The sequence below is a fragment of the Phyllobates terribilis genome, unplaced genomic scaffold (assembly GCF_046119375.1).
Source record: "Phyllobates terribilis strain yellow unplaced genomic scaffold, ASM4611937v1 Scaffold_5__5_contigs__length_657084704, whole genome shotgun sequence".
NCBI classification, from domain to species: domain Eukaryota; kingdom Metazoa; phylum Chordata; class Amphibia; order Anura; family Dendrobatidae; genus Phyllobates; species Phyllobates terribilis.
In genome coordinates, this window is record NW_027362765.1 from 515,352,682 (window position 1) to 515,424,770 (window position 72,089).

A 72,089-nucleotide genomic window follows, 5' to 3' on the forward strand; every position below is an offset into this window, starting at 1 on the left:
ATCCTGTCTTAGCCTGTCAGTCATAAATTTAGTGGGCTTGTCCCCAATGTGCGTAATATTTGAATTTAGAGTGGAAGTAATTTTTAGCTGATTGCATATATAGTAAATTGCTCAGTTTTGTTCGGAGCGTGGTTAATTGGGATAAATTATCAGGTTTTAGCAGCCTTTTATGTAATGTTTCCAGTTTACATATTTCGGTGTGTAGGTAAGTAGCCTCTTTATCTCTTTCTTTCCTTTGATCGGCAGAAAGAGCTGTAATCTCACATTGGATATATCATTTTTGTACTTCCCACAGAGTCTGCAGTGAGACTTCATTATTATCTGTCGCGGGTGTGTCGGAGGTGATGAACAGTTGCCCTGCAGTGGTTTGCAGGAGATCTCTACGTTTGTCATTGCAGACAGCTTCTTAGATAAGAGGCTGTCTTTAGGACCGAGCGGCTACCTCCCTCTAGCTTATTAGCTCTTTGGCCTGGGTGTATATATACCTGGTGTGTCTGAGAGGAAGTCGTCGGTTATACTCATTTCTACTTGTGAAGCTTAGCAGGAGCAGTACCTCGTCCTCTCTGGAGCTTGAGGCATTGTGCTTATATGGAGTTCATCTAAAGCTAAGCCATTTTCCCCCCGTTTGTCTACCCTTGTTGTCTATAGAGTTTAGCGGAGGTTGACTAGTGCTCATCTCCTCCCATCCCTAGCCGTAGCCATACGCCAGTGAGAGTAGAGTGAGGCACGTGTGCGATGATTGCTGAAGAGGCAATATAGGGACGGTAGTTGAAACAGGGTGACGCCAGATCAGACTAGGAGGTCTCCACTTCCCCCTTTCCCTAGTGTCTGGGTTCCCTTTCCCTTTTCCCTTTGTGTTGCACTAGTCTTTCCCACACCTGGCGTGACATTATCATTATGAAGAAAGTATTCTTTCAATTTGTGTTTCAACTTCTCCAAATTCTCTGGGGATTTCAGTATCACATCATTGAGTTTCCAATTATATTCTTGTTTAGGGATAGAGGGAATTGTTAAAGAAATTACAATAGGCGAATGGTCCGAGAATATGTGAGATTTTATTTCTGAGCTTGTACAGTATTTTATATATGTTGTCTGGAATAGTAACATAGTAACGTAGCTTGAATAAAGACCTAGGTCCATCAAGTTCAACCTCTCTGCTCCAATTGTACTTCCTACACTAACACTACATTAACTTAGTAACTAACTGGGACTAGGCCTCACAAATGTATTATTACCATTCTTATTATTGCTGCACTATTACAATTACAAATGAACCCGTTAATAATTTTTAAATTAGTTTTATTTTTGTATTACTCTTATGATTCTAATCATTGCATTACTAAAATCCCTATGCCTAAATCTGTTGATCCAGAAGAAGGCAAAAACCCCAGGACACATTCAGCCAATTTGCATCACAGGGAAAAATTCCTTCTTGACCCCGAGAAAAGGCGTTCAGTCCTAGAACCCTGGATCAAACCTAATTATGATCCTAGGTATGTAATTACAATTACTGTACAGTTATATGAAAAAGTTTGGGCACCCCTATTAATCTTAAGCTTAATGTTTTATAAAAATTGGTGTTTTTGCAACAGCTATTTCAGTTTGATATATGTAATAACTGTTGGACACAGTAATGTTTCTGCCTAGAAATGAGGTTTATTGTACTAACAGAAAATGTGCAATCTGCATTCAAACAAAATTTGACAGGTGCATAAGTATGGGCAGCCTTATCATTTTCTTGTTTTAAATACTCCTACCTACTTTTTACTGACTTACTAAAGCACTTTTTTTGGTTTTGTAACCTCATTGAGCTTTGAACTTCATAGCCAGGTGTATGCAATCATGAGAAAAGCTACTTAAAGTGGCCACTTGCAAGTTGTTCTCCTGTTTGAATCTCCTCTGAAGAGTGGCATCATGGGCTCCTCAAAACAACTGTCAAATGATCTGAAAACAAAGATTATTCAACATAGTTGTTCAGGGGAAGGATACAAAAAGCTGTCTCAGAGATTTAACCTGTCAGTTTCCACTGTGAGGAACATAGTAAGGAAATGGAAGAACACAGGGACAGTTCTTGTTAAGGCCAGAAGTGGCAGGCCAAGAAAAACATCAGAAAGGCAGAGAAGAAGAATGGTGAGATCAGTCAAGGACAATCCTCAGACCACCTCCAGAGAGCTGCAGCATCAACTTGCTGCAGATGGTGTCACTGTGCATCGGTCAACTATACAATGCACTTTGCACAAGGAGAAGCTGTATGGGAGAGTGATGCAAAAGAAGCCGTTTCTGCAAGCACGCCACAAACCGAGTCGGCTGAGGTATGCAAAAGCACATTTGGAGAAGCCAATTTCTTTTTGGAAGAAGGTCCTGTGGACTGATGAAACCAAGATTGAGTTGTTTGGTCATACAAAAAGGCGTTATGCATGGCGGCAAAAAAAAAACAGCATTCCAAGAAAAACACTTGCTACCCACAGTAAAATTTGGTGGAGATTCCATCATGCTTTGGGGCTGTGTGGCCAATGCTGGCACCGGGAATCTTGTTAAAGTTGAGGGACGCATGGATTCCACTCAGTATCAGCAGATTCTTGACAATGATGTTCAAGAATCAGTGATAAAGTTGAAGTTACACAGGGGATGGATCTTTCAGCAAGACAATGATCCAAAACACCGCTCCAAATCTACTCAGGCATTCATGCAGAGCAACAATTACAATGTTCTGGAATGGCCATCCCAGTCCCCAGACCTGAATATCATTGAACATCGGTGGGATCATTTGAAGAGGGCTGTCCATGCTCGGCGACCATCAAACTTAACTGAACTGGAATTGTTTTGTAAAGAGGAATGGTCAAAAATACCTTCATCCAGGATCCAGGAACTCATTAAAAGCTACAGGAAGCGACTAGAGGCTGTTATTTTTGCAAAGGGAGGATCTACTAAATATTAATGTCACTTTTCTGGTGAGGTGCCCATACTTATGCACCTGTCAAATTTTGTTTGAATGCAGATTGCACATTTTCTGTTAGTACAATAAACCTCATTTCAAGGCAGAAACATTACTGTGTCCAACAGTTATTACATATATCAAACTGAAATAGCTGTTGCAAAAACACAAATTTTTATAAAACAATAAGCTTAAGATTAGTAGGGGTGCACAAACTTTTTCATATAACTGTATTAAATGTACTACTATAGGTGTAACATGTTGTCTAATTTAACTGTAACCCTCAATGTTATGTGTATCGAGGAAGTCATCCGGCCATTTTTTGAAAGCTGTTATTGTGTCGACCATCACTACCTCTTGGGGTTCCACAGTCTGACTGCTCTGACTGTAAAGAACCCTTTCCTGTTTAGGTGCCGGAATCGCCTTTTTTCCACTCTTAATGAGTGCCCCCTGGTCCTTAGTATGGTCTTTGGAAGGAATAAATCATGTGCTAGTCCCCTGTACTGACAACACATATATTTATAAATGTAAATGAGATCCCCTCTGAGGCGTTGTTTTTCTAAGTTAAACTTTTTCAACCTCTCATCATATGATAGGCATTCCATCCATTGTAATAATCTAGTTGCCCGCCTTTGAATTGACTCTAACTTCTGAATATCCTTTTTAAAATGTGGAACCCAAAACTGGATCCCATATTCCAGATGTGGCCTCACCAGTGATTTATAAAAGGGTAGCAGTACATTAGGATTTGCGGGATTTTATTTCTCTCTTTATACATCCTAAAATCTTGTTTGCTTTTGTGGCTGCTGCCTGACATTGAGTACTGCTGCTCAGCTTACTTGTAACCAGATTACTCAAGTCCTTCTCCTGTTCTGTAGTCCCGAGTATACTCCCATTTAGTGTGTATGCAGCAATAGGATTACTCCGTCCTAGGAGCGTTACTCTACATTTATCTAAGTGTTTGCCCATTCAGTCATCTTATCCAGATCGTTCTGCAATATTGTAATGTGAAGATCAGATTTTAACATCCTACATAGTTTGGTATCTTCAACAAAACCTGACACTTTACTCTCAATCCCATCCCCAAGATCATTAATAAAGAGGTTAAAAAGAATCGGTCCTAGCACAGATCCCTGCGGCACACCACAGCTGACTATGTCCCATTTAGAGAACGTACCATTTATGATCACTCTTTGTTTCCTATCATTTAGCCAATTCCTTACCCATTTACATATAGCTCCCCCAAGTCCTTGCTTCTGTAGCTTCAGTATTAGGCTGCTATGCGATACAGTATCAAGTGCCTTTGGAAAGCCAGATAAATCACATCTGCCGCATTACCAACATCCAGATTTGCAGTTACCTCCTCATAGAACCCCATCATGTTAGTTAGACATGACCTATTTTTCATGAATCCATGCTGATTATCATTTATTATATTCTCTGCGATATAACTCTGCAGGTCATCTCTTATGATGCCCTCAAAAACTTTGCACACTACTGATGTCAGACTTACTGGATGGTAGTTACCTGAATCCAGCTTCTTACATTTCTATAATCTATTCTTTTATATGAGCAGTGGGGGGCGGAAAAATTAGTTTAGTCTTTCACAGTAGAGTTAGACAGTCTCCAAATGTCAAAAAGCTGAGTTTCTTGAAGTTTAGTTTTAAGCTTTGCCAGTGGTTTGTGTGAGATTGTCGATTTACCTGTTGAATTATCTATTTGAGGCTCCATTGATATGTTAAAGTCTCCTCCGATAATCATTATTCCTTCTGCAAATTCATTTATTGTTCCCAACATCTTAATAAGCCATTTTATTTGATTCTTGTTCAGGGCGTAGACATTTTCCATAGTAACTTGTGTATTACCCAAAAGACCCTCAATAAGCATAATTCTACCTTCTCCGTCTTTATATGAATCTTTGAGGGTGTATGTGAGTTAATACCAATGCTAACTCCTCTGGAGTTATCCGATAGAGATAAACTATGGAATCAGGAGGAAAATATTGTTTTGGGTAAGGTGGGGAAGTGCCTTTCTCTAAAGAGGGTTTCTTGAAGAAGACAGATATCGACTTTCTCTTTTTTGAGATATTTAAAATTTTGGCCTCTTTTGACAGGAGAGTTTATCCCTCTCACATTATGTGACATAATTTTAATCTGTGCCATAGTTGGGGGGATATAAGTAAATGTGTTTGTTAATATACGCACTCTCAGGTAATTGGCAATTTCCAGGTTGGTAACCCAAATGGGTAAAGGATGCGGGAAAGGGGTATGAGGGCGCAACTTTAACAAATTTTCTTATCCTTTTAGTTTAGCTCAGGTGTAACCGTACATCTGCTTGTTTGGTGAGGGGGGAACACTGAACTTTCAGGATCCCTAAAAGTAAAACAGTTCAAACATATGAACAGCAAGGGTCTCCATGTAAAGCCAAACATTATTACAAATTATGTCAACAAAGACAAAACAAGTGTCAGATGAATAGAACTCTGCTTCATGCAAAAATTGTGAAGAATATAATCTCGTGTTTGAAAAAGGGGGACCACAGAGATTAGGAAAAATAAGTGTCTACATTTGTAACCAATGCTCCAATAATGTATAGAGCAATGGGAAGAGTAGAGCCAAAGTTTTAGTAAGGATACAGAGTCTCAGGTCTGGTCTGGGATGATCCTTTTTGGAGTCAGCTTGCCAGTTCTTCTCTGTCTTCCTGTCTTCGCTGAAGAGGCTTGCTCCCAGGGAACTGGTGAGGGTACTGGCAATATCATAACTAAGTCCTGGACTATGGACCAGTCTGCGATCTGTAAGTCTGGTAGGTCAAGTAGGGATATGGTCTCCTGAAGATCTTTTTGAGTACAAATCTGTATTCTCCATCCTCCAATGGTGAAAGAGATCCCAAAAGGAAATAGCCAGGAGTAAAAGATCTTCTCTCTAAGGGCATCCGTGAGTGGTTTCATAAGCCTTCTTTTTTGTAATGTATGCGGGGAGATGTCTTAAAAGATATTGATCTTTGAGCTCTCAAAAAGCAACGGTTCATTGTTATATCTGGATTTCTTAAGAATGTCATCTTTTGTTCTTAAATTTAAGAGATGGCATATTATGTCTCTTGGTGGTTCCGTTGGTTTTGTTTTTTTTCTAAGTGCTCTGTGCACTCTTTCAATTGTGACATCTCCTGAGTATTTGTCGCCCAGTATAGAGATAAAAAGATTATTCACTGTTGAGAACAAGGATTCAGTTGTGACCGTTTCTGGAAGGCCTCTTATTCTTAGATTATTTTGGCGACTTCTGTTTTCCTGGTCCTCAAGGGCATCAAAGGCATAATTGAGATGTTGTTGGCATTTCTGGAAGGTGTCTACTGCGGCAGAGGAAAAGTTGCAGAGAGACTCCTGGACTCCTTCCATCGCTTCAACTTTTGCACCGATCTGACTCATATCTATCTCCTTTATAAATGGTTCCAACATTTTGTTGAGTGTTCTTTGAATAAAGGAGCGAGATACTGTTGGTGTGTCAGTAGCTAAGTCTTCTTGGTTGCTGTCATCACCATCTTCTGATAGCATATTGAGACTTCATGTCGGTGCTTTGCCTAGTGTATTTTTATTTAGTGGGGGTTGGTGCGCGTTTTTTTTATGTATTTATCCATTTCACCTCCACTAAGTGATGCCCTAGAGGAGTTAGCGAATTCTCTGACAGGACCCCCTCTATCTTGACCATTTTATTTATAGATTAGTCTCAGTTTCAGCTTTTATAACGCTTATACTTGTCAGAGTTCCTTCATTTGTATAGTCCATCTGTTTTACATAATGTAGGGAGTTAGCAGGAGACCCTGACAATTAGCAGTTTCAGCAAAGACAACAGAGCACTTCTCATGAGCCGGGGTTGCAATGTCTTTAAGGTCCACAAGATGGTGCTCAAGTTTAACAAAACTTTTGGTTTATAAATCCAGTGCCTCTGTTTTTTGAATTGCAATTCCTTATATAACTATAAGATAATGATCAAAGTCATGAAAAAAAAAGATCCTCTATCATCAATGCTGTGGACTTTTAACTCCTCTTTTTTTTATAATTTTTTTATCTGTGTCCACTCCTCAAGTGTGATTTGCACCACATCCGTACTGCATTGGGCCAGGCTATGCAAAATGACATATTGCATCTGGGCTCGTCTCTGCTTCCACAGTCGCTGCAACATGAGCAGAGTAAAATTTCACCATGGCACAACATCGCATATCAACTGGTTAACCGGGAGGCTGAAAGATCTCTATAGTAATGCAAGTCGATTACCCACGGGATGCAAATGGCGGAAGTGAGCACACAGTGACCGTGGTTTCTGCAGCAGCGCATCCAGGCCGGGTTAGTTTTGGAGAAATCGGTGTACCACCAGGTTGAGGATGTGAGCCATGCGAGGCACATGCGTAGAGCTACCACCAGGTTTGCACCGTTATCTCACATGGCTTCCCTGGCTCCAGGTTCACTGGAGACAGCCATTGCTCAAACTTGGCATGGATAGCGGTCCACAACTCTTGATCTGTAGGGCTGCGATCTCCAAGGTATATTAATTTAAACACTGCCTGATTGCGATGAGCCGTGGCTGTGCAGTACAGAGATGGGGGGGAATTTTCTCGTTAAGGCAAAAGTTGAGTGTGCAGGTGGAGGCCCCAGAGGAGGTAGAAGCAGAGGAGGAAGTGTTAGATACAGAGGTTTGTCCCACAAGCCTTGGGGATTCCAAGACTTGGTGTCTAGTGGTTTATTTCTCTGTCCCCTGGTGTGTAGTGGTTTAGTTCTTCAACCTTAGATGTTAAGTAGTTTGGTTCTTCAACCCCTGTTTTCTAGTAGCTATGTTCTCCATGTTCTGGTGAGTATTTGTTTCATTCTCCAACCCCAGGTGTTTAATAGTTTAGTTCTCCAACCCCTGTTGTCTAGTAGTTTAGTTCTTCATCTTCTGGTGGGTAGTGGTTTAGTTCTCCATCCCCAGTCGCGCTGCAAGTCTTGAGGATTCCAAGACTTGTGGAGCAGCCCATTCCCTGCCTGCCCCCACAGCCACCAGAGTCACCTAGTGGCCATTCAGCAAGATATAACGCCCCTGGCCATGCTTACTTGCCTAGGTATCAGTGGTGAAATGCAGCCTGGCAGACATAGATTTTTTCAAGGAACGGGTGGTGTTGTCTGCAACGTGCTGGTGTAGCGCAGGCACATCTTTTTTAGAGAAGTAATGGTGACTGGGCAACTGGTACTGGGGGACTGTGATGGCCATAAGCTTTCGGAAAAAGACTGTATCCACCAGGCGGAAAAGCAGTATTTCAATGGCCAACAGATTGGAGATGGTGAAGTTCAAACTCTTTGCTTTGGCATGTATAGGAGGAAGCAATCTTACGTGACAAGAACTGCGGGACCGAGGGTTTGCTGCTGTGCTGAGAGAGGGTGGAGTAGGGTGAACATGACAACTGCTGGACTGTGAGAGAGGTGCAGGCGGAGATGTTATGGTGGATTGAGAAATATGTGGTGTGCTCTGTGTCTGAGATCAGTAAAAAACTGCAGGCATGTCCACTTGAGTGTAACATCCCTGGCAGCGTGCTGGTATGGCTTACCACCTCCCACCATGCAAGACCGCCATCTTACCTATCAGTCCAGGCTGCACACTTTGCTCCAGTGCCTGCTGTGTGCATGTCTCTTGTCTGATTGCTTAGGGCGGCGGCGCAGTTACTGCCTGATTCTTATAGTTACTGTGTGCGCACTCCTAATGCGTCCCCAGCCTATTGCTGTGAGTCACTGGATACTTAAACCGCCTCCACCCAGTAGGAGGGGCCTGAGCAACACTTTCTTTCAGTGTGTTCTGTGCAACTGAGTTGCCAGTTCCTATCCTGTATCTTGTCTGTTTCCGCCACCCTGGGGGCTGTATACCCAGGCCTGTCACCTGTATCTGTGACTTCTAGTCTGTTCCGCCACCCTGGGGGCTGTATTACCAGGCCCGTTACCTGTATCTGTGACTTCTAGTCTGTTTCCACCACCCTGGGGGCTGAGTTCCCAGGCTCGTTCCTGTATCTTGTTCCTGGTTCAGTTCCTGTCTGAACAGTGTCCTAACCCGTTACTTGTTTGTCTCTATGTCCGTATCTTCCCTTTTCCTGCAGTGTCTGAACCTGCACCTAACTCCAACTCGTTGTCTCTGTACTTCTGTTTATGAGTTTAGTGTCCACTCGCTACTTCATTGTAAATACCTTGTGTGTATTTGCTCTGCTCTGCTTGTCTACCACACCTGCGAGTTTTTCTCTGCTCTGCTTGTCTACCGCACCTGCGGCTCTGTTCCTGTATCCCAGTCTGTACTGGTCCCTATCCTTCCCGCTTTCCTATCTGCCAGTACCCACCTGTCTGCATAGCAACCGTGCCTGCCAGTACCCACCTGTCTGCATACCAGCCGTGCCTGCCAGTACCCACCTGTCAGCATACCAGCCGTGCCTGCCAGTACCCACCTGTCTGTATGCCAGCCTAACCTGCCTGTTCCTGCATTCCCCGGTGTGGGTCAACAGCTGTGACCGGGGTCTGACCTGGAGTAGCACCTGGTCCCTCTGCTCGATTCCTCCCTGGTTCACGGAGTCGACTGAGCCGCCATGCGACCTTGGTTGGACCGAGTTGATACTTAGTCACGCCCCTCCAGGCACTCCTCGGTTCATGGTCCAGAGGGTTCACTAACCACGCTTACGCCAGTCAGGGCATGTGCGTAACATTGTGTAACAGCTGACAGGCTCTCACTCTCTCCGACTGCAGGGGGTAAGCAAATGGAGGTTCTGTGTCGGGAGGCCTGCATGAGAACACTTGCCACAGTGACGGAGGAGGAAGAAGCAGCAGTTGCAGTTGATAGGGTGGCCGGTGGTTGGCGAGGCCCACTAGTCTGCATTTTAGTGCAGTGATATTCCCAGTCTAACGAATGTTGATCGCGTATGTGCCAGTTCATGCATGTAATAGTCAAATTATTGCAATTTTTGCTTCTACTCTGTTTTTTTTAACAAAGTTGACAGATAACGTGAGTTGTGTCATCCTTTTCTGTCTCCAAAAATACACAGGCTAGGCAAACCTTGACACCCCTGTGAACTGCAGACCTGCGACCACTGCTGGCCACAGCCAGAGTTGTGGCTGTGGATGCAGTGCTTGTTATGGTTGCATCATCCAGTGTCTGTGCAGGAAGCCGCAACGTAACCTCCTCGTCTTCCTCCTCCACTGCAGGGAAACTCAGCTTCGTGCCTCTGGGTTCACACCAAGTGACATCTATAACCTCATCGTCATCTTATCTGTTCTCCCACTCCTCGCCCTGAGAGTTACCCTCCTCCTCTTCCTGCCCTGACAGTACAGTACAGTCCGCATGCACATCAGATATCTGAGTCTCAACAGTATCACCTTTATGCTGATGACACACAGATCTACCTCTCTGGACCTGATATTAATTCCTTACTGACCAGAATCCCACAATGTCTGTCAACTATTTCATCTTTCTTCTCTGATAGATTTCTAAAGCTTAATATGGATTAAACTGAATTCATCATCTTTCCACCATCTCATTGAACCCCCCCAACTGACCAATCCATCAAAATCAATGGTTGCCCACTCTCCCCAGTCCCGCAAGCTTGACTCTGATCTCTCCTTCAAACCTGAGATCCAAGCCCTTTCCACTTGCTGCCGACTCCAACTCCAATATAGCTCCCGGATCCGCACTTTCCTCAACCATAAATCTGCAAAAACTCTAGTGCACACACTCATCATCTCCTGCCTCGACTACTGCAATCTCCGGCTCTGTGGCCTCCCCTATAACACTCTTGCACCCCTGCAATCTATCCTAAACTCTGCAGCACGACTAATCCACCTGTCCCCCTTCTATTTCCTGGCCTCTCCTCTCTGTCAATCCCGTCACTGGCTCCCCATTGCCCAGAGACTCCAGTTCAAAACCCTAACCATGGCATACAAAGCCATTCAAAACCGGTCTCATCCATATTTCTGTGACCTAGTCTCCCAGTACTTACCTGCAAGCAACCTCCGATCCTCACAAGATCTCCTTCTCTACTTCCCTCTTATCTCCTTCTCACACAAACAAGATTTGTCCCGTGCATTTCACCTGCACTGGAACTCTCTACAATATCAGACTCTTGCCTACCGTGGAAACTTTCAAAAAGAACCTGAACACCTACCTTTTCCGACAAGCATATAACCTGCAGTAACCCTTGCTCCAACATACCGTTGCACGACCAGCTCTACCCTCACCTACTGTATCCTCACCCATCCCTTGTAAATTGTGAAGCTTCATGAGCAGGGTCCTCTCTCCTCCTGTACCACTCGGTGACTCTTTTTTTGTTTAAAATGATTGTACTCGTTGTTTGCTATGTATACCCCTATTTACATGTAAAACGCCATGGAATAAATGGCGCTATAATAAAAAATAATAATTATGCTAGTTGTACTGTGAGTCAATTGATGCCACTTTTCCTGGTGTCGGCCCCTAAGTTGATCCGTTTTGGCAGCTTTTGGGCCCCTTTAAAGGTGTTGTATATGCGTTTGGTTTTGCCTCCCATTGAATGCAATGGGATTCGGATATGTTCGATGAACTGTTCATAGAACAACGGGAAGTTTGCCGATCTGAAACTAATCGAATCTTTAAAGGTTCGCTCATGTGTACTCATAGGTGTTTGTAGCTAGAGCTCCACAATCCCACCACTCTTCTTTTCATTGGGTTATAGAGACCAGAAAGGATTTCAGAAATATTGACCACTTCCAGTGCATGTGAGGGAGTGGTAGGTCCCAGAATAAAACTTTTTTTCAAGAGTCATATTGCAACTAATTTGCTTTGTACAGGCAGGTCTCCTGGCTATCCCTCAGCTCTCAAAATTGCTGATAGTCATTTTTAGAAAGGATTTCTAAATCTATCCATTATAAAAATTATCATATAATAGTAAAATAAAATGTTTTACAGTTGGTATTAGATTGTTTGTACCTTTTTCTATATTTTCTATACAGTTATGGTGGTGGTTGTGTTTGCAAAAGTGTCAGCCACCAGACATGTTGGTAGTTACCGGTTATTAGACATTGATGTCAAAACTGTCAACCATGACTGTATAAAAGAAAGAATTGAAATATTTATGCAATTAAACTGCTGTTTTCTAATGTTTAATCTGTTAAAAAATGAACATTGCATTTTTTTAATGAAGATCCTCTGTAAATAAATGCAATACTAAATCACAAAACATGTCAAGTGAACATTAGACTTTTCCTTGCCTAATAATATTTTGTTTAAAAATAAACTATGGGAAAAATTACAAGTGGATGAAATGGTTTTCATTGCACATTATACAAGTAAATATGGATAGGGTTATGATGCCCTCATTCTTATGCTGTGTACACACATTTTTAAATATCATGTCAATGCAGAAAAGTACAACACAAGATATCGTTCAAACTGCAAAGTTCAGCCAAATCTGTATCCTGGCCAACTTAACCCTATATTATTCAAGAAATGAAATGCCATGTTTGAATGTGCCTGCCAGCAAATCTTTTACCAGAAGAGATTAAGATGATGACAACACTGACACTAGAATATTATTTCATTAAATATTTGCTCTTTCTATTCATTTACATATTTTCCTGTTCATTGGCAATATTTTCTCTATATATACAAATTTTTAAAACACAAACATACCGTCCTGTGTCTGGAGGGGAGGCATCCAACAATGGTAAGTTAGCTTGTTTTCTAAAATATTGAAATATATTATATAAACACATTATATATATATATATATATATATATATATATATATGTGTGTATATACATAATTGTTGTTTTTCACAATTACTTTGAGGAGCAATGTTAAGCTCTTCTTCCATTTATAAAGGAAACATGACAACTACTTTGGATTCGTTCATAGCTGACCTGAATAAATGTAATTGGGTCCCTCGCTTACTATTATTTTCATGGCAAGAATTATGCTCCTTACTGCACTATTTTGCTTTAAATCATGATGAGTGATTTATCTTATAAGTTATCAGTCTCTGCTGTAGACTGAATAAACTTAACTACAAAATACAGTCTTGGAGTTAAGGGACACCCAAAAGACTGCATAGTTGTAAACTGTTCGTCAGTCCCTGGTACAATGTTTTATGTCTGTAATATCAGAAAGGTAATCAAAATCCCTAACATAGATTCTCAAAGCAAAAATATAGATTCTTATCCTGCAATTGTTTCTGCTATGTTCTGGGCAAGTGGAAAAATTAAATTCGGCAAGTAATCTTTGCCATAATCGTAATGATCTGGCAGACAAAGACTGGACATTTGCAACACAGGATATATTGCAAAAACATGTAAAGCTGTTTAGAAGATGACATCAATAATATTTACTATTTAATGATTTACTACTTTCATTTTTATTTTTATTTCCAAAAGTTATTCTGCGCTGTAGGAAATCAAGAAATATCTCATAATCAATTGTTACAAAATATTCTTATTCTTCTTATTATTTATTATATTTTATGAATATACTGTTATCTGGGATGTACTTCCATGACTAGGTTCACACCAGCATTCGGCGTTTAGAGCAATAGAAAAACGTAAGTCATGCAAGAAATGCCTCCAACTTAAAGAAGTTGTCCACTACTTTTACACTGATGCCCTATCCGTAGGATAGGGCATAAATGTATGATCGGCCGGGGTCCCGCACTATTCAATTGAATAGGAGCAGATGTGCAGTACACCACGGCGGCCACTACTACTTGACGGCGGAGCTCCGCAGGTGAGCACTTCCAGCCGGCCGCCGCCGGCACCGATAACAGCTGATCGGCAGGGGTGCCGCGTGCGGGACCCCGGCTGATCATACATTTATGCCCTATCCTATGGATAGGGCATCAATGTAAAAGTAGTGGACAATCCCTTTAAGATAGGTTTCTGTTTCGTTGTTCATTATTTATCTAACGGTAAATGTTGCCTAAGAAATGTGACACTAGCCTAACATTTATTTATACTTTTATCTAGCTTTCATTAAGAGCTGGGAGTGATAGAATCAAGCGCCGCTCTGTTTTTAAGGTCAAAGTTTTCTGGTTCTCCAGATTGTGTCGGTAGCAGTTTTATTTAAATCTCTTTCTATCTATCTTTATAACTAAATCAATGCATATGTCTGTCAATATCAAAGCGAATCTGTCACCAAATTGCACAATCCAAACTTCATACTGCTGGTGTACTTACTATAAAAATCCACGGCAGAAAGGCTGTATAATCCTTTCTGAAAGTTTACTATTAATGAACATTTTATGTTTTCTAAAATGCATATTTTAATATCTGGCATGAAAACTTTGCAAAAGGATAATACAGCCATTCTGACATGTATTCTTAAAGTATGTACACCAGTCGTGTCAGGTCTAATAGATCTATGTAATAATCAATGCAGTTTGGATTGTAAAATATGGTGATAGATCTCTTTTAAGAAGGATCTTTAACAACATTTTTTATTTTAAACTGTATATTGCACTAAAAGGGGCAGAGAGGCTAATTAAAACGCTTTTCTTCTGCATCAACCAAGGGGGCGTTAACCTAGATTCTTCTCTGGGACGTTTACTTTTCCCCTCTATGACTCTGTCCAATAATAAGAAGGCAGCATCATAGAGTGGAAAAAAGCAAATGCTATGAGAGAATGCCAGAAAAGGCTTTCATTCTTGATCACATTGGGAGCGCCTCACTCCCATTGCTTCCTGTCATTACAGTGCCAGGAGAGCAGGAGATCTGCAGCGTGCAAGCAGTGAATACTAATAGCAGCCTGGAAACAGCTGGACCTACTACAGCTATCAGTTTATACGGTCAATCTTCTTATTCTCCAATACCTATAGTAGGTCCATATTGTTGTATGTGACAAACGTTGCTCCCACAATGACCTTCACTGACAAGGGCATAACGATCGCGGCCCATTTAGGAGGGGCCCGCCTACACCAGTGCTTGTTTCAGCTGTGTGTGCCTGATGACGCACATTCTGCTGAAGTGTATTGCGGCGCAGAGAGCTGCTGGTTCTTTGCATTGCATTACATGCAGTCAGGCAATTAGAGGCCAGCAGCTGATATCAGCGTGCCCATCACAGGCACATGTAAATGACATCTTGCACTGCCTGTGGCGGGCACGCCGAAGTCAGCTGTCGGTCGCTACACTGACTATTTAATTAGATGATGAGCATCGTGGAAGTGGTGGGAAGATAAGAATAATTGCTTATTGTTTTTAATGTGTTGGAAAATAGCAGCAGAACAGAAGACATTATTACTGGAAGGGGCCAGGATGGGGGACATAATACTAGGTAGGGGACCAGGAAGGGGCACTGTCCTATAGCAAGGGGCCTAGGATGGGGCACATTATCAAAGGAAGGGGCCAGGATGGAGGACATTATTACAGGAAGGGGACAGGGATGGGGGATATTATCATAGGATGGGGCCATGATAGGGGATATTATTACTGTAAAAGGCCCAGGATGGGGGACATTATTATAGGATGGGTCCAGAATGGGGGTTATTATTAAAGGAAGGGGCCAGGTAGGGGACAGGTAGGGGAAGGAGCTCAAGATTGGGGACATTATTACAGGATGGGGATCAGGACTGGGGACATTACTATAGGAAGGGGTACATTATTACAGGAAGAGGCCAGGATGGCAAATATTATTACAGGATGGGGACATTATTACACGGGGAGCAAACACCCCTTTATAGGTCTTTAGGATCTAGAACGCTACAGGGGCCCATACATTTGACTAACATGCAAGTGGGGGCCCAGGTCCAAATTTTGCACCAGGGCCAATTGGACTCTTGTTACACCACTGTTCAATGAAGTGTGAGCCTCATAGCCACAGTGGACACTTACACTCAGCCCGGCACGAGTAATACCAGGCTTCATTGTGTGTACAGCAGGCGTACTCTGCCAGGGGTACTGGAGCTCAGTGTGCAGGCTTTAATGCTGGGAAGGCTTAACCAAGTCCAAGGCATCTGATTGCTCCTCTACCCACAGCACCCTGACACAGCTCAGCCTGCCTCTGCAGCCTACATACCCATATTATGACATATAGGGCAACCCTGTGCCTTACAGCTGAACAGGAGACTTTCAACCTGTTAGTATGCAAATGCTCATTAACAGGCACCTGCTCTATCAATGAAAGTCTAGATATATAACTATGGACAGGATAAGGTGCCAATTATACAATGCCTAAAGTGACAGTATACAAGCTGCAAAGCATAGGATGAATACATGTGCAGTCAGTGTGCGACTTTACATGAACCCATTATTGTAAACCACATAATGTAAATGGCAACTGCAGGGAATATCCTAGTGCCAGCGGATCATCATTGAGTCCCCTCTGCCCTCACTGATGGACTATGCAGCCTCTGTTCGCTACATGCCTCACTATACAATCATGCAGCAGATCTCCTCCTCTCTTAGCGTTGTAATGACAGGAGATGAAGACCATGAGGAGTTCTCAGCGTGGCCAAGTGAGTCACATCAAGTTTCGCTAGTTCATGCTCAAATTGCTTATTTTTACATTCTTTGTGGGCTTTTATTTTTTTCCCCAAGTGTATGAAGCTGCCTTCTTATCATTGAAAAAAGCTCTAGACAAGAATACATCAATAGGGGGCCGTAAGTATCTGGTACTAACATGACAAAAATAAACACCTTATAATATGAATTTTATTAGATATGCATTAAAATATCAAAAATTGCACCAAAAAATTGTATCTATATAGACAGAGTCTGGTGTAGCAGAGTCCCAGTGCAGGATACATAGGACTTTGGTTAGGAGAAATAGGTTGAAGAGATGTAACTGAATAGGTGCATGACCCCAATCCCAGAACTTTGCAACACAGGTCAGATGTAGACTGACATACAAGACGGGCACAGCTAGGGAAGACAAAATGAAAACATTGAAGGAATAGGTCTTTACCAGGGCAAGCTTATAGGGACAGTCTACAAATGAGTGCAGATGCCATATTGCATGCCTCTATTAGGGCTCGGCAGGGTTATGTGATAGGGTAGAATATGAAAAGTATTTTTTCATGTTTGTCCTCCCTTATCTATCCAATCAGGGACAACAATAATTTTTATTAGCATTTGTACATTTACTGTCTTTTATGTCATTGTACACTGTGTGCAGAATTATTAGGCAAGTTGTATTTTAGAGGATTATTTTTATTATTGATCAACAACTATGTTCTCAATCAACACAAAAGACTTATAAATATTCAAGCTTAATATTTTTGGAAGTTGGAGTGTTTTTTTTTTTAGATTTGGCTATCTTAGGAGGATATCTGTTTGTGCAGGTAACTATTACTGTGCCGAATTATTAGGCAACTTAATAAAAACCAAATATAATCCCATCTCACTTGTTTATTTTCACCAGGTAAACCAATATCAGTGCACAAAATTTAGAAATAAACATTTCTGACATGCAAAAACAAAAACCAAAAAAATTAGTGAACAATATAGCCACCTTTCTTTATGATGACACTCAACAGCCTTCCATCCATAGATTCTGTCAGTTGCTTGATCTGTTTTCCGTCAACATTGCATACAGCAGCTACCACAGCCTCCCAGACACTGTTCCGAGAGGTGTACTGTTTTCCCTCCCTGTAAATCTCACATTTTATGATGGACCACAGGTTCTCTATGGGGTTCAGATCAGGTGAACAAGGGGGCCATGTCTTTATTTTTTCTTCTTTTAGACCTTTACTGGCCAGCCATGCTGTGGAGTAGTTGGATGCATGTGATGGAGCATTGTCCTGCATGAAAATCATGTTTTTCTTGAACGATACTGACTTCTTCCTGTACCACTGCTTGAAGATGTTGTCTTCCAGAAACTATCAGTAGGTCTGGGAGTTGAGCTTCACTCCATCCTTAACCCGAAAAGGTCCCACAAGTACATCTTTGAAACCAGCCCATACCAGTACCCCACCTCCAGCTTGCTGGCGTCTGAGTCGGAGTGGAGCTCTCTGCCCTTTACTGATCCAGCCTCTGGCCCATCTATCTGGCCCATCAAGAGTCACTCTCATTTCATCAGTCCATAAAACCTTTGAAAAATCAGTCTTAAGATATTTCTTGGCCCATTCTTGACGTTTTATCTTATGTTTCTTGTTCAAAGGTGGTCGTTTTTTAGCCTTCCTTACCTTGGCCATGTCCATGAGTATCGCACACCTTGTGCTTTTTGATACTCCAGTAACGTTGCAGCTCTGAAATATGGCAAAACTGGTGGCGAATGGCATCTTGGCAACTTCACGCTTGATTTTCCTCAATTCATGGGCAGTTATTTTGCGCCTTTTTTGGCCAACACGCTTCCTGCGACCCTGTTGGCTATTTGCCATGAAACGCTTGATTGTTCGGTGATCAAGCTTCAAAAGTTTGGAAATTTCAAGACTTCTGCATCCCTCTGCAAGACATCTCACAATTTTGGATTTTTCAGAGCCCGTCAAATCTCTCTTCTGACCCATTTTGCGAAAGGAAAGGAAGTTGCCTAATAATTAAGCACACCTTATATAGGGTGTTGATGTCATTAGTCAACACCCCTCCTCATTACAGAGATGCACATCACCAGATTTACTTAATTGGTAGTTGGCTCTCAAGCCTATGCAGCTTGGAGTAGGACAACATGTATAAAAAATATCGAAGTGATCAAAATACTCATTTGCCTAATAATTCGGCACACAGTGTATATATGACCTGTGCTGCTAGTTTCTGTGTCCTATACAAAATGCACCTAAAGATATATACACTAGATTCTGCAGGGGTGAACATGTCATCAGTGCAACCTGTGCAGTCGCACTGGGGCCCAAGAGGTAAGGGGGCCCTGTCACGCTGTCTCTGTGTACTGGAGGTAGGGGGCCTAAGCTGACCCTAAGCTGGGGCCCTGACTAATCCCTCTACCTGGAGGTACTGTTAAAGGTACAGAGGTCCAGGCCGCCAGCGTAACCCCTACCTCCTGAGGATCCCTGCACCTAAGTAATCTAGCCCTGAGAAGGACTCCTGATCACAACAAAAGGGGACAGGTAATAATATGCCCACACTCAGTTCATAGACGAACGAGACAGTACAAGGGTAAAACCAAAACCACCTTGCATACAAAAACTACACAACTACAACAGAGGGAACACCAACGGGAAAGGAGATAAATGATAAAGCGAGGAAGGGAAAAAACACTCCAAATACACTTAGCTCTGAAACTCCAAATACCACGATCCGCTCTGTTAGTCTGCATGAAATGCTTTCACCGACACTTCCCCAACAGACCGGCAGGCATTTGAAGGAGTCCCACTACAGCAGCATTGATTGCAGCTGGGAGAGGCTGGACCTCGTCTAGCACAGAGAGAGAGAGAGTTAACTCCCTCACTGCCGAAAAACACAAAGCACCAAAAACTTAGCTGCGAGAAGTCAGGCTGTGTAATCGTGACGATCTTCGTGGCGACACACCCGTGACAGGCCCCTTGTGACCTCCAAAACAGGATGCATTTGTGCATCATGATGAGTTATTGGAATGAAATGGGCCCATATATTGTTCTTGCACAGGGGCCCTCTTCTCTGTGTGTTCACCAGTGAGACTGCATATACAGTTTCAATTCTTTGATGACATTTTTGACATTTTAATGCATATCTAATAAAAATTCATTTATTGGGTGGATTTTTTGTTGTGTCTGTCCCGGCTTCTCAACATTGAGCAGCATAATAGATGGGAAAATGTAAACGTTCCCCAGATTAGAATCTCTGTGAACACCCCCATGGTTGAAGGGAACATTTGCACTTAGGGCACAAGAAACAACAAAAATAATGGCCCTCATTCATCAAACTGTTTTCATGCAAAATTCGGAGTAAAACACTTTGATAAGTCGCAAAATGTTTGTGTATCTTGAGGTTGCACAAACATTTTGTGACTTTTACCTTCTTCACTCCAGTTTTGCACAGCGCCATCAGCTGGGATGGTACGGGGGTGAAAAGAGGGCATGACACCACATCTCATCTAATTCATAGTGAGCTGTGGGGAACTTTAAGCCAGAAATCTTTGTCCAGTCCCTGACTGGAGTAAGATTTGTTTCAAGCGCTTGAACGCACATGCCACTTTTCAGATGTGCCTGACTATGTAGAAACAGGAAGTCTCTTGTCCCTGCATTTATCATTCCCCTCTTCAACCTCTGACTCAGCTACTCCCTCCTCCCTCCTTCAGGGACTTTTGCAGTGACTCATGACTCATGTAGGGAAAATTGACCTCCTGTTTCTAAATAGAGCTAATGGAAAACAGAAGAATTATCTCGGTAGAAAGGTAACATGAGCAATTGTAAGTGCACAGTGCCATATAATATGATAACTGCAATATATTAAGAGGATAAAAACTTTGATGGAAGTGCTTCTTTAAATGAATAATAAAATACTATATCTGAATAATAATACAATAAAACTCAGTTTTCATAGAAATTTAAACAAATTGCATCTTGTTTTACAGGCTTTACTTCTGATCTTTGTGGTAGGACTCGGATTCCTTGTAACATCATGCAGCGCTGGATGTCATTTTGAAAAGAAAAAGATGGGTATAAGAGGAAGAATCGAAAAAGGTCAGAGGTTTTATATGACGTAGGTTACTATCAGAAGGTTGTACTTTTAGGTAGGGTGTCAGAGCGAAACATTTATTGCTAAATTGCATTTGCACACTGGACTGCTGAGCACTGCAACGCTGGCTACTGGTGTGTATGTACAATCTTATGTTATACTTAGGGCTTATTCACACGTCGTGGTAATGTTGCATTTATTGTCATGATCTTTTTAAAAATTTGCTGCAAGAAATGTAACATGATTGCAATGTGAAGGTAAATCCTTACTGGGGTTATTTAGAAGGTTTGGAAGGTGACATATGAGGAAGTGGGACGGCACAGTAAATATCAAACCAGGTTCTCAGTTTTGGTGGCAGCTTTTGTCACCAAAACCCTGGTGTATGCTTCTTCCTCCACCCATTTACCTGACAACTGATCTAATTCCCCATCCCCTTGCTTGCTAAAAATGCAGTTTCTCAAACGAGTTTTACCTAGGTTCATACCAATTATTAGAAATAAAAATGAGACTAATCGGGACTGCGCATTTCTTCCAAATTCCTATAGCAGCCCACAGAATTCAGGAGAGCATGCAAAATGATTAATCCCTTCACCCGAAGCCTGTTTTCACATTCCTTACACAGCCAATTTTTTCAATTCTGACCAATGTCAATTTATAACGTAATAACTCTGGAATGCTTCAATGGACCCTACTGATTCTGAGAATTTTTTTTTCGTGATTTATTGTACTTCACGATAGTGGTAGTAATAGTGTTCAATATAACTTGCGTTTATTTGTGGAAACATCGGAAATTTGGCAAACATTTTGAAAATTTAGCAATTTTAAAACTTTTAATTTTTATGTCCTTAAATCAGAGAAATAAGTCACATAAAATAGTTAATAATAACATTTATCACATGTGTACTTTACATCTGCATCATTTTTTAAACATAATTTATTTTCCATTAGGAAGTTATAAGGGTTAAATGTTGATCAGCAATTTCTCATTTTTCCAACAAAATTTACAAAACCATTTTTTTAGGGATCACATCACATCTGAAGTGACTTTGAGGGGTCTATTTGACAGAAAATACCCAAAAGTGACATCATTCTAAAAACTGCACCCTTCAAAGTGCTCAAAACCACATTCAAGAAGATTTTTAACTCTTCAGGCGCTTCACAGAAATTCAAGCAATTTGGAAGGAAAAAGTGAACATTTAACTTTTTTCATAAACATGTTCATTTATCCCCAAATATTTTATTTTCATAAGGGTAAGAAGAGAGAGAAAGTGGACCCCAGAATTTGTTACTCAATTTCTCCTGAGTACACCGATATGCCATATGTGGGGAAAAATTACTGTTTTGGCTCACAGCAGGGCTCGGAAGGGAAGGAGCGCCGTATAACTTTTTGAATGCAAAATTGGCTGGAATTGAGAGCAGACGCCATGTCGTGTTTGGAGGGACCCTGCTGTGCCTAAACAGTGGAAACCCACCGCAAGTGACTCCATCTTTGGGGCAAACGCTCCCGTCTCACGCTGTGACTCTTGGTTTCACAAGAGGACGCATGCAGCGCGGGAGCAAAGGAACGGTATTTAATTATTTATTTTTAAAAATCATTTCCCATTTTAGTATGGATGTGTATGAGGTGCTAAACTACTATGGATGTTTACGGGGGTACATTATACTACCATGGATGGGGTGCATTATACTACTATGTATGGGGTGCATTATACTACTATGGATGTTTATGGGGGTGCATTATACTACTATGGATTGTTTATTTATTGTCACATCGCTGATCAGAATTGATCGACCAACCACAGTGATCTGGTCACTGCGATGCAGCGTGGTGACCGGAAATAGCGGCACTGTACATGTACAGCAGTTTGCGAGAACCTACTTCCTGCAATTCCATACATGTACAGCGCATTTCGTGAAGGGATTAAGACAGGTGGATAGCTCTATTTCATTGCATCTTGCATGTCATTTGATGACAATCACCAAGAGGTATTAACCTCAGGTCAGGTTTCTGAACCTTCATGACTTCAGTCTACTCATCATTTTACACCAAAACCAAGAGTAGGATTGTGCAACTTTGCAGAATAAAAGAAAATAGCTAATTTTCTAAACATAAATGTGATTTCAATATACTGTATCATTAGGCTGCTGGAAAGAAGTTAATGGTGTCTTTGAGTTGCATCCTGAGGGTTCAACGTGGCAAGAAAAATCGTGTGATATGTGTACTTGCCTATCAACAGGATCGGAATGTTGTTCTGAGTAAGTATCCAAGATTTATGATACATCTTGTTTATGGATATCGGTATTGAAATATACAAATAAAACATTATAACTTTCAGGATTCTAACTGGGGAAAACAAATAAATGTTGTTGACTCTTAATAGGTTTGACCAAAGTTAGAAAATTATGTTTACTCTTTTTTTCCATAAACAATTCCACACTTATATGGCATCAGTATAGTGTTCAGTATAGTAACTAAATAGAAAAGGGTTTTTTGCTGGAATGCCTGCTACAACTATGGATAAGTATGATGCTGTTTCAGGAAAAACAAACAAACTTGTTTTTCAAATAGAAAATTTCTTTAAAAAGTAACTGTGTGTTCAGGTTTCCTTTCTGAATATGGGTTAAAATGTATAAAGAACATGATGAAGAACTCTATTTTTGACTATTATACCATTAGTTTCCAGTTTATATGAACAGTTTTTCCTTCTCTGCACTCCATCTCTAATTGGCAGTCTTTTCTTAACTGGTTCACCCATATATACTTATTGAAAACAGTATTTTACTAGATATCCACTAAAAAGCAATTAAGTTAATGAGGACAATGTATCACAAAACGCACAACATTTAAAAAAAAGAAGGCTCTATCCCTAAGAAATAAGAGATAATGATAAAATAAATTGCCATAGAAATATCCTTGTAGAAAGAGAACAATAGCAGAAAAGTTGGGGTATGATACCAAAAGTTTGTGATGAGGTAGCCCTATCAGACTCTAAAACCACTATTGGACCCTACTTATGACCCGGGGGCCGGAGGTGCGGTTTACTCAGAGCAGTGACTGAACCGACACCACCCCCGCCTCCATGACTGCATCCGAATGCTGGCTGGGAGAATTAAGTTCATTTTCTCCCCACTGCATTTGGCTGCGTACAGGCGCCGGGCAGCATAATAGCGCTGTTAAAGTGCAGATTACCCACATATCTGTAGGTTTATAGTGTTATTTCTGATGACAGGATCCCTTTAATTTTGTAATACAATTACTTGTAGACAGAGGCGTAGCCAGGGTTCAGGGGGGGCGAAACTTCTGAGTGGGCCACTAGCCAGGTAACCCTTATTACATCTATGGTGACGCACCCAGATAGTAGATGTAGGAGAACCTCAGCAGATGACAGCGCTGTTACTGAAAATAATGTCTATACAAAGACCAGCACTGATATTACCGCCATGTGGTGACATATATTGATAGATGCCAGTCCTGCAGAACATATAAGAGATCACAGCACAGTTTTAGATGGTGACTTACAGCTGACGTTCTTTCTGATTAAATTGTTCACTTTTCCTGTTTTTCCATCTGGCCCAGACTGACACGTCAACGTCTCCATCCAGGACACAGAGTCTCAGGACTGCAGAGATCACAACAAAGACACATTTGACTCCTTACATTTCAGGCACCGTCCACATCTATTCCCAACCTGCACAAACCCCTCATGCTGATACCCCAATACTGAGCCTCTGCTGCTGTATGTGTCCCTATTACTGCACCTACTGTGTGCCCTCTAGATGGTAAAACAGACCTCAAGAATATAGTAATGCTGTGTGCAAGTGGCCTAGAAAACATTGCCAACATTTTGCCCCCCTAGAAAGTAATAATGCCCTCTGTGTGCCCATCTGACAGTCATAATAACCTGAGTTCCCCTATAATGATAAGTGCCCACTTAAGATTTAATAATGTCCTGAGTCTCCCCCCATGTACAGCTCCCCTCTACACAGTATGAAGCACTCTTGACGCGCCCCCTGGGCCATATTCTTTAAGGGAATACCCGGAGCCGGATCAGATGGGGGTTGTAGTCTCCGAGTGGCTGTGACCCGGTCCGTGCCCAGGGTGTCAAGCTCAGTGTGTGGCAGTCCTTACTGATGTTACTAAAGTTCTTTATGTCGACTACGCCACCCGTTGAATTGCGGTCACTACGGCCGCCGCTGCAGCAGGGTCCTCTGAGGCTGATGGTGTTTGTGCAGCTTAGGTAGTATCACCCCCAACGGGAGGGGTATAGCCTCAGGGGGTCAGGTGCAGAGGATGGTGGTTGTGGAGGTGCAGGGATGATGGTAATGAGAGTCAGAGTCGGGTTGTGCAGTTCAGGGTTCTTTACTTACTGCAGATGTTCCGGTCACTCCGGCCTTGAGTGACCACCCGAGCCGTGCTGCGTCCACCAGGTCCTGGACTCGGCCAACCCCCAAGTAGTTCTGGAGCGTGGTTCTGAGCTCCCGTTCTGTCCTGTCCTCGTCTCTGGCCTTCCCCACCAGGGATCCACCTATGTCCGGCTCCCTCGGGCCTCTTGTTGGCGAACCCTTTGCCTCTGGGTTCCCTGACCCTATGCGTGGTCTGCCTTCCGGGTGGATATGGTGGGTGGCCGTGGCAGATGCTGCCCACGGCCTCCGGTCTCTGGCTGAGGTATGTTGTAGCCCCCACCAGTTTGGGATCCGGTACCCTGTTGCCAACTCTTCACCCTGTGATTGTATTTGGGGTCTCAGAGTTCCTTCTTTCTCCCCCTCTGGGTCTTTCTTGCTCTCCTCTCTCACTCTTGGGCTGGGGCTGCTCTGCTCTTCTGCTCTCTTCCACTGCTCTGCAAAAGACTGATGTCTCACTGACTTCTCACAGACTGACCCTGATCTTAGATGGTGCCCACCTTATATACTCCCTCTATGTGTGAGCTCAGGTGACCAGCACCCAATGAGCTCCTAACTCTACCCAGGCTGCTCCCCCTATCTGCCCCTACACTACTGGGATGTTCCACCCCCCTCCCACTCCAGCCAGGAACAGACTCTGTCGTACCTGCACATTTCTAAGTGGGAGTACCGTTGGTCTGTTCCTCGGAAATGGGATGTGTGTAGTGCATGCAGCTGACTGAGCTCAGCTCCACACTCCATCCTTACCCGGGAGTGGAATATCACACCTCTGGGTTGAGGTGCAATACCCCTGTAGCAGCCGAATCCTCAGGGTGCTACACTCTTATACACAGTATAATGTTCCCTTACTGTATAGTACCCCACACATAGTATACTGACCCCTTAGTAGCCTCCAAACTGATGGCTCCAACACTGTATGATGGCCCCCACACTATACAAAGACCCCACATTATCTCCCACACTGTATGATGGCTCCCACACTATACAAAGACCCCACATTATCTCCCACACTGTCTGATGGCCCCAACACGGGGCAAAGACCCCACATTATCTCCCACACTGTATGACCCTAACTGTAATCTCCACACTGTATAAATAGCCTATATATAGTATAATGCCCCCCATAGGCAGAATCTGTACTATAATGTTCCCCCCATAGGCAGAATCTGTAGTATAATGTTCTCCCCCCATAGGCAGAGTTTATAGTATAATGTCCCCCCCCCTCATGGGCAGAGTGTGAAGTATAATGCCCCCTCCCCATAGGCAGAGTATGTAGCATAATGTCTCCCCCCCATAGGCAGAGTCTGTAGAATAATGTCCCCCCTCCCCCTCCTCATAGGCAGAGTATGTAGTATAATGTCTTCAGTCGGCCCTTTCTATTGTTAGAGAGCCATCAGCCGGCTATGCTTTGTTGTTCCCATTATTAACGAGTGGGTCTCCTATACTGTTATTGCGTATGCAGTGACTGCAAGGGCTGCCAAAAATTTGGACGCACCCCAATACCCCTTTGAAGAGAAATAGAGGAGGGTCTCAGTAAAAAAAATGTTCCCATTATAAAGGAGTGAGTCTCCTATAGTGATAATGCCCATGCAGTGAGTCTAACTGCAGCCAAAATTTGCGAAAAACCCCACTAACAATTTAAAGACACAGAGGTGGGCCTCAGTAACGACATGTTCCCATTAGAAAGGAGTGGTTCTGGTATACAGTTATAGGGTATGCAGTGAGTACAAAGGCTGCCAACATTTGGGAAAAACCCCAATAACAATTTAAAGACACATAGAGGTGGGCCTCAGTAATGACATGTTCCCATTAGAAAGGAGCGGTTCTGCTATACAATTATAGGGTATGCAGTGAGTACAAAAGCTGCCTAAATTTGTGAAAAACCCCCAATAACAGTTTAAAGACACATAGAGGTGGTCCTCAGTAACGACATGTTCCCTTCAGAAAGGAGCGGGTCTCCCATACTGTTCTTGCGTATGCAGGGACTGCAATGGCTGCCAAAAAATTGGAGGCACTCCAATGCCCCTTGCAAGAGACTTAGAGGAGGGCCTCCTGAAAAAAATGTTCCCATTATTAGGAAGTGGGTCTCTCATACTTTTTACCTATGCAGTGAATGCAACGGCTACCAAAATTTTGGAGGTACTTCAATGCCCCTTGCAAGAGACGTAGAGGAGGTGATATGGTAGATATGGTGGTGAATGATATGGTAGTGGAGGATGAGGAGAAGGAGGAGGACAAGAGCAAATAGACAAAATCAGAAAGAGTATACCCATGTCTGGGTGTGAAGTGTGAAGAAGTACATGGGAATAGACCTCCCCAAAAAAATAAACTGTATTTGAGTTTATGTTATGCTGCTATCATTCCTTGGTGTTGAGAACTCTGGCCAATCCAGCCCTTGTTCATTTTTCTAAGAGTCAGCCTGTCAGCATTTTCAGTTATAATTCTCCCGGCGGCACTAAAAACCCGCTCTGACAAAACGCTAGCGGCAGGGCAGGCCAGGACCTCCAAGGCGTAGAGAGCCAGTTCATGTCACGTGTCCAACATGGATACCCAATATTTATAAGGCATAGAGGAATCACAGATGACATTGGTACAGTCGGAAAGGTACTCCTTCAGCATCTTCCCAAATGTTTCCCTCCTTGAGAGAGTAGCCCGCGCATCAGTGCCTGTAAGATGGGAGGGTCTGAGAAAACTGTCCCAGAACTTTGACAGTGTTCCCCTGCCTCTGCTGGATTGGATTTGTGTCTCTCTCACCTGTACTCCTTGGTTGTCCAATGAACTGTGACCTCTGCCGCCAGTGTTTTCAGATAGGAATTTTTTAAATAATTCCGCAACAAGAGCCTTATGGTACTGCCCCATTTTATAAGGCCTGTCTGCCGCAGGAATAAGAGATAGAAAGTTCTCCTTGTAGCATGGGTCAAGAAGTGTGCTGTCACCCAAAATTTGGACAACGTGAGGTTCACGGGAAAGGCAGCGTAACATAAACTCAGCCATGTGTGGCAGACTGCTAACAGGCAAGACTTCCATGTCCTCACCAAGAGGACGACTGACCATGATCTCCTCCTCCTCCCCCTCTCTGTCCTCAGGCCATCCACGCTGAACAGGCAGTATGACAGTTGTGCAGGTAGTACCGTCTGTAGCGCAGGAAACTAGCTCCTGTTCTTCCTCCTCTTCCTCTTTGTCACCAAATCCACGTTGGGATGAGATGAGGCTGGGCTGTGTGGAATCACCCTGTATGGTTCTTTGCTCCATCTCATCGTGCTCCACCTGCAATGCATCCTCTTTAATTGTGAGCAGTCAGCATTTCAGAAGACAGAGAAGTGAGATGGTGGTGCTAATTATGGCATCATCGCCGCTCACCATCTTGGTGGAGTCCTCAAAGTTTTAGAGGATGGTACAGATGTCTGACATCCATGTCCACTCCTGAGGTCTTATGTGTGGAGTCTCACCTGAATACCGATGGCCGTGTTGATGCTGGTAGTCAACAACTGCCCTCTTCTGCTCACAAATCCTTCCCAACATCTGCAATGTAGAGTTCCAACACGTGGGGACATCGCAAACTTGTCGGTGAGCTGAAAGCTGCAAACGCTACCAAAGCACGGCAAGGGCGGTGGAAGCTGTAACTGACTTTCTAAAATGGGCACACACGCAGCGTACTTTGACAAGCAGATCTGGGTAGGTTTTGAGAAACTGCTGAACCACGAGGTTAAGCACATGGGCCAGGCATGATACGTGTGTGAGCTTGCCTCGCTTCAGAGCCGCCACCAGCTTCTGGCCATTGTCACACATGACCATGCCTGGCTATAGGTTCATTGGTGTCAGCCACAGATCTGCCTGCTCTTTTTCAGTGTTGTGTGGTTTGTCACCTAGGCATGTTAGCTTCAGCACAAACTATTGCCGCTTGGCCGAGGCAGTGCTGCAATGCTTCCATCTTCTGACTGATGTGGTCATTTCAGAGATGTAGGCTGAAGAGGAGGAGAAGGAGGTGCAGGAGCTGTAGAATGTGGGGGCAATCCTGATTGACCAGGGCCTGCAATCCTCGGCGTCGGGAGGACGTGTTCCATCCCAAGGTCCGACTGAGTCCTGGCTTCCACTATATTAACCCAGTGTGCCGTCAGTGAGATGTACTGTCCCTGCACACAAGCACTTGTCCATGGTTAGGTGGACTTTCCCAGTAACTGCGTTGCTGAGGGCACGGCTAATGTTGTGGGACACGTGCATGTGTAATGCGGGGATGGCACACCGGGAGAAATACTGGCGACTGGGGACCGAGTACCGAGGGACGGCCGCCGCCATCAGGTTGCGGAAAGCTTCCGTCTCCACGAGCCTAAAAGGCAACATTTCGAGCGCAAGCATTCGCGAAATGTGTAAATTTAGTAGTGTGGCCTGTGGGGCGTTGGCTACGTATTTGAAGTGCATTCCAAGGACTGGGGTAAGGACAACTGAACACTGCTTTGGGACAAGGACGTGGACGTGCTTGCTGATGGTGCTAGTTGAGAGTGTGCAACGCCTGGTACAGGATTGGCATTCACGCACAACAGCGGAAGAAGCAGTGGTGTCACCAGCAGACACTGTTTCTGGACCCTGGCGTTTAGTCCACCTAGTCGGGTGCTTTGCTGCCATGTGCCTGATCATGCTGGTGGTGGTAAGGCTGCAAGTTTTGCTACCCCTGCTGATACTGGCCTGGCGGATGGTGCAAATGGCTTTTTTGGGGTTACCTGCAGAGTCTTTAAAAAAACAACCAGGTTCGGGAAGACCTAACAGTTGTACTGGCAACTTTCGTCGCTTTGGTGTTACGGGGAACGCTTTCCCACCTCGTGTCTGCGGCCACCACACTGCTTCTTCCTGCCTGTTGTGGTGCTACGCCTCTCTCCCCCTGTCCTCGCTCTGCATGTCCCCCTGCCGGTTGGGTCAGTTACTATATCATCCACCACCTCGTCTTCTACTTCTGCACCCTGGTCCTCCTTCTGACTTTCTGGCAATTGTGTCTCATCATCATCCACCTCTTGTGACAGTAATTGCACTTTCCCACCGTTGCCTCCTTGTGACCGTGGCTGTTCAAATATTTGGGCATCGCTACACGCGTTCTCCTCTTGTACCGCTTGAAGCTGGCCAGGCGAGCTGGTGTTGGGGTATGCCTGAACTGAGGCATACCCCAACACCTGCTGCATATCTGTTATTAGGCCTGCCACTTTGCAGCCCAGGCCCTCAGACAAAATTGAGGAACTGCTAAGGCAATTTGTCCTCACTCAGCGGCAACAGCAGGAGCAGTTCCAGCAGCAGCGCACTAATGAACTGATTGTGCAGCAGAATGCGGCTCTGCGAGGGACGCCAACATCACCGACCCCGGAACATCGTGAGGCCTGGGACAAGGTCCATTCAGCCTTGAGGAAGCTGAGACCGGAGGACGATTTAGAAGCCTTCCTCACAGTCTATGAGCACACAGCGGAGCAGGAGAACTCTGCCAGCCGGCCAGTGGGCTCAAGTGGTGGCTCTGTTCCTGATGGGCGACGCGCAGAAAGCCTACTTTGACCTCATTCGGGAGGATGCCAAGGACTATGGGAAGCTGAAAGTTGAGATCCTTACCCGAGGGGGGGAGGATTAATACATATGTGAGAGCCCAACGGGTGTTTTCATGGACCTTTGCGGAGGCCCGACCCGCCAGGTTTCAGGCATATGACTTGCTGTAGCTAGTTAAAAGGTGGCTCCAGCCTGAGACCTTGATTCCGGCCCAGATGGTGGAGAGGGTGGTGGTCGACCGGCTGGTGAGAACTCTGCCAGCCGCTATACAGCATTGGGTGGGGCAAGGGGACCTGGGTAACCTGGACCAGGTGGTTAGCCTGATTGAGCGATATACGGCCACCCAGGACTTTGTACGGGACTCTGCCCCACTGCGCATTGCACTCCGGCTCTTGCAAGTCCAGGAGTTTGGGAAAGGGCCACGTCCCTCTGTTGGGAACAGTCAGCACTGAGCCCATACTGAGGGGGTACCCCGGAGTGAGGGTGGCAGGAGACTAGCTTCCCCTAAATTGGTCTCCAGGACTAGTGGTGCCACTGCTATTAGATGCTGGCGGTGCCAGGGGCCAGGACATATGGCTGCCAACTTCCCCCTGGACTGCGGGTACAACCGCAGGTTGTCTATGTATGCTCAGACCGTCTACACCTGTCGGTCCAACCGGGGAACTCCATCTGTGTCAATTGCGCGTCAATGGACATCGAGCGGTGGCTCTCTTGGACTCAGGGAGCCTAGTGGCCCTTGCTCATGGGTCATTGATCTCTGGGTTGGAACCCACTGGGGGGAAGGTCAGGCTCATATGCATTCATGGCGAACTCCGCGAGTATCCGACGGCTGAGGTTACCTTTTCCACTCCGTGCGGAGAGGTTAAACATGTGGTCGGAGTGGTAAAGACTCTTCTTAACGGGACTGTGCTAGGAAGAGACTTACCCCTGTTTTGGTCCTTGTGGGAGAGAAAGATTAACCCTCCCAGAATAAAGATGTTCCCGGGTGCGGAACCCGAAGATCCCGAGTTAGGGATACCTGCTGTAGGGCTCGCCAACCTACGGACAGAGTGTAATCCCGATAGGTTTCCCCTACAGGTATTGGCAGGAGAGGTCGAGGAGACCCCATCGATCCCAGAGTGGGAAGAGTCCCCTGGTACATTTGGGACAGCTCAGCTGCAGGATCCTACGCTGACCCAGGCACAGGAAAGGGTAATAGAGGTAAATGGGGTGGCTCAGCACCTGGGTGCAGAGACGGTTTTTCTGCGCATGGCGGTCAACCAAGATTTACTCTATAGGGTTCACAAGATCCGAGATGAGGTGGTGGAACAGCTAGTAGTGCCTCAGTCGAACCGTCGGGCTGTACTAGAGATGGCCCTCACACACCTGCTGGGTGGGCATCTAGGGGTTAAAAAGATGCAAGAACGCATCTTGCCGCAGTTCTTTTGGCCTGGGATTTATGCTGAGGTACAAAGGTATGGTGAATCTTGCCCGGAATGTCAGCTGACCACACCCACCGCAAGCTTCTGTAGCCCATTGGTACCTCTGCCAATTATAGAGGTACCTTTTGAATGGATTGTGATGGATTTGGTGGGACCCATTGTAAAGTCAGCTCGAGGACACCAACACATACTTGTGGTTGTAGACTACGCTACCCGCTACGCCACACCTCGGCTAAACTTATTGCCCGGGAGCTGTTTGCCATGTTCTGTCGCTTGGGCTGCCTAAGGAGATCCTGACGGATCAGGGGACTCCTTTTATGTCCAAAGTGACGAAGGAACTGTGCAAACTGCTTAAAAGAAAACAGTTGCGCACATCGGTGTACCATCCACAGACCAATGGGTTAGTCAAGCGATTTAATAAAAGCCTCAACTCCATGCTAAAAAAGGTGGTTTCCAAGGATGGGAGGGATTGGGACATGTTACAGCCCTATTTAATGTTTGCCATCCATGAGGCACCACAGACTTCCATGGGCTTCTCACCCTTTGATCTACTGTATGGCAGGCATCCTAGGGGCTTGCTGGATGTAGCCAAAGAGTTGTGGGAACAGGAGCCGACTCCGCATAAGAGTGTAATTGTGCACTTGGGAAATATTGGATTGGCAGAATTGGATCGCATTGGTGATGCCTATAGTAAAAGAGCATCTTCTAATGGATGCCCAGGCAGCACGTATAATAAAAAGGCCACAGTCAAGTCCTTTAAAGAAGGGGATCGGGTATTGGTATTAGTGCTCACTGCAGAGAGTAAGCTCTTGGCCAAATGGCAAGGGCCATATGAATTCCAGGAAAAGGTGGGTGAGGTAAATTATAGAGTATACTAGCCCGGGAAGAGAAAACCTGAACAGTTATATCATGTCAATTAGCTTAAAGCCTGGAAAGACCGGGAATGTATGATTACAGACTTTGGTCGTATCATCTGTGAACCCTCCGACACCGGCCCAGGAGGAGGCCGGAGGACAAGTAAAAATAAGTGACACTCTCACTAAATATCAGCGGCGGGAGGCTCAGAAATTAGTGCAGTAGAATGTGAACTTATTCTCCAAACTGCTCGGCCGTACTCCTGCCATCCAACATGACATTCAGTGAGGGTGCGAATGAAACCGTACCGTGTACCAGAAGCCCAAAGGCAAGCCATTGCGGCAGAAGTAAAACAAATGCTCAAACTAGGAGTAATTGAGTAATCCCAGAGTGAGTGGGCTAGCCCCATTGTGCTGATTCCGAAGCCAGACAGATCGCTATGATTCTGTAACGACTTACGAAAATTGAACGAGATGTCAATATTTGACCTTTATCCAATGCCCTGGGTGGACGAGCTGATTGAGAGACTAGGGCAGGCCCAGTACTTCAGCATGCTCGATCTGACCAAGGGTTACTGGCAGGTGCCTCTGACAGAATCGGCGAAGGAGAAGACCGCCTTTATAACACTGGAGGGCCTCTATCACTATGTTGTCTTGCCTTTTAGGTTACATGGGGTCCCAGCTACATTCCAGAGGCTGATAGACATAGTTTTGAAGCCCCATCAGAAGTACACGTCCGCATATTTGGATGACATTATCATCTTTAGTACTGATTGGCAGACCCACTTGTCCTTGGTACAAGCAGTAGTGGATTCGCTCGGAGTAGTGGGCCTGACAGCGAACCCCAAAAAATGTGCGATAGGTCTCGACGAAGCCCAGTACTTGGGGTACGTGATTGGCCGCGGGGTTATCAAACCCCAAATAAACAAAATCGAGGCCATTCAAAACTGGCCCAAGCCTGTGACTGCTAAACAAGTAAGAGCGTTCCTCGGCATCGTCGGGTACTACCAACAATTTATACCTAACTTTGCTGGGAGAACGGCACCCCTTACTGATCTGTTAAAGGGTAAGAAGTCGGTTATGGTTCGGTGGAACCCTCAAGAGGAGGAAGCGTTCCAGTCCATGAAGTTGGCGCTGTGTGGACAGCCAGTCCTCATCAGCCCCAACTTCAAGTAAACCTTCATCGTGCAAACGAATGCCTCAGAGGTAGGCCTAGGTGTGGTACTGTCACAAGAGGTGAACAGAGAGGAACATCTGGTCACTTACTTGAGCAGGAAACTTACCCCGGTAGAGAAAAATTATAGCATAGTGGAGAATGAGTGCTTGGCTATTAAGTGGGCCTAGGAGTCCCTACGTTATTATTTGCTCGGGCGACAGTTTCGTTTGGTAACGGACCATTCGCCCCTCGTCTGGATGAGAAATGCAAAGGAGAGGAATGCTCGGGTCACCAGTTGGTTCCTGTCCCTACAAAATTTTAGTTTTTCGGTGGAACATCGGGCTGGGAAGCTGCAGGGAAATGCGGATGCCCTGTCACGGGCACCCTGTATGGTGACAAGTGTTCAACCCCACAAGTTTGTATAGGGGGGGATATGTGAGGCAGTGACAGGAATTATATGCGAGGTACGATATGTATCCCCCAGAATGTGCACAGAAGCATATTGAACCTGCTGGAGTGCATTGCAGTCGTCAGAGCTGGAGGCTCTGCAATACAGGCCTGTGTGAAGCTAACACAGAGCCAAAGGAAAGCAAATCTCCTGGCGCACCTCAGCGCGACAAGGCGGTGCAGTCGTCCACGGCAACGGGTTTTGGAGACGGACTGATTGATGCCGCGGCTGCAATCTGGAGGATACCATTTGCCTTCTTCTGTGTGAGTTTTTGGAGAATTAAAGACATTTGAGTTGAACTTTGCTGGGTCACTGCCTCATTAAGGCACAGTGTGAACACTGACGCACAACACTACAAATATCTGTAACAGCAACAGCAGACTGTAATGCACACGCCCGGACTGACTGGCGTGTGCGTGTATATGTAGTGATTCCACTGGACCGTACCGGAGAGTGAATGCCTGGAGGGGCGTAACTAAGTATCCACCCGATCCGACCAAGGTCGCACGACGGCATACGACGCCAGTGCACCAAGGAGGAACCGAGCAGAGGGACCAGGTGCTACTCCAGGTCAGACCCCGGACACGGCTGTTGACCCACACCAGGGAATACAGGAACAGGCAGGTTAGGCTGGCACACAGACTGGTGGGTATAGGCAGACACGGCTGGTATGCAGACGGGTGGATGCAGGCAAGCACGACTGGTATGCAGGCAGGGAGATACTGGCAGGTACGACAGGTTGGAGCACAGAGTGGATAGGACCCAGTACAGACTGGGACTCAGGAACAGAACCGCAGATGCGGTGGACAAACACAGCGGAGTGAGGCTGCCCGGAGCGGCGAGCAAGAGCAGAGCGAGACGAGACCGCCTGGAGCAGTGAGCGAGAGTAGAGCAGGACGAGGCTGCCTGGAGCGGTGAGCAAAGGGTCAGAGCAGCGCGATACTGCCGGAGCAGTGAGCAAAGGGTCAGAGCAGAGCGAGACTGCCGGAGCATTGAGAAAAGGGTCAGAGCAGAGAGAGACTGCTGGAGCAGTGAGCAAAGGGTCAGAGCAGAGCGAGACTGCCAGAGCAGTGAGCAAAGGGTCAGAGCAGAGCGAGACTGCCGGAGCAGTGAGCAAAGGGTCAGGGCAGAGCGAGACTGCTGGAGCAGTGAGCAAGGCAGAGCAGGCAAGAACCGCCGGAGCAGTGAGCAAAGCAGAGCAGGCAAGAACCTCTGGAGCGGCGAGCAAGGCAGAGCAGGCAAGAACCGCCGGAGCGGCGAACAAGTCAGAGCAGGCAAGAACCGCCGGAGCGGCGAACAAGTCAGAGCAGGCAAGAACCGCCGGATCGGCGAACAAGGCAGAGCAGGCAAGAACCGCCGGAGTGGCAAACAAGGCAGAGCAGGCAAGAACCGCCGGAGTGGTGAGCAAGGCAGAGCAGGCAAGAACCACCGGAGCGGTGAGCAAGGCAGAGCAGAGGGGACAAGGCTCTGCTCACACGGAACAGACTGGAAGGGAAAGGCAGAACCAGATACACACAAGATACTTGCAGTGAAGTAGCGAGTGGACCACAAACTCACAAACAGAAGTACAGTGACAATGAGCAGGAGTTAGGTACGAGTTCAGACTCTGCAGAAAAAGGGAAGATATGGGCGTAGAGAGAAACGGGAAACAGGCTGGAAGATAGTTAGGGCAGGAACAGACACTGGGAAAAGACACAGACAACAGATCTAGGTATGTGGCCCCTAGAGGGCAGAAGGAACAGGCTAAGAGCGTGTTCACACGGGCCTGGAATTACAGCCTCCAGGAAAGGCAGAAAGACAGCTGGCTAGAGTGCACAGACAGGACACAGTTCAGACACGGGAACTGATACCGCAAGGCAGGAAACATAGACAGGACCTGGCACATCAGTGACAAGAAGCCAACTGACAGAACTAGATGCTCAGGCATGGATTCCAAGGAGGAGCTGGTTTAAATACCAGGTGACAGACAGCAATAGGCTGAGGACGCATTAGTGTGTCTGCAGCAGCTACAAGAAACAGGAAGTTCAGTGGGCGTCGCCCTAAGCAGCCAGAGGAGAGCAAAGCAGACAGTATGGAAAGAAGCCAGAGTGGCAGTCTGGACTGGAAATCAAGTGCGCGCTCTAGCACAGTGGGAGATGGACCACTATGCAAGGACTCCGCCAGGTATGTTACACAGACAGAACGTGCAAGGGACCCTCTTGTGCTGTATGCACTGCAGTCTGCCACATATCCTGCCTGCCTTGCTTTTTAAGCAAATAATCAGGATTAAGATAAAAAAAATTAGCCTTGGCACCTGATATCTTGGGTTTTGTCTACAAATATCTGTAACAGCAGGATCAGTCAAAACGTGCAATAGACCCTCTTGTGTTTGTATGCACTGCAGTCTGTCACAAACCCTGCCTGTCTGCCTAACTCCTGCTTTCACCACTGAATATATGCTGCTGGATTAGTCCTCAGGAGCACTGTTAGTTCAGATGGATATATAGATATGCTTTGGAATACCTACAGTATACTAACTATAAACAAGAAAATATCTCTCTGACTCAGCAGCTGCTCTCCCTACTCTGCCTGTTTCTGGGGTAGACTGTGACAAGCCTAGCGCCACCAGGCCTTATATAGACCCGATGATGCTATGCAGCCAGCCAATCACTGTAATGCCACAACCAACATTGCTCTGGCATTACAGTGCGTTCATTGCTATGGAATTACAGTACGTTGCAAGCAATCCCTGCATGTCCTTGGCTCTATAAAGAGCGCCAAACATGCAAGGTGGGGACCCGAGCTCCCGCCCGAGCAAACCGGAAATACTCGTCGAGTGCCGAGCTTGTTGAGCGCAGTGATGTTCGGACGAGTACTGAGAAGTGGCGAGCACGTTCGCTCATCACTACTGCGATTTTGTCTGTCATACATAGCATGCATAGAGGAGAAAACCTTCGGCACAGCAATATGCAAAAGAATCCAAAGGAAGTTTTATCAGTACTTCAATATGCAGTTTTAGATCATCATGTGTAAAACAGACAGTATGTACAACTTTTCGGCTACATATACCAATATAATGCAGGTAAACATTATGCAACAGCGGAGACACAGGTGGAAGAAAAGTATATTTCTTTTATTTAACAACTAATATTAATTGTAAAACGTCTTATATTGAAACAATTTCTTTACAACGTTTGACAGTAAAATAAGCCGGAAATCACATAACAGAATAAATGATCAGAATACACTAGAATTCAGGGGCTGGTAGTTTCAAATAATCTACTGGAGGGAAGGGAAACTAGATTGTCATTAACTATACTTGGCGAGGGGCAGTCTTTTAAAGCTTTGGCAATACTCTGTGTCTTGTCTCCTTACACCTTTTTCAAGGAAAATCTGTATATAGACAAAAAGAAAATATTAGAAAAAATGAAAAGTACATATCACATGTGACTAGTAAATAATTGTCCATTCAGTGTGGAGAAAAATATATAAATATAGCCACAAAATATGTAATATCACCCTTTAATAAACATATACATAGGTAGAGGCATTAAGACATACCTTTCTTCTCATTAGCATGATAACTTAATATGCAGAAATGTGTCCCCAATCTGTATATAGACATACTGTTCTAAGTATATATATTTTCACATCTAAAGATAAATGGAATGTACTATTATAGATAGGTATATATCCCCATAGATAATGTTCAAGGTTCTGCTATAATAGAAAATATGAGGGATAAGTGCAGAAGAAATATATGAATAACATAAAAGAAAAGAGAGGGTGAAAACCTTAACAGCAAGTGCAACATTCAGCCATTGATGTTAAAAATATGAGACTAGGAGTATCTGTAAATGTTCAGTTGGCATCCAAAAAGAATTTTAGGCTGCGCAACAAGATAAGTATCTAAGACCTAAAGAAGTGAATGATAAGTGTTAATATAACCTGAGAATATTAGGAAATAGACAATAAGGGTACGTAGATCAATCATACCTGTGTAGTCAAATAAATTGTGACTAGGTGAAGCAGCACCATGCGCTACATCTTAACTTTGTTGCTTTTTGCAGCGTGAAGGGAGAGTAAGGGTGTGTGCACACGGTCAGGAGCAGCTGCGGGTTTGACGCTGCGTATTATGCAGTGTCAAACCCGCAGCGGACAGATGTTACAGCATAGTGGCTGGGATTTGAAGAAATCCCATGTCCACTATGCGTCTGTGGCTCACCCGCGGAAACTGACATGCGTCTTTCCAGACCACAGCATGTCAAAAGAAAACAAGAAAGAAAGAAGAGATAAGGGGCCCAAAGTCCACCATACATATTGATTAGGAAGAACCTATCCTGTGTAGAAATCTCTCGTGTGTGCGCCCTAGGACAGCACCTAAAAGGTAAAGAGAAAAAACAAAACATAAATTACTACATGAATGTAAGCCATATGTTACTAGTGAAAAAAAACGTCCTATTCCCTAATAAGTCCATATGGTTCCAATGTCTGGAGAGTGTAGATCCAGAATGCCTCTCTTTCTCTAAACGTCCTCACTCTGTCCCCACCCCGTCTAATCAATGGGATATGCTCTAGCACTTGGAATTTCAATTGAGAAATATTATGTCCCGCAGCAATGAAGTGGACAGGGATCGGCAACATTATTTTTTTGCACCTGATTGTGGATTTATGTTGTGAGATACGGTCTCAGATATGTTGGGTAGTTTCACCAACATATCCGAGACTGCACTGGCATTTTATCAGATACACAACAAAGGAAGAGTCAAAAGCTAGAGATTGAAAACCATTTGCCCAATCTAGGTTGACTGAAAGTCTCCCCCCTTGTGACTGTAAACAGTGGAGACATGGAAAAAGCCCCTTCCTTTGAGCAGTAAGGCTATGTGCCCACGATGCAGAAATGCACCGGATTTTTTCCTGAGCGTTTCTGCGTCTCCCTGGCAGAAAAAACGCATGCGGATTGTACATGCGGATTGTACATGCGTTTTTCCTGCCAGGGACATGCGGATGTGAAGCGTTCTTCACATGCATTTCCGCATGCAGGTTGTCAAGCGCTTTACAAGCGATTTTAACATCACTTGGAAAGTGCTTGACAACTTGGTCACACTATATAAATCCATGCAAACGGCATGGATTTATATAGTGTGACCGTAAAGAATGGTAAAAAATAAAAAAATAAATATATACTTACCTTCTGATGGTCCCCGGTGTCTTTATCCGATCCGTCCTGGCTGCCGGCAGCTCGCGGTACACTGAAGGATCTGCCGTCACATGACTAAATGACGTCCGCGCTGGTCCTTCAGTCCACCGCGATCTTCCGACAAGCCAAGACAAGCACACTGGGGCCATCAGAAGGTAAGTATAATGTTTATTTTTATTTTATTCTTTTTTTACAGGTTTTATGGTACCCGGGTCCGGAGGAGAGTCTCCTCTCCTCCAGACCCGGGTACCATCCGCACATTGAAACGCATGGATTTCGCATGTACAGATGCAGTGATGCGTAATCCATGTGTTCCAATGCAAGTCAATGGCCTCAAAAACGCAGCGCTTCTGCAAAATAATTGGTAGTGCTGCGTTTTTTTCCACAATGATAACCCGTAACGGAAATTTCCGCAGCATGTGCACAGCACATGCGGATTATCATTGGGGAACATGGCAGGCCTTCTACCAAGCATTTTTAAGCGTTTCTGCAGCGGAATTGCCGCTGCGGAAACGCTTAAAAAACGCATCGTGGGCACACAGCCTTAGAGTACTCTGTCTTAATTTAGCCTTATCTGTCCTGATATCTGATCGGACGAGGTGGTTCCTGAGGTTATAAGGTTTCTTGTTACATACTAAAGGTATGGAAGTGAATTCGGGAATTAATGGGTATGCCTTACCCAGTAGTGGCCAATGTTTCCTAATACAGGACTGTATGAAGTTGTTAAATGGATGATAGGTATTAACAAAAAACATCCTCTGACAGTTATCTCTGGGCACTACTCTGTCCTCGTATGTAGGTTCAACTGTTTCAGATGGGTAAACCATGTCAGTAAATTTGGTTTGAATTTCTCTCAATCTAATATCACGGATCTGACTGTTGGAGACTATTCTATTAATACGCCAAAATTGTGACTTGGGTAGTGATGGGCGAGCACTAAAATGCTCGGGTGCTCAATGCTCAGGTCGAGCAAATTGGAATGCTCGGGTGCTTGACCCGAGCAACGAGCCCAATGTAAGTCTATGGGAGACTCGAGCATTTTTCAGGCGGCTCCCCCCAGCGGACTGCAGAGGGCCTAAAAATTGCCCAAATCGATGGGAACAGTGCTCAAATGACATGGGAACAGCATGGGGAAGACCCCTGGAAGCATTTCTGACTCCCAGATCACTGCTGTCAACAAAGTTGTCAGAGCTATTACGCCACTTTTTCGGACTCACAATAAAACATACAAAAACTAAACCAAAATGGATTTTCCTGGGAAATATTTTAAGGAACATCCTTTTCAGGGTAATAACTTGTATATAAGGCAAAATAAATATACAAAAACAAAAATGCTCCTCCACACCTTGGGCTATGTTCACACGTAGCGTTTTTGATGCGTTTTTGCACTTTTGCATTGCTTTCAACCAAGACAAATGCATTCACTGGGAAATGTCATTTTAACATTTTACAACCTTATCTGGCCATGTGGCGTGTGACATATCATCAGACACATCCTGTTTCATTTATGATGGAGGGACTCTGAAAGTCACAAAGCCTATTTTTATAGGGCCATCAGGCGGCCCTTACTATTGTTAAAGGGCCAGCAGTTGGCCCTCGCTATTGTTATAGAACCATCAGCCGGCTATGCTTTGTTGTTCCCATTATTAACGAGTGGGTCTCCTATAGTGTTATTGAGTATGTAGTGACTGCAAGGGCTGTCAAAAATTTGGAGGCACTCCAATGCCCCTTGCAAGAGACGTAGAGGTCAGAGAGCCTCCTAAAAACAATGTTCCCATTATTAGGAAGTGGGTCTCCCATAGTGTTTGCCTATGCAGTGAAGCAAGGGCTGCCAAAAATTTGGAGGAACTCCAGTGCCCCTTGCAAGAGACGTAGAGGTCAGAGAGCCTCCTAAAAACAATGTTTCCATTATTAGAAAGTGGGTCTTCCATAGTGTTTGTATATGCAGTGAATGCAAAAGCTGCCAAAAATTTGGAGGCACTCCAATGCTCCTTGGAAGAGACGTAGAGGTCGGAGAGGAGGAGGTGATATGGTGGTGAATGATATGGCGATGGAGGATGAGGAGGAGGACAAGAGCAAATAGACAAAATCAGGAAGCGTATACCCATGTGTAGGTGTGAAGAGGTGCATGGAATACACCTCCCAAAAAAAGGCACTGTATTTGAGTTTATGTTATGCTGCTATCATTCAGTGGTGTTGAGAATTCTGGCCCAATCCAGCCCTTGTTCATTTTTATAAGAGTCAGCCTGTCAGCATTTTCACAAGTGGTTGCGCCCATCAGTTATAATTCCACCGGTGGCACTAAAAACCCGCTCTGATAAAACGCTAGCGGCAGGGCAGGCCAGGACCTCCAAGGCGTAGAGAGCCAGTTCATTCCACATGTCCAGCTTGGATACCCAGTAATTATAAGGCACAGAGGAATCACGGAGGACGTTGATACGGTCGGCAAGGTATTCCCTCACCATCTTCCCAAACTTTGCACCCCTTGTGAGAGAACCCCGCGCCTCAGGGCCTGTAAGATGGGAGGGTCTGAGAAAACTGTCCCAGAACTTTGACAGTGTTCCCCTGCCTCTGCTGGATTGGAGTTGTGTCTCTCTCTCCTGTACTCCTTGATTGTTCAACGAACTATGACCTCTGCCGCCAGCGTTTTCAGATGGGAATTTTTTAAATAATTCCGCAACAAGGGCCTTCTGGTACTGCCCCATTTTAGTAGACCTGTCCGCCTCGGGAATAAGAGATAAAAAGTTCCCTTGTAGCTTGGGTTAAGAAGTGTCACCAACCAGTAATGACTGTCACCCAAAATTTTGAGAACGCGAAGGTCACGGGAAAGTCAGCGTAACATAAACTCAGCCATGCGTGCCAGACTGCTAGCAGGCAAGAATTTTTTATGTCCTCACCAAGAGGACGACTGACCATGCGCTCCTCCTCATCCTCCTCCTCCCTGTCGTCTGGCCATCCACACTGAACAGACGGTATGACAGTTGTGCAGGTAGTACCGTCTATAGTGCATGAAACTAGCTCCTCCTCCTCCTCTTCCGCATTGTCACCCAATCTACAATGGGATGAGATGAGGCTGGGCTGTATGTAATCACCCTGTATGGTTCCTTGCTCCATCTCATCGTGCTCCGCCTGCAATACATCCTCTTTGATTGTGAGCAGAGAGCATTTCAGAAGACAGAGAAGCGGGATGGTGACGCTAATTATGGCGTCATCACCGTTCACCATCTTGGTGGAGTCCTCAAAGTTTTAGAGGATGGTACAGATGTCTGACATCCATGTCCCCTCCTGAAATCTTATGTGTGGAGTCTGAACTGAATACCGATGGCCTTGTTGATGCAGGTAGTCAACAACTGCCCTCTTCTGCTCACAAATCCTTCCCAACATCTGCAATGTAGAGTTACAACATGTGGGGCCATCACACACCAGTCGGTGAGCCGGAAGTTGCAAACGCTGCTGAAACACGGTAAGGGTGGCGGAAGCTGTAGGTAACTTTCTAAAATGGGCACACAGGTGGCGTAGTAGATCCGGCAGCTCTGGGTAGGTTTTGAGAAACTACTGAACCACGAGGTTAAGCATATGGGCCAGGCATGGGACGTGTGTGAGCTCGCCTCGCCACAGAGCCGCCACCAGGTTCCGGCCATTGTCACACACGACCATGCCTGGCTGTAGGTTCAGTGGTTTCAGCCACAGATCTGCCTGCTTTTTCAGAGCTGTCCATAACTCTTCAGCGTTGTGTGGTTTGTCACCTAAGCATATTAGCTTCAGCACAGCCTGTTGCCGCTTGGCCGAGGCAGTGCTGCAGTGCTTCCAGTTTGTGACTGATGTGGTCATTTCGGAGATGGATGCTGGTGAGGAAGAGGTGCAGGAGCTGTAGAATGTGGGGGCAACCCTGATTGACCCAGGGCCTGCAATCCTCTGCGTCGGGAGGATGCGTTCTGTCCCAAGGTCCAACTGGGTCCCGGCTTCCACTATGTTAACCCAGTGTGCCTCAGCGAGATGTACCCTCCCTGCCAACAAGCACTTATCCACGTGTCCGTGGTTAGGTGGACTTTCCCAGTAACTGCGTTGTTGAGGGCCCGGCTAATGTTGTGGGACACATGCCGTGTAATGCAGGGATGGCACACCGGGAGAAATAGTGGCAGCTGGGGACCGAATACCAAGGGACCGCCGCTGCCATCAGGTTGAGGAAAGCTTCCATCTCCATGAGCCTAAAAGGCAACATTTCGAGCGCAAGCAGTCGCGAAATGTGTGAATTTAGTAGTGAGTCCTGTGGGGCGTTGGCTGCGTATTTGCGCTTGCATTCCAAGGACTGGAGTAGGGACAACTGAACGCTGAGCTGGGACAAGGACGTGGACGTGTTTTCTGATGGTGCTACTTGAGAGTGTGCAATGATAGGTGCAGGGCAGGAAGCATCTTCGCATGCGCAATGGACAGAGGATTGGCTTGCATGCACAACAGCGGAAGAAGCCGGGTGCCACCCGCAGACACTGTTCCTGGACCCTGGGGTTCAACCCACAAAGTCAGGTGCTTTGCTGCCATGTGCCTGATCATGCTGGTGGTGATCAGGCTGGTAGTTTTGCTACCCCTGCTGATGTTGGCCTGGCAGGTGATGCAAATGGCCTTTTTGGGGTTATCGGCAGAGTCTTTTAAAAACAACCAAACTCTGGAAGACCTAACATTTGTGCTGGCAACTTCTGTCATGTTGATGTCACAGGGAATGGTTGCCTGCCTTCTGTCTGCAGCCACACTGCTTCTTCCTGCCTGTTGTGGTGCTACGCCTCCCTCCCCCTGTGTTCTGCTGTCCTCACTCTGTATGTCCCCCTGCCAGGTTGGGTCAGTTACTATATCATCCACCACCTCGTCTTCCACTTCCGCACCCTGGTCCTCCTCCTGACTTTCTGGCAATTGTGTCTCATCATCGTGGACACCTCTTGTGACAGTTTCCCACCGTCGCCTTCGTGTGACCGTGGCTGCTCAAATATTTGGGCATCGCTACGTGCGATCTCCTCCTGCCCTGTGGACCAGGGCAGGACCAGGCGAGAGGCCAGAATCCATAAATGGAAAAGTGAACAGCTCTTCGGAATGTCCAATTGTAGGATCAGTTGTCTATGGGCACTCGGCATGGTGGGAGGAAGGAGGATCAGGGTGAGGAATATGCGGTCCAGACTCACGGCTACCAAGACTTGACAGTGTGGAAGACAGGGTGGTGGTGGTGGCTAAGTGACTGGAAGCATTATCTGCTATCCAACCAATAACCTTTTGACACTGCTCTGTGTTCAATAGTGGTGTTCTGCGGTCCCCTATTAATTGGGACAGGAAGTTCAAGCGAGAAGATGTGGGTGTTTGTTGTGGCACAATTTCAGCTAGCCCACGGCCTCGGCCTCGTCCTCTGCATGCACCATCATCACCATCACATCCACTTCCCCATCCCTTGCCACGTGCCTTGCCCATTTTAAATGGAGGACAATATTTTCCACGTTCACTACAAATGGATGGATTTGAATTGCAGTGATACGTGTGACGGAAAACCACAGTTTTAAATACCTGGCCTGTAGGTAACTATTTTTAACAGCGAACTGGTGTCAATAACTTCACTGACACACTGAAACAAAATTTAAATGGAGGCCTGCAATGCCTGAATTTGGAGCGAACTTATATGTGATACGTTTGATGGAAAACCACAGTTTTAAATAGCTGGCCTGTAGGTAACTATTTTTCACAGCGACCTTGTGTCAACAACTTCGCTGACACACTGCAACAAAATTTCGGTGATGGACAGAAATGGCAGAATTTTCAACGCAATTGTATGTGATCCGTGTGACGGACAAACAACAATTTTAAATAGCTGGCCTGTAGGTAACTATTTTTAACAGCGACCTTGTGTCAATAACTTTACTGACACACTGCAACAAATTTAAATGGAGGCCTGAAAAGCCTGAATTTGGAGCACACTTATATGTGATACGTGTGACGGATTACCACAGTTTTAAGTAGCTGGCCTGTAGGTTACTATTTTTCACAGCGACCTTGTGTCAATAACTTCACTGACACACTGCAACAATATTTAAATGGAGGCCTGAAATGCGTGAATTTGGAGCACACTTATATGTGATGTGACGCGCCCCCTGGGCCATGTTGTGTAGCGTTGCGCACGCGGGGAATACCCGGAGCCGGATCTGTTGGGGAGTAGTAGTCCTCGTGGCGGTGATCCGGTCCGTGCCCAGGGTGTCAAACTGAGTGGCGATGTTTTTAGTGGCAGATGTTATATTGTTCGACTACGCCACCCGTGGATTGCGGTCAGTGGGGACCACCGCTGCACTGCAGACCGCTGAGGCTGATGTTGTTTGTGCAGCTTAGTATGAGATGACTCCCCACGGGAGGAGTATTGCCTCAGGGCAGCTAGTGTAGATGATGATGGGAGTGATGGTGCGAGTGTCCCAGTACTGATGGTGCTGGTGCGGCAAAGAACCCCAGAGACGTGTGTTGCAGTTTCCAAATCTTTACTCACAGTTGTTGCTCCGGTCACTTCGGCCAGCAGTGACCACCCGAGCCGTGCTGCGCCCACCAGGTACGGGACTCGGCCAACTCCCAGGCAATTTCAGAGCGTGGTCCAGGGCTCCCTTCTCTTCCTCTCTACTGGCCGTCCCCACGAGGGACCCACCTTTGTCCAGCTTCCTCGGGCCTTTTGTTGGTCAAACCTCTCTCCGGTTTCCCTGACCCTATATGGCGTGCCTTCCTGGTGGATATGGTGAGGGGTCGCGCCAAAACTTGACCACGACCTCCGGTTCCTGGCTAAGGATAATTGGCCTCCACCAGTTTGGGATCCGGTACCCTGCTCTGCCAACCCTTCACCCGGTATCTTGTGGGATCTCAGGGTTCCCTCTGTGCTTGCGTCTCTGGGCCTTTCCTTGTGTTTCTGTTCCTTCTCTCTCTCTGTCTCAGGTCTCCACTTCAGGCTTGCCTCTGGAGCTGGGCCCGGACTGAGCCACAGCTCCCTGTCAGCCCTCTCTGAACTGAACTAACCCGGACTGCACTGCACACTGCACTGCACTGCCCTGCACTAAGATGGTGCCCACCTTTTATACTCCCTTCTGACACCCGAGCCCAGGTGACCAGCAACCAATGGGCTCCTACCTATGCCCAGAGTCCCTCCCCTCTCTGCTCCTACACCACTGGGATGTTCCTCCCCCCCCCCCACTCCAGCCAGGGACAGACGCTGTCGTACCTGCACATCTATCTGGTGGGAGTACCGTTGATCTGTCCCCCGGAAATGGGGTGTGTGTGGTGCATGCAGCCTACTGAGCCCCGTTCCACACTCCATCCTTACCCGGAAGTGGAATACCACACCTCTGGTTCGGGGTGCAATACTCCTGTAGCAGCCGAGTCCTCGGGGTGCTACATTCCCCCCTGGTAAACCACAGCACGTCCTCGGGCTGGAAAAGAATAAAACAATTTAAACATACAAATTTTCAAAGTGCACTCACATATAAGACATCAACCTTTCACTCATCCCTTTATGGGAGGTACTCTTTCCTTCTTAACGTTACTGGTATAAAACATTTTTATAAAACACTCTACTAATGCCACCGGAACTCTTTTGTAAAACACTATATAAAACTTTTGGCATTACTATTTTAGCAGCACATTAAACTTTCCATTATAAGACATTTTCAAATAAACATTTTCAAAACATATTCTTGATCTTCTGGCCACGCTGCAACTTGTGACCAGGTAAAAGTGCAACAGTCCATTTTAATCCGCCTTGAGGTAGACGTTGCAGTTCTTGTATAAAACCAGTAGGGGGCGCTTTAAGAAGCGCAACTATGTACAAGGGTATGGCCGCTCTCAGTCCTCGGCCAGTGGGAATAGGGGAATGGCTGCTCACAGTCCTCAGCCTGGTTGGGGATTAGGGGCACACAGGTAACAGTTCTTTAACAGTTCCATACTAGTCCCAACGGGGACCACACTTCGATTAGCAGCAGCTCAGGTACCCTGACGGGTAACTATATACAGTTCCACTTTACCATTCTCTAATAATGGTGTCCTCCTTGTTCTTCCGGGTAGTCTTCAGACCCGTCCGGGTCCTCTTGGCTTTCCCCGTACTGCAGCTCCTCCTCAGTTAGCCGGTGTACGTGGAGGGCGTACGGTCCCTTGGCACCCTTGTGCCGGGTGAAGGTGACCACATCACCCGGGTAGAGATCACGTCCGCGGTGTCCCTCCGGCAGGTGGCTCTCGACATCCCTGCGGGTGACAAAGACATCGCCGGGGGTTCGATAGTCTCGGATAAAGCCCCAGCCATGCTCCAGCTGGAACTTTATTACGGTCCCGTGGACTCGGGGACCGCGGGCAGCTCGGGGATCTTGTCGGGTCCTGCGCTTCTGCTCCGCGCTCCGGACCTGCAGCTGTTCTTCTCGGATTCGCCTCTCTCGCCGTTCTCTTCCAAAGACCTCCAGCTGTTGACGGCAGCATTCCTCTCGCCGGGCTGCGTCCGCCCGGGTCTCCTGGGTGAACCCCATGAGGTTCTCACCGGTCAGATCCCACTCAAATTGGGCGTCCTCTAACGGGAGCGAAGTAATTTTGGCGGGCGCCGGAGCCGGGATCAGAGGCTCACACAGGGGCCGTTCCCTCCGGAGTCGGGGGTTGACGTACTCCGGTGGCCACACGAAGGACAGCCCGTCCGGGCTGGTATGTTGCGCGAAGAGAATCCGCGCCCATGGGTGGCACTGTGGAGGTAGAGGGCGCTGTAGGGGCAGCGGCGCCCGGGGGTACTCGGCCTTGCGACCAGGCCGGGGGAATTCTATTTGGGTCCAGGGATGGCACCTTTGAGGAAGAGGGCGCTGGAGGGGCAGCGGCGCCCGGGTTCACCAGGCCTTGCGACCAGGCCGGTGGCATTCTATTTGGGTCCAGGGATGGCACCGTTGAGGAAGAGGGCGCTGGAGGGGCAGCGGCGCCCGGGTTCACCAGGCCTTGCGACCAGGCCGGTGGCACTTCCTGTTTTGCCGCGCTCAGGGTCAAGGGGCGTGGCGCGAAGGGGGGCGTGACTGCGGCTCCTGCCGCTTGAGGCCTAGTTGGGAGCAGTGGCGGTGCGGCAACGGGCGGGGTGAGTAGGACTTCGGGCTCTGCGACGGGGAGCTGGGGCAGGCTTACGGCTACTGGGCTCGGGGTAATGACGTCCCCATTACCTGCTTCCATCCTTGCGGCTCCCTCCGCGGCGTCGTCTCCGGCCTTCGTCCCTCCTGCACCATCCTCAGGGGCAGACATGCTCCACGTTGCGGGTGGCGCCTCCTGCTGGCGGGCTCCAGCCTGCCGGGCCATCTCCCTTCTCCATTCGGCCAGCGCTTCCTGCTGCGCTCGGGCCATCTTCCGGGCTAAGTCCTCCAGCGCAGCCTGTGCACGCTCCCGATCTCTGGGAAGCTGTGCCAGGATCTCCACCAGGCTGTCTGGGGTGGCGGCCTGCAGCAGGCTCCGGACCACGGTGTCGGCACTGCTTGATGCTTCCTCCATCTCCGGGTGCGGTCTCTCCAGATTGATCCAGGCCGCTCCCAGCCCCTCAGTTTTGTTCTCCATCCGCCCCCATTGGGAGTGGCCCTGGGGCAACTTGGTGACAGTCAGCTTCAGGGGCAGCCCCCCCACTCTGATGGACATCTCCATTGTTGTAGTCTCGGCTGGTGGGGGCGGTCTCCTCTTTTGGCGCCACTCTGGGACCATGCCCACGATGGGAGGTGGCCTCTCGCCACCCTCTGGCACGCCCACAATGGCGTCCGCTCTGCCAAGGCGGGGAACCGTCCAAGATGGCGGGAATCGTCCCCTGATGGCGGGAAACTCCGCGGATGGCGGGCAAATGCTGCAGATGGCGGGCAAACGGCGGGAAACGACCCGAGATGGCGTCCGATGGCGGGAACCCTCCGGAATTGGCGGGAGACTTCTTTTTGAGGTACATGTGAACTTTTCTTTAGGCACGCAGTACCCGGTGGTTGCGGGCACGAGATCCTGCCGACTATGCCAAGGTTGACGCGCCCCCTGGGCCATGTTGTGTAGCGTTGCGCACGCGGGGAATACCCGGAGCCGGATCTGTTGGAGAGTAGTAGTCCTCGTGGCGGTGATCCGGTCCGTGCCCAGGGTGTCAAACTGAGTGGCGATGTTTTTAGTGGCAGATGTTATATTGTTCGACTACGCCACCCGTGGATTGCGGTCAGTGGGGACCGCCGCTGCACTGCAGACCGCTGAGGCTGATGTTGTTTGTGCAGCTTAGTATGAGATGACTCCCCACGGGAGGAGTATTGCCTCAGGGCAGCTAGTGTAGATGATGATGGGAGTGATGGTGCGAGTGTCCCAGTACTGATGGTGCTGGTGCGGCAAAGAACCCCAGAGACGTGTGTTGCAGTTTCCAAATCTTTACTCACAGTTGTTGCTCCGGTCACTTCGGCCAGCAGTGACCACCCGAGCCGTGCTGCGCCCACCAGGTACGGGACTCGGCCAACTCCCAGGCAATTTCAGAGCGTGGTCCAGGGCTCCCTTCTCTTCCTCTCTACTGGCCGTCCCCACCAGGGACCCACCTTTGTCCAGCTTCCTCGGGCCTTTTGTTGAGCAAACCTCTCTCCGGTTTCCCTGACCCTATATGGCGTGCCTTCCTGGTGGATATGGAGAGGGGTCGCGCCAAAACTTGACCACGACCTCCGGTTCCTGGCTAAGGATAATTGGCCTCCACCAGTTTGGGATCCGGTACCCTGCTCTGCCAACCCTTCACCCGGTATCTTGTGGGATCTCAGGGTTCCCTCTGTGCTTGCGTCTCTGGGCCTTTCCTTGTGTTTCTGTTCCTTCTCTCTCTTTGTCTCAGGTCTCCACTTCAGGCTTGCCTCTGGAGCTGGGCCCGGACTGAGCCACAGCTCCCTGTCAGCCCTCTCTGAACTGAACTAACCCGGACTGCACTGCACACTGCACTGCACTGCCCTGCACTAAGATGGTGCCCACCTTTTATACTCCCTTCTGACACCCGAGCCCAGGTGACCAGCAACCAATGGGCTCCTACCTATGCCCAGAGTCCCTCCCCTCTCTGCTCCTACACCACTGGGATGTTCCTCCCCCCCCCCACTCCAGCCAGGGACAGACGCTGTCGTACCTGCACATCTATCTGGTGGGAGTACCGTTGATCTGTCCCCCGGAAATGGGGTGTGTGTGGTGCATGCAGCCTACTGAGCCCCGTTCCACACTCCATCCTTACCCGGGAGTGGAATACCACACCTCTGGTTCGGGGTGCAATACTCCTGTAGCAGCCGAGTCCTCGGGGTGCTACAGATGCATGTGACGGAAAACCACAGTTTTAAGTAGCTGGCCTGTATGTTACTATTTTTCACAGCGACCTTGTGTCAATAACTTCACTGACACACTGCAACAAAATTTAAATGGAGGCCTGAAATGCCTGAATTTGGAGCGAACTTATATGTGATACGTGTGATGGAAAACCACAGTTTTAAATAGCTGGCCTGTAGGTAACTATTTTTAACAGCGACCTCGTGTCAATGACTTCGCTGACACACTGCAACAAAATTTCAATAGAGGCCAGAAATGGCAGAATTTTCAGCGCAATTATATCTGATCCGTGTGATGGACAAACCACAATTTTAAATAGCTGGCCTGTAGGTAACTATTTTAACAGCGCCGACCTCGTGTCAATAACTTCACTGACACACTGCTAGAAAATTTCAATGGAGGCCAGAATTGGCAGAATTTTCAGCGCAATTATATGTGATCTGTGTGACGGACAAACTACAGTTTTAAATAGATGGATTTTTAGTGCTGTAATATGGAAAGGATCTGGCTGTATTCTGCAGTGCCAACAAGCAAATGGAGCAGAAAAACTGTGTTCTCTGGATTGCTTTTTAAGCAAATAATCAGGATTAAGATCCAAAAAAAAAATATTCCTGGCCCCTGATACCTGGGGTTATTACTAGAAATATCTGTAAAAACACCAGCAGACAGAACTGGAATGGATCCTCTTGCTATGTGCACTGCAGTCTGCCACATACACTGCCTGCCTGCCTAGCACTGATATCTATGCAGCTGGATTAGTCCTCAGAAGGACTGTTAGTTGAGATGGATATGTGTAGAATATGTTGTGGTATATCTACACTAACTAAGAAACAAGCAAATCTCTCCCTAGCTCAGCCGCACCTCTCCCTACTCTGCCTGATTCCAGAGTAGACTGTGACGAGCATGGTGGTGCCAGGTCTGATATAGACCTGATGACGCTGTGCAGCCAACCAATCACTGTAATGCCACAAACAACATGGCTGTGGCATTACAATGAGTGGCAGACAATCCCTGCATGTTCATTGGCTTTCTAAAGAGCGCCAAACTTGCAGGGAGGGGAACCGAGCTCCCGCCGAGCAACCCCGGAAATACTCGGCGTGCGCTGAGCATGCTCGCTCATCTCTAGACTTGGGTAAAGAATTTTTAACATATCGGGGGTGGCCGCTTGAGAAATGCAACAGACTGTTCTTATCCATTGGTTTAATGTGGAAATTTGTGTCGAGGAAACAGTCTTCTCTAATGGAAATGAATGTATCAAGGAAATTCATGGTATGGTTATGGTGCTGAATAGAGAGAGTTAGATTGGGAATACATCCATACTGATCGGGGACACATTTCTGTATATTAATTTGTCATGCTAATGAGAAGAAAGATATTTCTCCATGCCTCTACCTATGTGTATGTTTATCAAAGTATAAGATTACATATTTTGTGGCTATATTTATATATTTTTCCCCAGAATGAATGGACACTTATTTATTTACTAGACAAATGTGATATATACTTTTTATTTTTTCTGATATTTTCTTTTTGTCTATATACAGATTTTCCTTGAAAAAGGCATGTATAGCCGAAATGTTGGATATACTGTCTGTTTTGCACATGTTGGTCTAAATCTGCATATTGAAGTACTGAGTTAACCACATTAAAACTTCCTTTGGATACTTTTGCATATTGCTGTGGCGAAGTTTTTTTTTTTTCCATATATTTGACTATTACTTTCCTTCTGAGCACTCTAAAAGAAAATCAGTGTGCGAGTCTTTATTTATACAATGCATAGAGGAGATCCAGCTCTCCCATCTCTCTCCATAGCAGATCCTCATAAACAGTAGCAGGATGGAAGAAATTATACAGCAGAAATGAGCAGTGTAGCTGGGGTGAAATTGAATATGTACTAGAAGCTGCAGACTCTGTGTGATTCTCTCCATCTCTCTCTAATTACTGCTGCCTTTTCCGTCTTTCTTCTCCAAAGACGTGAAAACAGATTTTACCAGTAATTTGAGTGAGAGATCAGTACAGGAAGGAGGCGGAGGGGAATAGGACTCTGCATTAAGATATACTGCAAAATTACCGTACTCATCTTTGCTTGCATTATTGATTTCTGAAAATATTCAAACATTTACACATAGTTATGCGCTGTGTCTTTTAGAGATTTATATTGCAAGCTCTTAACACCGCTAGAGTCATAGACCAATCAAGAAAAGATAAGAATATTCATAATATAAATATAATATAAACATGATATAAATTAGTCTTTTTTTTTATAAAGATCCAGAAATATTTATAAGGACATAAGCCTGCTTAATGGCTAATGTACATATTTCTATCACAATCTTTATAATATGTGAACCTGTACTGTAATGAATGTAAATCATAGTATTTTGGTTTATATACATAGCACCTTGGGCTTCATTGCCAATGAGATCTCAACAAGATTACTTGTCTCTTCTTATATTCTCTATATAGCACTCATGATGAAAAATTCAAAACTGTTTCTACATTCTTTGTATAGTTTTCAACTTCCTTTTATAACCAGGCACTCAACCTGCAGCTTCTCTCTTGAGAGCTTTAAAAACAACTTTTTGCCAATTTTTTAATATGGCTAAGGAATTTATTCAAAGTTAAAAAAACATTACAATGTCTTTGTTTATATTTCACATTTTTTTATGTTCTTGCTCTTAACAGTCATTCAGTTGCCGTAGGATACAATCCAAAGATCTGCACGCCAAAGGTTGTAAACTGCACTTTAACGGTGGTGAGAAAGAAAGATAACAACATTACATGTCCTCACAAAGTGATGAAAAACAGTGACAGTACTGACAGTAGTGACAGTACTGATGAGAAAGATATGAAAGATGACAAAAGCAAGAGCAAAAGCAAAAGCCAGAGCAGGAGCAACAGTAATGAAAGTAACAACAACGATGATTTGAAAGTTGATCTTGAAGATTATTTGGTGTTGCTTAAATACGTGGAAAGTGCTGAATACTGTAAAGAAAAGCTTGAAGAAGAAGAAGAAGAAATCAAAAGTAAACCTGCGAAAAGCAGTGACCATTCTTCATATAATAATTAGTTAAGAAATGTGTCCCTGGTCTGACAAACTAAAGTGATTATTTTTGCTATAAAAAGTTGGTCTGCCTGATAAGAATAAAAGTTGATTATTACATATCCATTATTAATTACTGTACTTGTGGCTTCTGATTTATGTTCTTAATCATACTTATGTAAACCGTTCTCAATTTATCATGCAAATATTCAATAAACATCTACAATAAACTCATTGGAATTCCAATGATAAATATTTTCACTGTTTAGTTCCATTATAAACAATGGAAAAAAAATATTATAATTATTGCAAAACATATATAGAACAAATGTTTAAATGTGTCAAGAGCAGACTTTGCAAAATTAACAAAAGCTACCGAGAGGTTTGGCACAAAGCGAAAAAAAAGATATACACAGATGTGGCTTATGGGAGAAATTAGTGACAGGACAAGTCAGTAAAAACTTTAATTTAGAAGGAGTGGCAAACAGCTCACTTAAAGGAATTATGTAATTTCTCCAAAAGCTAGTAACTAGCAGAAATGGAGTTTATCTGCAGGATAATAGCATTCTAAAGCCATGCAGTGGCTGCACTGAAAGGACGTCTACTGGGAAAAAGTTAACTTTATTCCTCCAGCTTTCAGTCATAGACATGCGGCTTCAGTCACCACTCAGTACATAATGAGCGGCGCCTGTAACCACGTCCCGGCACTGACTGACAGCTGACTCTGAACTGAAGCATTGCTAAGCCGGCTGTCAGTCAGTGCCAGGACATGGTTACAGGCGCCATGTACTATGTAATGAGAAGTGACTGAAGTCGTGCCGGCCACGCCTCTATGACTAAAAGCCGAAGGCCACCGGGAGGAGTAAAGTTCATCTCTTCCTGGTAACCGAGATTTCAGTGTAGCAGTCACACAGTTTTAGAATGCTATTATTCTGCAAATTAATCCCATATCTGCTGGTTAATAGCATTTTTTGACATGACAGGTTCCCTGTAAAACTTTGATGGTGCTGAAAAATGTGTTTTTAAATATAAGCTACAGGAATTTTTTTTTAAATAAAATGTATATGACTTCGAAACGAGTTGCAGGGTCAAGCTGGCCCAGGCACCCTTGATTATTTGCAATTACTCAAAATGAGGATGCATTGCCATGTTTAGTTTGCCAAAGTCAAGTGAATCCACATACTAAATTTTCACATGTAGACATCACTGGTGAAGAAGGAGCACAATAGCACAGCTGGGTGCAGGGTCAGACTGGTGTATTTGGGGAAATTGACCCTAGGGGCCCACCCTACAGCTTTATGAAAATACCTGTTAGCTGTTATCCCTGTTATAGTGGAGCGTCGACTGTAAAACACAGGAGGCTCCTACACATCTACTGTGCGCCACCATATCCTGGATGTACAATTACGGAATTGTTTTTTGGTGAATTTTGATGAAAACAAGTTATCACCTATCCACAGGTTGGGCTCGCTCCCACTTGCGATTAAATCGGACGAATGCAATCGATTGCATTCGTATAAATTTAATCCTATGCTCGTGTTCTCAATGGCATTTTTTTCCTGCTCCAAGTGGATCGCAATCAGATAGAAAAAAACCACAGCATGCTGCATTCGGATCGCATGCACCCATATAAGTCTATGGGTGCGAGTGAAAAATCGAACTGCACTTGGATAACACCTGAGTGCAGTGTGATTCCCGCCGATGCCGGCAACAGAGGAGATGGAAAAATGAATTTCTCCACAGATGTGCTGCGATTCTCTTATGCGAGAGGATCGGAGCACAGTTCACTGACACTCGGCTCATGCTTGAAGCAGAGCATATCGCATCCAATGCTATCACATCGGATGTGATGCGCTAGTGTGTCTCTGGCCTTAGGTAGGTGATAGCTTATTGATTGGTGGAATCCGACCATTGGAAACCACACTGATCAGAAGAATGGGGAACTTTATCCCCACCAGGCCACTTTTAACCTCATTTTATCCCCATTTTAAAAAGCAGCGGCAGGTGGGATGTCTTACTACAGCTCCATTTATCCTCTGTGGGGCTTCCAGAAAAAAACAAGAGCAGCGCTCGCAGCCACTTATGAAATTAACTTATCAGTTGTGGAGTCGCTGTTGTACATGCCGCTCCAGTCTAATGAGGGTAAAAGCTCGGAACTCAATAACTTATCCTTAGGCCACGTTCACAAGTTCAGTATTTTACATCACTTATTTGTAACCCAAAATCAGGAGTGGAACAATCAGAGAAAAAGTATAATAGAAACACATCACCACTTCTGTATTTATCACCCACTCCTGGTTTTGGCTTACAAATACTGATGTAACATTCTGACCAAATTCTGAACATGTGAACATGGTCTTAGGATAGGCGATTACTTCTTTTCACCGGAGAACCTCTGTAAGTGCATATTTGCTATTGAGTAATAGATACAGGACACAGAAGAGTGAAATGTCCAATTAATTAATCTCTATTGGAAATAAGAATCTTCCCCTTTTTGATACTAGGGAGAACAAGTGACCTCCATATACAACACAATCCCCTATACTAAGACTAATAATACTACATACAAGAGAGAAATAACGCCACACAATGATCAGACCACATATTACAACTACATAGTGACCTAATAATACCACATACAAGGGACAAATACTGCCACACCATGACCAGACTACATCTTACCACGACATAATGACTGAATAATAATACATACAAGGGATACATACAACCACACCATGACCAGACCACATCTTACCACAACATAGTGATGGAATAATACCACATACAAGGGACAAATACCGGCTTGCCATGACCAGACCACATCTTATTACCACATAGTGGCCGAATAATACCACATATGAGGGACAAATACCACCACACCATGACCAGATCACATATTACCACCACATAGTAACCGAATAATACCACATACAAGGAACAAATACCGTCACCACATGACCAGATCACATATTACCACCACATGCAAGTGACATATACCGCCATACCAAGACCAGAACACATGTTACCATTACATGGTGACCGAATAATACTACAATAATGATCATGAATAAAAATCACAATACTAATAACACAAATATTACCACTGGTGACATTATACAGAGGAGCTCTGTAAATAGTATACAGGTAATATAGTGATCACCAGTGGCACAGGATCCCAATATTACCTGTACACTGACACTATATACAGAGCTCCAGTGTAGAATGGCACTGGTGATCACTGTATTACCTGTTCACTGACACTATGCACAGAGCTCCCATGTACTGTATATATTATACAGGTACTACAGTGATCACCAGTGACATTATACACAGGAGCTCTGTATATAGTGTCAGTGTATAGGTAATACAGTGATCACAAGTGACATTATACACAGGAGCTCTTTGTATACTATATAGTGTATAGAGTAAGTGTCCATGTAATACACTGACTCACCAATGACATCTCTAGTTGAAGTCTTTCATCTTTGCTTTTTTTCTTCATCTGACACAGACCGCCATAACTTCTTCTAGCAAGGAAGGGGATCGTCCGGTGTCCCGGCAGATCAGTCCTACGTTGGCTGTGTGATATATATCAGGGAAGTCTCCCTTTCTGAAGCATGATGACTTGTTGGATGACTTGTCTGTAATATGCAATGTTTATATAAGGAAGTAGCAATGATAATATATGTTGAACCATGCATGACTTAGTAGGTACACATGATTATAGAGATTATGGATCCCCCCCAGCATATCCAAAAAAATACCTTTCATAAACCCCTCATATGGTGCTGTTTGGTTGGCATTGCTGGTGTTGTTCACTGCCTCCACTATCCCTGCAATCATTGTCCTCCTGCCCTGCTTTATGTGGATGAAGTGTCCTACATCATTCACACAGCACCCTTAATCTCGTTCCTGTACAGGTGTATGTCATTCTGCCCTGCAGCGAGCAGAGCACACTCCTGAAATAGGCATGCGCCATCGGGGACAAAGAACGCTGATTGCCCAGAAGCAGAGCCAGCGAATGTGCATTACAGTGCTTTTCTCTGCTCTTAGTGTAGAACGAAGTGCGCCTGTGCAGGAGCGAGATTGGAGGCACTGTGTTGATGACGCATCATCCACATGAAGCTGGGCAGGAGAAAGACGATTGCGGAGTCAGACGAGTTACTGAGCAAAAAACAGCCATGCCCATCAGACCAGACTCCTCATGGGGGGAATATAAAAGGTATTTTTTTCATCTGCAGAGGAGGCTGGGGACTTATTTACAGATTGTTGAACCACTGTAAAAGAGGAATTAAATACATAGTCATACACTGCCACCCTTTTCTTTGGCACACCCTGGTCCTCTGATACCTGAGCATTGACGTGTGGATAGTACAGCTTATTTAAGCATCATGGCCAACTATATTCATTAGCGATGAGCGGATCTTTTGAAATTTGAATTTGCCACCTTCTCCAAAATTTCCCCAAAAATTTGATTTGCGACGAATAAATTTGCTTAAATGTCAATACTGGAATCTCAAAATGTTCGAAATAATGTGAATTAAAAAAAAAAATCAATTTAAACTTTACCCTCCACAGATTGATCCACTCATCTCTTGTCGCTCATCATTCATCTAATGTTCATCTCTTCATGGTGGCTATTTACTATATGAAGAAGATCACTTTCAGCATGTCACAGGGTTCATATAGTCATGGATTGGTTTCAGGAATATAGCAGAAAATTTTCCTTGCTTCCTTTACCTTCTCAGTTTCTGGATCTTTTAGAGCAGAGGTGTACAACAATTTTTAGTCCGAAGGCCATACAGTCATCTTTTTCTACTTTAAGGAACTGCGATAAAACTGAAGCCACCTTGTGTAGTGCTAATGTAACATTGGTACTCAAGTGGGGGCAAAATAGTTAAATTCTCGTATATACTAACTTTTACAATTGCTCATTATTCCCTAGCTGTTGCTGTTCAGGTCCTGACACCAGTCACACATAAGACACATTTAGCGCACACACCCCACTAATGTATAAGACATATACAGCATACAAAGACAAAATGCTCATACAATAGACACATGTACCGTACATGCAGCACACACACTGCTCACATATCAGACAATGCAGCACACACCGATCACATATCAGACACATAAAATACACACACCGCTCACATATCAGACACATATAATGTACACTCCACTCACATATCAAACATGCAGCTGAAACATCATATTTTATTCAGTAGTACATTGGACAGATGTTGGTAAAATGATGCACATCAAGGATCACAAATATCAATTAAAGGGGTTGTACATTGCTTGGACAACCCCTTCTCGAATGCTATATTTCCCCTGTGTAAAATAACGACAGCCTATACTCACTTCTAGTTCCGGTGCCATTCCAGTGATGTCGGCACTGGGGCTCACTTGTTGTTCTTATGCCATGCGAACCCTGCAGCCAATAAGTGGCCGCTTCACTCTCATTTCCTTCAAATTAACTGACATTTGAAGGAACACAGAAAGCAGCAGCGCTAATGTGACATGCAGAAGTAGTGCTGTTCCTTTAAACGCATTCAGCAACTATTAGAAGAAACACAAGCACATGAGGCAGGAAGTGTTGTGCTTCAGACGCATCCAGCAACTAGAGAGGTTAGCACAGTCACAGGAGAAGGGGAGTGTTTTAGCAGAGCCCCAGGGGGATTGTGCGGAAGTTGTTTACTGTCTGGCTGGATCCGAAGAGAAAAGTGGTGTGTGTGTTCTGCATCTGACAGAAGCGCCCCTGCAAGTGAAAAGGATTCAAGTCAGGAATAAAGCTAAGCACAGGTCAGGTAGATTTCCTGAACTAACAGTGCAGAGTATTGTCAGGCAGAAAGATAAGGACTGTAAGAAATGGTGTCACAGGGATCATCTCCCTCAGCAAACCCTCCCCCCTCCTCCATCTCACTGTGCTGTAAAGAATGCTGTGTTCATTAATGTGCCTTTGCACTAGAACTGTGCTGTCCTGTACTACTTGGAAGACTGTGAACTGCTGTCCTGCTAAGGATCTGTACTGTTTGTCACGGAGCCTGTTGATCATAAGACTTAACTTGCACTGGCTGTGCAGCTTCTTATTAAATGCTACTGTTCTACCGTTTATGAGGACTCTTGTCAAGTGTGTCTGGTCAGCAAGTAAAACAATCTACGTGTCTGTGCCTGAGGGTCAATACCCCTGTGTGCCTGAGAGAAGCTGCAGCACATAGTCTATGGTCACCCAGGTTTCCAAAGAATTCCTGTCTCGCCCCTATCTGACCCTATCACCATGCGTGTAACATTGGTGGCCCATACGGGGAGTCCTGAGTGGGAATTAGCTTGTAGAGGGAGAAGAGGAAAAGTGTCTGTAAAAACACAGCAGCACAGCACCTCAACTCAACTCTGCTATACCAGTTAAAGGGGACCAGCCCTAAAGAAAACTCACTAGCAGCAATGGATGTGGAAATACAAATGGACAGAATTAGTGAGCTGCTTCTTCAGTTAACCTGTGAAGAATTGAGAACAGTAGCAGAACATATAAAGATGTCAGTAGAACAGATTTCTAAAGCACACAACTTCAGGCAACTGTTAGCTGCCATTAATGCAAAAATGGATGAGCTGGGGGAGAAAGAAGCTGAAGATGTCATGGGGACATTCCTCTAGGAAGTAACACATTTCTAACCAGGTAGGAGGATGGACGGGTGGTACTAATTACCAAAAGCGGTAATCTCTGTCCACAAAGTGAACTACAGGAATTGAAAGAACAATTCAAAGCCCTAACAACAGCCCTGCAGGAATCGACCAAAACCTCTGAACAGGTGACAGACTCAGACAGGACCCTTAACCTGCTCGGGTTAGATCAATCAGGGAGACAGTCCTCTCTAACACCCCAAATCACCATAAGGAAAGAATTCAAGATCCTGGGACAAATTGGAGAGTGTGAACAGAAAGAGAGACTGTCTTATATGAACTTGTTGCACCAGATCGATGCAGGCTTACAGAAAGGCTTACAGAAAGGCTACCAGCCAGATGAGATTGTTGAGGGGTTGGTGAAAACGATCAGCCAAGGACTGAACCTCCGTAGTATGCTAGAAATGAAGAGTCAACTGACCTTGCAACAGCTGAATATGATTTTAAAAGGGCACTATAAAGAAGAGAGTACTTCAGAATTGTTCCATCGACTCATTAACCTCTCAGAAAAATAATGAATCACCCCAAAGTTTCTTGTTCAGAGCAATTGAACTGAAGGATAGACTTGTTTGCATCCAGACATGTAGAAGCGGAAGAGAAATTTGATGCTGGACTAGTCCAGAAGAAGTTCTTGAGATCATTGGGAATGGGGTTAATCAGCAAAGACATCAAGTTGCAGCTGAAACAGTACCTAGAAGACCCTGGCATTCTGGACGAAGTCCTAATTGAAAAAATGAATGAGGCAGCTAGTTTGGAGTCAGAGAGCGAACAGAAGTTAAAGAAAGGCTCTGCTCCTAAAATCACCAAAATGAGTCAGCTGCAGTTGGAGACCCCCAGTGGCCAGTCGAAGATCATCATGGAGACCCCCCAGTGCCACCTCCGAGAGGGAACCTTAAATCACCAACAAAAGAGAGAACCACCAGCGATGACTGGGTGGAAGTAATAGGAGAACTGCGAGCTGAGTTGATTGAGGTGAAAAAGTTGGTTTGTTTCAGGCCAGAACTTGTATCCCTCAGACACAGGAGTGGGTTCCAAAACAGAAGATACCCGGCTTGTGAAGCATGCCATTCATCAAATTGGTGTGTGTATATTGTCTAAGATGTGGTGAGGAAGGACATTATGCCAAGGAATGCCTGGTCACGGTCGTTTGGGTTAAAAGACAGGAGGTTACCAGTGCGGGGCGACTTTTAACTGCGACACGGAGGAGGTCCCAGAAGCAAATCCAAATCTCACCAAACCCCACAACGGCGCATGAGGTAAAACAGCTGCATCAGTACTACCCCTAAGTGTGTTCCCATCTACAACAGCTGCAAGAGAGACAGGGGCATCAATTACTTAATGCCCAGTGCGGAGGTCAAACAATGTACTCCTGGGAGGAGGATTCCTCTGTCAGTAAAGATAGCTTTATACAGTGCCAGCTAGATGGACTCCTGGCAAAAGCACTGTGGGACACAGGAGCTCAAGCGAGCCTTTTAAATGAAGAAGGTGCTACCTGCCACATACCTGCCTTCGGTTGCTAAAAGAACTCTTAGGACCAGTGGAACTCCACGGCAAAGCTGTCAACCAGACCAAGATCCTTTTTATAGGCTGGGTGGAAGTGACTTTCCAACTGAGGGCCACAAAGAGCAGTAACACCAGTGAGCTTTTGGTACCTTTTCCCGTGACCAATGATCAGAACGTGGCAGAGGATCCTATCCTGGGTTATAATGTAATCAGTGAGGTCATCACGAAACACAAGGCAGGGACACTGGTGGTGGATGTCATTGCCACATCACTTGCCATACCCGTGGCGCCGTGGCGGAAAATGTGATTCATAGAGTAAAGAAGGCACAGAATACAATGGACCTAAAAGAAGTCAAGGTAGGCTGGCGCCTAGCCATCATCTCTGAAAACCAAATGGTGGGGGTGAGGTGTGGAGTCCGGGTAGAACCGGTGTAACAGGCCAGATTAACCCCCCTGACCAGAATATACCCGGGGTTAATGTGGCATAGGCCAGATTATACCTTGGGTATATTCTGGGCGGGGGGTTAATCTGGCCTGTTACACCAGAATCTGATGAGAACACCGATGAGAGCAATGTTGAGGTCGGGACCCGTTAAAAGAACATCATTCAAGGAGAGTTCTTGTTATCGTGAGCTGAAGTCTAACACTACACGTATCTGTCCATGCTTTCTGGGGTGATATACCTCGAATATTGGAAGGTACCAGCATTCTTTATTTTCTTTCAGAGGTGGAGCTACTGCCATGTGGCCATTTTTTAATATAAAATCATAGAATCATAGAATGGTAGAGTTGGAAGGGACCTCCTGGGTCATCTGGTCCAACCCCCTGCTCAAAGCAGGATTCACTAGATCATCTCAGACAGATGTCTGTCCAGCCTCTGTTTGAAGACGTCCATTGAAGGGGAATTCACCACCTCTCGTGGCAGCCTGTTCCACTCATTAATCACCCTAACTGTCAAAAAGTTTTTTCTAATATCTAATCTGTGTCTCCTCCCATTTAGTTTCATCCCATTGCTTCTAGTCTTTCCTTGTGCAAATGAGAATAAAGATGATCCTTCTACAATGTGACAGCCCTTGACATATTTGTAGACAGCTATTAAGTCTCCTCTCAGTCTTCTTTTTTGCAAGCTAAACATTCCCAAATCCTGCAACCGTTCCTCATAGGACATGGTTTGCAGACCAGTCACCATTCTGGTCGCTCTTCTCTGAACTTGCTCCAGTTTGTCGATGTCTTTTTTAAAATGTGGTGCCCAAAACTGTACACAGTATTCCAGATGAGGTCTGACCAAAGAGGAGTAAAGACCGATAATGACTTCACGTGATCTAGACTGTATGCTTCTGTTAATACATCCCAGAATTGTATTTGCCTTTTTTGCTGCTGCATCACACTGTTGACTCATGTTCAGTCTATGATCTATTAGTATACCTAAGTCTTTTTCACATGTACTGTTGCTTAGCTCTATTCCTCCCATTCTGTATATGCTTTTTTCATTTTTATTGCCCAGATGTAGTACTTTGCATTTTTCCCTGTTAAAAACCATTCTGTTGGTTGCTTCCCACTGCTCCAGTTTATTTAGGTCTTTTTGAATCCTCTCTCTCTCTTCTCTAGTATTAGCTATCCCTCCTAGCTTTGTGTCATCAGCAAATTTAATCAGTTTACCCTCAATTCCTTCATCTAAATCATTGATAAAGATGTTGAACAATACAGGTCCCAGGACGGAGCCCTGTGGTACCCCACTTGAGACATTCATCCAGCTGGATGTGAAGCCATTTACAACCACCCTTTGAGTCCGATCACTAAGCCAGTTATGAATCCACCTAACAGTTGCCTGGTCCATTGCATACTTGGTCATTTTTTCAATAAGGATGATGTGAGATACTTTGTCAAATGCTTTGCTGAAGTCAAGATATACTATATCTACAGCATTTCCCTGATCCACCCAGTCAGTGATTCTGTCATACAAGGAAATTAAGTTAGTCTGACATGACTTGTTAGTTACAAACCCATGCTGACTCTGGTTAATCACTTCATTCTTATCCATGTACTTACATACATGTTGTTTAATAATTTGTTCAAAGATCTTTCCTGGTATAGAAGTCAGACTCACCGGCCTATAGTTCCCTGGGTCCACCTTCTTCCCCTTTTTGAAGATAGGAACAACATTTGCTCTTCTCCAGTCTTCTGGGACTTCTCCTGTTCTCCAAGAATTTTCAAAGATTATGGAGAGTGGTTCTAAAATTTCTTCTACAATCTCCTTCAGTACTCTGGGGTGTAATTCATCTGGACCTGGAGACTTGAACTCATTTATGTTAGCTAAATATTCCCTCACAATCTTTCTGTTTACTGATAACTTGGATTCCTCTATTCCTTTAAAAGGACAGTGAAGATCAGTTGATGTTACATTTTCTTTCTGAGAGAAAACAGATGCAAAATAGGAATTAAAAAGTTCGGCCTTCTCAACATCCTCTCTTACCATTTCTCCATTTTCATCCTGTAAAAATCCTATAGCATCTTTGACTTTTCTTTTACTTTTGACATACCCCAAAATCCTTTTTTATTGCTTTTGACATCTCTTGCAAGCCTTAATTCATTGTCAGCTTTAGCTAACCTGATACGTGCCCTGCAGGATCTGAAGACTGCATTATAATCTTCTTTAGATATGCCTCCCTCTTTCCATTTAATAAACATTTCTTTCTTTCTTTTTAGCATGTGTTTAAGTTCTGTGTTCATCCATCCTGGTTTCCTTAAATGCTTCCCATTCTTCCTACTTTTCGGGATTGTTAACGATTGTGCTTTGAGAATCTCATTTTTAAAAATTTCCCATCCTTCCTGGACATTTTTGTCCTTAAGGACATCCAGCCATTGGATCTCTCCTATTCTCTTTCTGAGTCTCTTAAAATCTGCCTTTCTAAAATCTAACCTTGAAGTTTGAGTCTTCACATGTCTTCCTCCTCTAGTTATCCAAAATTCTATAATAGCATGATCGCTGCCTCCTAGGGTCCCAGCCACCTTTACCTCCTCAACCATTTCCTCCCTGTTTATAAGGATTAGATCCAAAGTAGCAGATCCCCTTGTTTTCTCCCCTACCTTTTGGAAGATAAAGTTGTCAGCAAGAGAGGATAAGAATTTGCTTGACCTGTTAGTTTTACTTGAGAGAGATTCCCAACAAATGTCTGGATAGTTGAAATCTCCCATGACCACTACGTCATATTTTTTGGTGAACTTGGTCATTTGATACATAAAGAGTTCATCCATATCTTCAGCTTGCCCAGGTGGCCTGTAGTAAATGCCTACAATGGTGTCCTTTCCGTTGTTCTCTCCTTGTATTCTTACCCAAACAGTTTCCACAGAACTCCCAGTCTCTGAAGCTTCAATCTCTGTGCAGATATACGCTTTTCTAACATACAATGCAACACCTCCTCCTCGTTTATCAAGTCTGTTTCTTGCAAATAAGTTGTATCCTTTTAGCCTTTTATTCCAATCATGTGTATCGTCCCACCAAGTTTCAGTGATTCCAATGACATCATATTCCTTTTCCTGCATTAGTAGTTCCAATTCTCCTTGTTTGTTGCCCATGCTTTGTGCATTTGTATAAAAACATTTTAGTTTGTGATTGGTTTCTCTTCCTCCCATATTTTTATTATTTAGATTTTTTTGTCTTTGTTCTTCTTTTCCACTTCCAGTAGCAGAGATCTCAATAGTATTTGTCAGCTGTATGGCTTTTTCTGGCCTTTTGCTTCCCTTCCCACATTGTTCTAGTTTAAAGCTCTTCTGATGAGTGTAGCAAGGCGACTTCCAAATACATGTTTTCCAGTCTTCGTAAGGTGCACCCCATCTCTAGCAAGTAGTCCATCGTATAGGTAATTCATTCCGTGATCCAGAAATCCAAATCCTTGTTGACGGCACCATCGACGTAGCCAGTTGTTCACCTGTAGAATCTTATTCCACCTCATTGTTCCATGGCCATCCACTGGGAGGATGGATGAGAAGACCACCTGCGCTCCCAATTCTTTCACTTTCTTGCCTAAGTCTTCAAAGTCACTGCAGATGGTTTCCAGGTCCTTTCTTGCGGTGTCATTTGTCCCCACATGTATTAGCAGGAATGGGTAGTGATCTGTAGGTCTGAAGAGTCTTGATATCCTGTCAGACACATCTTTAATTTTTGCTCCTGGAAGACAGCACATTTCTCTTGAGGTTATGTCTGGTCTGCAGATAGCGGCCTCTGTTCCTCTTAACAGGGAATCCCCCATGACCACCACTCTCCGTTTTTTCTTCACAACATTCTTCTTTCTCCATCCAGGAGGATTCTGAGGGCTTACAAGGTTATTCATTGCTGGCAAAGTCTTATCTTGCTGTATTTCTTCGTGGTTCTCCTGTGTGAGAGCCTGGTACTGGTTCCTGAGCAGTATGGGTGCTGACTGCCTCTCGATCCTCCTGCTTCTGTGGGTCACATGCTTCCATTCCTCTGTTTCGTCAGGTGCAGTTCGAATTTCTTCTCTTTCTGAATCATGAAGAGATAATTCTGCTCTGTCTAAGAACTCTTCACCTTCCTTAATGATTTTCAAGGTAGTTAACCTCTCTTCTAGATTTCGCAACTTTTCCTCCAACAGGGACACAAGCTTGCATTTCTGGCATGTGAAGTCTGGCTTTTCCACTGGCAAGTCTGTGAACATGTAGCAGGATATGCAGCTCACCAAATGGCTCCTGGACTCTTCCATGTTCTTATTGTTAATGTTCTGAAAACAGTGAAAAAAGCTTAAAAAAAAAGCTTCAAAATGCGCGCGCCGATAGGCGCGCGGTTTACCGATGTCCTCTTTTCAGCTCCAACAGCCAAAATCCAGTGTTCTTTGAGCTCGCGGAGACTCTTCACTTACCCCAAAATGCAGTGGGAATATGCAAATTATCTCCTCAGGACTCCTCCCCTGGTTTACCGATGTCCTCTTTTCAGCTCCAACAGCCAAAATCCAGTGTTCTTTGAGCTCGCGGAGACTCTTCACTTACCCCAAAATGCAGTGGGAATATGCAAATTATCTCCTCAGGACTCCTCCCCTGGTTTACCGATGTCCTCTTTTCAGCTCCAACAGCCAAAATCCAGTGTTCTTTGAGCTCGCGGAGACTCTTCACTTACCCCAAAATGCAGTGGGAATATGCAAATTATCTCCTCAGGACTCCTCCCCTGGTTTACCGATGTCCTCTTTTCAGCTCCAACAGCCAAAATCCAGTGTTCTTTGAGCTCGCGGAGACTCTTCACTTACCCCAAAATGCAGTGGGAATATGCAAATTATCTCCTCAGGACTCCTCCCCTGGTTTACCGATGTCCTCTTTTCAGCTCCAACAGCCAAAATCCAGTGTTCTTTGAGCTCGCGGAGACTCTTCACTTACCCCAAAATGCAGTGGGAATATGCAAATTATCTCCTCAGGACTCCTCCCCTGGTTTACCGATGTCCTCTTTTCAGCTCCAACAGCCAAAATCCAGTGTTCTTTGAGCTCGCGGAGACTCTTCACTTACCCCAAAATGCAGTGGGAATATGCAAATTATCTCCTCAGGACTCCTCCCCTGGTTTACCGATGTCCTCTTTTCAGCTCCAACAGCCAAAATCCAGTGTTCTTTGAGCTCGCGGAGACTCTTCACTTACCCCAAAATGCAGTGGGAATATGCAAATTATCTCCTCAGGACTCCTCCCCTGGTTTACCGATGTCCTCTTTTCAGCTCCAACAGCCAAAATCCAGTGTTCTTTGAGCTCGCGGAGACTCTTCACTTACCCCAAAATGCAGTGGGAATATGCAAATTATCTCCTCAGGACTCCTCCCCTGGTTTACCGATGTCCTCTTTTCAGCTCCAACAGCCAAAATCCAGTGTTCTTTGAGCTCGCGGAGACTCTTCACTTACCCCAAAATGCAGTGGGAATATGCAAATTATCTCCTCAGGACTCCTCCCCTGGTTTACCGATGTCCTCTTTTCAGCTCCAACAGCCAAAATCCAGTGTTCTTTGAGCTCGCGGAGACTCTTCACTTACCCCAAAATGCAGTGGGAATATGCAAATTATCTCCTCAGGACTCCTCCCCTGGTTTACCGATGTCCTCTTTTCAGCTCCAACAGCCAAAATCCAGTGTTCTTTGAGCTCGCGGAGACTCTTCACTTACCCCAAAATGCAGTGGGAATATGCAAATTATCTCCTCAGGACTCCTCCCCTGGTTTACCGATGTCCTCTTTTCAGCTCCAACAGCCAAAATCCAGTGTTCTTTGAGCTCGCGGAGACTCTTCACTTACCCCAAAATGCAGTGGGAATATGCAAATTATCTCCTCAGGACTCCTCCCCTGGTTTACCGATGTCCTCTTTTCAGCTCCAACAGCCAAAATCCAATGTTCTTTGAGCTCGCGGAGACTCTTCAATTACCCCAAAATGCAGTGGGAATATGCAAATTATCTCCTCAGGACTCCTCCCCTGGTTTACCGATGTCCTCTTTTCAGCTCCAACAGCCAAAATCCAGTGTTCTTTGAGCTCGCGGAGACTCTTCACTTACCCCAAAATGCAAATTATCTCCTCAGGACTCCTCCCCTGGTTTACCGATGTCCTCTTTTCAGCTCCAACAGCCAAAATCCAGTGTTCTTTGAGCTCGCGGAGACTCTTCACTTACCCCAAAATGCAGTCGGAATATGCAAATTATCTCCTCAGGACTCCTCCCCTGGTTTACCGATGTCCTCTTTTCAGCTCCAACAGCCAAAATCCAGTGTTCTTTGAGCTCGCGGAGACTCTTCACTTACCCCAAAATGCAGTGGGAATATACAAATTATCTCCTCAGGACTCCTCCCCTGGTTTACCGATGTCCTCTTTTCAGCTCCAACAGCCAAAATCCAGTGTTCTTTGAGCTCGCGGAGTCTCTTCAATTACCCCAAAATGCAGTGGGAATATGCAAATTATCTCCTCAGGACTAATGTTGAGCCACCCCCGTAGTGTTCGGGTTCGGTTCGGTTCGTCGAACACCGGGATGTTCGAGGAACTGTTCGTCGAACTGTTCGTCGAACACCTTAGAACACCGTCGAACACCGTTAAAACCAATGGCAGGCAAACAAAAACACATAGGAACACATAGAAAACACCTTCAAAGGTGTCCAAAAGCTCACAAACTGCTCAGAAGACGCTTTCTTTAAAAAAGCCGGCCGACAATTCAGCAGCGGCATACACCGGTACCCGACAATTTAGACATGAAGGAATAGAGCATCACACATAGATTAGATAGATAGAAACATGTCAGTCACACATATATGAAGTACAGTGACAGTGTTGCTTACTGTACTTGTCATTTAGTGTAAAGGATTTATTAAAAAATATAATAGTGTTTTCGTGCACCGTCTCTTTAAAAAAGCCGGCCGGCAATTCAGTAGCGGTACCCGACAATTTATAACAGACAGAATAGAGCTTCACACATAGATTAGATAGATAGAAACATGTCAGTCACATATATATGAAGTACTGTGACAGTGTTGCTTACTGTACTTGTCATTTACTGCAAAGGATTTATTAAAAAAAATAATAGTGTTTTCATGCACCGTCACTTTAAAAAAGCCGGCTGGCAATTCAGCATCTGTACCCGACAATTTAGAATAGAAGGAATAGAGAATCACACATAGATTAGATAGATAGAAACATGTCAGCCACATATATACGAAGTACAGTGACAGTGTTGCTTACTGTACTTGTCATTTAGTGTAAAGGATTTATTAAAAAATATAATAGTGTTTTCATGCACCGTCTCTTTAAAAAAGCCGGCCGGCAATTCAGCAGCGGTACCCGACAATTTATAACAGACAGAATAGAGCTTCACACATAGATTAGATAGATAGAAACATGTCAGTCACATATATAAGAAGTACAGTGATAGTGTTGATTACTGTACTTGTCATTTAGTATTAAAATAAAGGATTTATTATTAAAAAAAATTGGCGTGGGGTTCCCCGTAATTTTAGTGTCTAGCGGAGGTTAAGCAGACGGCTGGGGCAGATGTTTGAAGCCTGGGAAGGGGGTAATACCCACGGAGCTTCCCAGGCTACTAATATCAGCCCCCAGCTGAATACCTAGCCTTTACTAGCTATTAAAATGGAGGACCCCCCCAAAAAAAATGACGTGGGGTCCCCCCTAATTTAATAGCTAGCAAAGGCTAGGCAGACAGCTGGGGGCTGATATTAATAGCCCAGGAAGGGAGCCATGAATATTGGCCCCCTCCCAGGCTAGAAACACCAGCCGTCAGCCGCCCCAGAAATGGCGCATCCATAGGATGCGCCAATTCTGGCACTTAGCCTCGCTCTTCCACGCTGCCCTGGTGCGGTGGCAGGGGGTAATAGGGTTGGGGTTGATGTCAGCTTATAATGCCAGCTGACATCAAGCCCAGGTTAGTAATGGAGAGGCGTCTATAAGACACCCCCATTACTAACCCCATAGTCAAAGTTAAAAAAAAAACACAAACACCCAGAATAAAGTCCTTTAATTGAAATAAAGACACAATTCTTTATTGTTCTAAATTAAACCATACTTACCATCACACCCATTCCAGCTGAAGCCAACGATCTCCTGCAATAAAAGAAAAATAATAAACCAACCTCATCCTTACCTTTCCATGGTTCCCAGGACAGCTTCAGCTCTGCTACATCGAGATGACAGGCTGGACCGCAGCAGAACGCTGCCATCCAGCTTGCCATGCCGCACACACTGAGAAGCGCAGGCATGCTTGCGCTCCTCAGTGTCTGACTGTGACGGCATCCAGATGAGCCGACAATGAACTCGGCTCACCTCATGTACGTCACTGACAGCGTGGGAAAATTCTCCTGCACTCAGCGCTTCAGCGTGAGAATTTTCCCACGCTGTCAGTGACGTGCATGAGGTGAGCCGAGTTCATTGGACATGACCTCGGCTCATCTGGATGCCGTCACAGCCAGACACTGAGTAGCGCAAGCATGCCTGCGCTTCTCAGTGTCTGCTGGATGACAGGCTGGATGGCAGCGTTCTGCTGCGGTCCAGCCTGTCATCTCGATGTAGCAGAGCTGAAGCTGTCGTGGGAGCCATGGAAAGGTAAGGATGATGTTGCTTTATTATTTTACTTTTATTGCAGGAGATCGTTGGCTTCAGCTGGAATGGGCGTGGCGGTAAGTATGGTTTAATTTAGAACAATAAAGAATTGTGTGTTTATTTCAATTAAAGGACTTTTTTTTGGGTGTTTGTGTTTTTTTTAAATACTTTACTAGAAATTCATGGTGGTCATGTCTAATATTGGCGTGACCCCATGAATTTCGGGCTTAGGGCCAGCTGATAATACCAAGCTGACCCTAACCCCTCTATTACCCAGTGAGCCACCGCACCAGGGCCCTGGATGAGTTGGGTACAGCGCCAGAAGATGGCGCTTCTATGAACGCGCCATTTTCCGGGGCGGCTGCGGACTGCAATTTGCAGCGGGTGGGGCCCAGAAAGCTTGGGCCTCCCTGCGCTGCAGATTCCAGCCCCCAGCTGCCTAGTTGTACCTGGCTGGACACAAAAATAGGGCGAAGCTCCACGTATTTTTTTTTTAAATTCATGAAATTCATGGAATAATTAAGAAAAAAAAGGGCTTCCCTATATTGTTGTGTCCGGCTAGGTACAAATAGGCAGCTGGTGGTTGGGAGCAGCCCGTTCCTGCCTGCTGTACCTGACTGGACACAAATATAGGGCGAAGCCCCACATCAATTTTTTTTTTCATTATTTCATGAATTTCCTGAAATAATTAAAAAAAAATTGACGTGGGACTTCGCCCTATATTTGTGTCCAGTCAGGTACAGCAGGCAGGAACGGGCTGCTCCCAACCACCAGCTGCCTATTTGTACCTAGCCGGACACAACAATATAGGGAAGCCCTTTTTTAAAAAAAATTATTTCATGAAATAATTAAAAAAAAATTGACGTGGGGCTTCGCACTATATTTGTGTCCAGCCAGGTACAGCAGGCAGGGACGGGCTGCCCCCAACCACCAGCTGCCTATTTGTACCTGGTTGGACACAACAATATAGGGAAGCCCTTTTTTTCTTAATTATTCCATGAATTTCATG

At 45.3% G+C, this 72,089-nt stretch overlaps 1 protein-coding gene across 1 annotated transcript; it reads left to right on the forward strand.

Moving 5' to 3' along the window:
• Window positions 1-12,485: 12,485 nt before the first annotated feature.
• On the forward strand, window positions 12,486-54,062 carry LOC141273607 (uncharacterized). Its single transcript, XM_073685672.1, has 4 exons — window positions 12,486-12,628; window positions 20,393-20,501; window positions 22,638-22,752; window positions 53,471-54,062. Exons 1-4 carry the CDS (start codon window positions 12,626-12,628, stop codon window positions 53,853-53,855), a joined length of 612 nt encoding a protein of 203 aa, XP_073541773.1. The 5' UTR covers window positions 12,486-12,625; the 3' UTR covers window positions 53,856-54,062.
• The last annotated feature ends 18,027 nt before the right edge of the window (window positions 54,063-72,089 follow it).

Coding starts and splice junctions, on each gene's coding strand:
- LOC141273607 (XM_073685672.1), top strand. Junction 20,502..22,637: donor AAGAGGAAGAATCGAAAAAG/GTCAGAGGTTTT, acceptor CTGTATCATTAG/GCTGCTGGAAAGAAGTTAAT. Junction 22,753..53,470: donor GGATCGGAATGTTGTTCTGA/GTAAGTATCCAA, acceptor TGCTCTTAACAG/TCATTCAGTTGCCGTAGGAT.